Source organism: Nomascus leucogenys, chromosome 22a (assembly GCF_006542625.1).
Source record: "Nomascus leucogenys isolate Asia chromosome 22a, Asia_NLE_v1, whole genome shotgun sequence".
Classification (NCBI taxonomy): Eukaryota; Metazoa; Chordata; class Mammalia; order Primates; family Hylobatidae; genus Nomascus; species Nomascus leucogenys.
The window spans coordinates 73,690,793-73,762,881 of record NC_044402.1 but is presented as its reverse complement, the minus strand read 5'-3'; the positions used below and the strand labels follow the sequence as shown (position 1 = coordinate 73,762,881).

The window sequence follows — 72,089 nt, the reverse complement described above, 5'->3', positions numbered from 1 at the left end:
AAGTGGCATGTAATGGGAATCTGACACAGGAATTTTCTTTGAAATAAGATATATAATGTGATCTTAAGACCACAACATATCTCATCTTAATGACATTGAGAAACCCCATGAGCTTCATCAGGAGATGCAGAAGAAGTGAACAAATGTTCACTGGTATTGCTGGATTAATTGCTAATTAATCCAGCAAGCTGGTATTGCTGGATTAATCTCAGAGGTGGTTGTTTCTGGCCTTGCAACAGCAACCTATGCCCTTTCCTGCTAGCCTGGCCCAGTAGTGTGAGGAGTTAAGGACAGAGCCCCTCTTTAGATGTGCTCTTCTGCCATCTTCAATTCCAGTCTTAAGCCATAAGACTTCCTGGCCCATTCAGCATTCTGGAAAGAACCAGAAATTGTGTTGACTTCTATCTTCCCTCCAGGAAGAAAGGAAGAACTATTTTTACTTTTATTATCATATTTCAATGGCCTAAGCTAAATGCAGTACTATCCTCTCTTTCTTCCTTCAAGTTCATTATTTTGCCATGAAATGATATATATACTTTGGGGTTTAAGTTTGAAAAAAGTCAGTAAAAGCATACAATATATCTATCCTTGGGTCAAAGACAAGAAACTTCAGCACAAACAGCCATGGCAACTACATCAAAAGAAATCCACTGGATTATACTTCAAATAAGTCCACATTTTTCGTTACATCTGTGGTGCATTGCAGGACTGAAATCTGTAGCTTTTCAACATAATATGTGTCTAGATCAAACAGTATTAAATAATCATTAAAATCTGCTTTGTCCTTCTTGAAGAGCTGCTCATAGCTTCACATTGTGCTGTGTATTAATGAAACATTGGATATTATATAAAATGTGAATTACAACTGTCTTGTGTGGTAGACAGTTTACTAAAGTATTATCCAGAACACATGCTATCTGATTTACTAACTTATTATCCATTAAAAAATCCCTGGGTAACTAAATGTGTAACTAAAAGAATTGTTACTCTGTATAATCAGATGAATAGATACAAACAGGGAAGATTGCTGTCATTATGTTGTATATTGTGCTAAACAGATGCACATGATTTTTTTCAAATAGTGCACATATCAAACTGCTTCCTTCCGTCTGGGCTTTGCTTTTATCAATAAGATTTTCATATTCCAAATCAATCGTTGTTCTGAGAAGGCTATTCCTCTCCCCACTTCTCCTTCTCCCACTCTCTTGCCCTCCCACTGCCCCAAATCTTTCATTCAAGGGGCTTGGCCCAGAAGAGAAATTACTAGAAACACCAGGCCTATTCTGTGTGGCTGAGCACTAGGTCTGCCCTTACTCTAAGGAATATATTGTGCCCCAGGGCCCATCGGAAACTCAAGTCAAATCACAGTGAGTGGAAACTGAGTCCTTGGAAGGTTGCCAGCTGCCACAGATAAACTGCTCCCACAGCAGTGGGCCACACTGCATCAGTATCACTTGGGTTTTGGATTCTTCGGTAGATAACAGGGTGGAACTGCACTAAGCCACCCATTCCTCATTCATTGTCCCATTGGCGCACACACCTTTTATGGAATTGGCAGGATTTCTAAAAGCAGGCAGCAGCCATGGGCAGAGATGATAATCAACCTTTCCTTCCATCCATCCCCTCATCCCATCCCACCCCGCCAGTCAGCCATGGCAGAAAGCTTGTTAGGTACCTATGGTGTCAGGCAGCATGCCAGGATAGGGAGGGGAAGGGCTTCCAAATAGTCTAGAGTCCAGTAGCAGAGACTTGCCAGCAAGGCACCAATTATAACAGAGGATAATAAACGGTTCCAGGCTCGTGTGTCAGATGCTTTTGGAGCACAAAGGAGGGCATCTGACCCAACTACTTCACCAATATAATCAAGGGCCAGGAGCTGTGGCTCATGCTGGTAATCCCAGCACTTTGGGAGGCCAAGAAAGGAGGATCACTTGAGCCCAGGAGTTCAAGCCCTGGGCAACATAGCAAGACTCTCTCTCTATGTTTTAAAAATAAAAACAAAAATAAAATAAAAAAATAAAAAAACTAATAGCTGGAATCAAGGAAGGAGGTAACCACTGAACTGAAAAAGGAAGCAGGGGGTGTCAGATAAATTTCAGAGTTTTGGTTTGGCAAAATAGATTAAAAAGTGGTGGCATTTATGAAGATAAACATTTAGGGAGGATGTGGTATCTGCCATATCCTCCGTCCTTCCTGAGAAATTTGCTTCTACGAAACTCTTTTTTCTAAACAGCTTTATTGAGATATAATTCACTTACCATATACTGCATTTATGTTGGTGTACAAGTCAATGGCTTTTAGAATAGAGTTTTAGCATAGAGTTGTGCAACCTTCATCACAATCAATTTTAAAACATTTCATCACCCCAAAAGGAAATTCCATACCCCTTAGCTGTCATGCTCCAATCCCCTACCCCCACCCACAGCCCTAAGCAATCACTAATCTACTTTATATATAGATGTGCCTTTATATATAGTTCCGGGCAGTTCATATCAATGGAATCACACAATATGTGGTCTTTTACGACTGGCTTATCTCACTTAGCATAGGACAGTTGGGTGATTAAAACATTCTTGAAAAAGGCAGCCAAGTGTCCTACCCTTGGCCACAGTGACAGATTGGATCAGTGGGCCCTTGAGGGTAGCCAGCCCACAGGCTTGTCAAGAACCGATGAGGTGGTACGGCATGAAAATATGTGCCAGAAAATCATATTCTCTCCAATTTGAACCACAAAAATACTGAGAGAATGAGGCAGCATTCGGTAGGATCTAAAACTGGCATGGACATTCCACGAGCTAGAGTTGGCTTCTGAGGCGTCAAGGTATGCAGGAGTTATGCAGAAGTGGAAACTATGAGCAAGATGAGAACGATGAAACAAGTTGGCAGAGTTGTCAGGTAAAGAGACAATGCACATCCCAGGCATGGACCAGCCACTCAGAAGTAAGTGTCAAGTGGGATAGCTGAGTTAGGTTAGCGACACATGCAAAAGGCACCCTGATTCCTGCTCTTAACATCCAAGAGTTGCTCTGGGCTCTCACTTTTCCTGACCCATTACAGTTTCTCTTCCCCTGGGGCCTGGTTTTGGTTTTTGCTTTTTCAGCTTTAACTAGGTTCTGCCACCTATGTATCCTTACAATAAAACCAACATTATTTGAAGTGATTTAAATGAGCTTAACATGAAAAGCAGCTAAGTGGGACAAGGGAATAATGAATTCAGTACAAGATGTGCTAAGTATGAGGTATGGGACTCCAGGCTGAGTAGGTGTTGGGATATATATGCACCTATAGCAGAGGAGTTGGTGCTGCAAATGGCGTTTGCAAGGCTTTGATGTAGACAGAACTTGTAGATACAGTAACATGAAGGGGAAAGAGAGAAAGATGCTTACAAAAGATGCTTCCTTTGTAAGAGGGGCAGCCAGAGTGGTGGGTGAAGAACCAGGAGGTAGTGGTTGGGGACCAAAGCCACAACCCTAGTCTCATTATGCACCAGCCTAGATGCCAGGAACTCTTGCAATGGAACTGCTTGGTCTTCATTATTTCCCCTACCTGCTGAGGAGAGCAGACTAATTTCCTCATTCTCAGCTTTGATTTCCATTTAACTCAATGAACATTCACCTAGGACTGACTTATGCAAAACACTATGCTATGAGGAATACCAAGGGGTGGGGTGGGGTGGTGATTACATCCCTAGACTCAAGGAAAAGGAGAGAAAGACCTACTGTTTCTTGTAAGCTTAACTTGCATCAATCTGGCACCATGTGAGACACATGGTTATCTTGCTTAAACCTCTCAACAACCAAGGCAGAAACTGAATAATCATGGGCTTGAAACAGACAAAACTTGGCTTCAGTCTGAGCATCAGTTAGTGATGGTGAAACCTTGCTCTAAGCTCCATTGCAGAGGGCTGTTTGAGTATTAAATGAAATAATATGAGTACAGTTCCTCATACATAGTAAGTGCTGGATACACTGGAGCTGTGATTTATTATAATTATTATTGGTAGTAGTATCCACCTGCTTATGAGGAACAGACCTGGCTTTAGTTTCAAGTGTTCAGACTGACTACTTTTCCACTACATCATATTACAGTCTATGAGAATAAAGGATGTCTACTCCAATAACCACAATTCAAGGCAAAACAGGGCAGGGACAAGTCAGAAGAACTGGTGGGTTCCAGCCCTGCCACCTCTTCTGCACTCACTGTGCAAGTCATCTGATCCCTGCCTCTCCACCACTCCCCTGACTTCACATGGTTGTTTTATGGCTCGACTGACACTGTGCATGAAAGCATTTTGTAGGCTGTGAAAATGTGTGCAAAGGTTATAATTTGTTGGGGAAAACCAGCCAAGTTAGGCTTTATGAAACACTTTTGGGTATTCCAGATGAATTTTTCACGTAAGTATGCTCTCGGGAGGTGGCCCACTGTAAACACTTACCAGCCCCAAGTTACTTAGGCAAGACACTTGTGGCAGGGAATACCTAGATCAGACTCCAGGACAGGTGGAGGCAGAGCCTCAGATGGGAGAGGATGCCAGTAGAAGAGGCGTAGGAAGGACAGAGACAAAGTCCACACCCACATCGGTCATTTCCCTGCAGGCCTCTCTGAAAAAGCCCAGACACCACAGCCCCACAAATCCTCCCCTGGGCCACCTAGGGTGTTAGTGTCATCTGTGGCTACATCCACTGACTGAAGCCCTTGTAATTAGCCACAAACTAGTAAAACAGAAAGCCAGGAAAAAAGACCGCATCAGTGGAAGCTGCCTTTGGAGATGAATTCAGACCACCCAGAAAGGCACTCAATTCTGTTGAGTTTACCAAATTTTAATGCACAACATTATCAATAACAAATAGTGAGAGGTAAACACCAAATCTGACCCTCTAATTCTGAAACGAACAGAAACCAACTGGAACAAAGAGAGTAGACATTAGGGGTAGTTGCCAGGGCACCTACAGCACGGCATACACTATTGGCTGAAAAACACATTGTATTACCTCGAGGTGCAGAGACATGTAGTCTGAAGGATTCTCCAGAGTCTGTTGCTTGTTGATCTGATTTGGTGAATTGTGTTTATAGAAGCACCAAGAGCAAGTAAAAGATTGTTAGGACGCAGCCCTCGCTCTCTTGAAGCTTACATCTTAGACATTCATTTGAAACCACAGCAACCAAGAAGTATATAATGACTGCTCAATTGTGTAACCCCAACTATAACAATTTAGAATTTGGCAGATATTAGTGAAAGCTGGAAATATCAGGGAAGCCTCCACAGAGGAGCCAGAACTTAGCTGCAGCTTGGAAAAGAGGACTTCCCACTTGATGGGAATAAATACCTGGCACATAGTAGGTGCTCAATCAATGTTTGTTGGATAAACATTGCTGAGAAAGTGCATGCAGCTGGGCATGAGCAAGGTGGATGGATGGCCGGTCATGCCATACTGCAAAGCCACACTGCCTTATCTTCCTTCTGATGCATCTGATCAGCATCCCCAAGGAAAGGCAGTTAAGGTGATTCTGTTTCCTTTTGCCATTTCTATTCCCAAGTGAAGGAGAGGTAGAGATCTGGGGGGAAAGAAGAAACGCCCTTTTAGCACAGAGGACCTGATCACCCTCGCCACTGTCCTGTATAGCAATTTAGAAATAAATCTTCAGGTGTACACTTTACAACTTGGACCATTCCATTAATGTCAGTCCCAACTATAATACCACCGTCATGCACTCTGGCTCCTGCTACTCCTCAGAAAAGACTGTAAATCCTTGCAATCTGTAGAATCCCCATTAAAGCTCTGAATAAATGTCCTCAACAATTAAAATTCATTCATTACATGAATTTTTTTAAACTCGCAGTCTTGCATATAAAAAGCAAAGAGAATGCTGCATGCAGCTAGTCCATAGATTAAGCAAAGCAGACAGATAAAGATTTACAAGTAGCCACAGGACTGGTGTGAATTGTGATTTCTAAGCCAAATAGAAAGAGAGGGGAATAGTGCCTCCTCTGGTCATAAGATATTGTTCATTTTGTCTATTTGTAGACAAAAGTCTACAACCTACTTTCAACATAAATGTGTGATCCATTTCTGTCTCCAGGAGCACAAATTTTAGGTATATTCGGACATCCGTCCTTCCCCTTTCAGCCAGGAGCCATGCAGATGTGTAGGAATGGAGGAGTCATCATTTTACAGAAGAGGAAACTGAGGTTCAGAGAGGCTATGTGATGTCAAAAATCATAGCTGCAGGCCTGGCGCAGTGGCTCATGCCTGTAATCCAAGCACTTTGGGAGGTTGAGGGGAGCGGATGACCTGAAGTCAGGAGTTCGAGACCAGCCTGGCCAACATGGTGAAACCCCATCTCTACTAAAAATACAAAAATTAGCCAGATGTGGTGGTGGGTTCTTGTAATGCCAGCTACTCAGGAGGCTGAGGCAGGAGAATCGCTTGAACCTGGGAAGCGGAAGTTGCAGTAAGCCGAGATTGCACTACTGCACTCTAGCCTGGGCAACAAGAGCGAAATTCCATCTTAAAAAAAAAAATCTTAGCAGAAGTTGGGATCAGAACCGATCTACAGGAATGCAGAAGTTTCTTCAGTCCTAGAACTTTGCTCTTTTATGTATACTCAGTATTTCTCAAGGTATGTTCCACGAGACACAAGTGCCTAGAACACAGGTGCTTTGTGGAAAGGAAAAGACAAAATGTCATGGTCGTCATGGTCAGATAAGTTTTGGAAGTGCTGGATCAGACAAATTTAAGTGGGCTTTTTCATTTGTTTGTTTGGACTGTAGAACTTCTAGGACTTGTAACAAGTTTCTTTCCACAAAAGTTAGGGGAGTGGGGAATACACAGATAGTGCCTACAGCCTTTCTCAGACTCTGACATCAGAACACTTTTTACCCCACGAAATAAATACCTGGGAGCCCCTTAGGGTCCAGCAACCTTTCACACAACGTAGCTTAGAAAATGCCGTGCCGAGCCCCACTCTTTCTCAGCTATTTCATGGGCTGGAATGGCATTTGTCCACATTTTGTGGGGCTTCCTTATCTCTCTGCAGATGCTTCTGAGCCAAGTCCAGAAGACATGGGAAGTGGGGTCCCTTGGCACTGATGTAGCTACAGCATAAAGATATTGTGTTTCTCCTTCCTAGGAACCCAAAGTGAGAGCAGCGGGGACACAGCAGTGCCCAGAGCTGACTTGATGGCATCAGGAAATCTAGTTCATCCCAACCACAGGCAGTTTTTAAAATCGGGGTTGTGGCTCCCCCTGCTAAAGGGACCCTCACAGGATGTCATATCAGAGCTCAGCCCCCTAGTGAGAAACAGTTATGCCAAAGAGGAGGAAACGGGGGCTTTAATTTCCATCCCTGACTTTTTCTCGGCTGCCTTTGTAAGACTTTGGTCACCTGCTCCTAAAATGCCTCTTCAGCTGTGTTTCTACAGAGGTGTTAACTGCTTTCTTCACCGAGGACTGTGCGAAGGGAGACCTCTGTTTCTGGTTCAGCGACATTACCCATGGACCTCGTTACCAACCTTGGCGACCAGAGAACGCTGAGCTCCAAAGGTCTAGACCCGGTGAAACAGCGTTTGGTGGCCACTGACCGGTTTCCAGAGTCAGAGCTCCCCCTGCTGGAATCCAAAGCACGTCGTAACCCTGTCTGGACGTATTTTATTCCACAAGACCGTGCAGCCCTGATTGAGTGAACTTTCCACCAGCCACTTTATCCTCATACAGAGGCATTTTCCGAGGAGGACTTGAGCCGACATCAGTGTTTGGCCATTCGCGGTTCTCGCTTCCCCTTGGTTATTTCCCCTTCGCTGAAATATATTCTAGTTTTCCCAGCCCAGATCTAATTGGAGTCCTCCGGGCTGGGAATTTAGGTTTGGGAGATTTCCCAAATTAAACCATGAAGTTTATCACTAATATAATTACATTTCTCAAATACCAGACCTTTTGCATTGCTCATCTAGATGGGGGAAAGGAAGAAAGGAAAGAGGGAGGAAGGGAGGAAGAGAAGGACGGAGGGAGAGAGGGAGGGAAGGAAGGAAGGAAGGAGGGAGGGAGGGAAGGAGGAACAGTGAGTCCTGCTTTTCTATCATGGGATAATAACGTGTCTAAAAAAAACGTTTCCCTTAATTGGGATCCAGGGGACGGAGAGTAGAAAAATACCTCCAGAAAGTCCCCCTTCGGAGTGGGGTCTAGAGCACAGATGTTAGGAACCTGGTTTCACTCTGCTCCAACAGCTCAGCCTTTCCTTGCCATAAGGACCCTGCGCTGTCTGCCGAGGAAAACAACAAACAGTAAACCTTTGCTCATTTCTAGCTTCATCTTCAGAGACCAGATTCTCCAGGATTCCTGTGGCTGAGTAATTTCATGTCCCTTGATTTGGGGAATTCCTCCTAGGTAAAGCTTTAATAGACACCATTCTATTTGAAATCGCAAGTACTGTGCATCTTTTCGTTTGCTAAAGGAGAAGAAGGGAAAGAAGGAAGGAGTAGAACCCAGTCAGTCTGAAATGTGTATCTGTCCTGTGGGATAGCGGCAAGGTTTTCTGCTGGTTTTCTAGATCAGACGAGGACTCCTTATGAGCCACTGGCACAGAATTTCGAGGCTCTTTATGACTGAGAATTAGGGAGCACGTTGGCTGTGTTTTCCTCCTCTAAAGGTGGAATGTGTGACCATTTGGGGGCATCTCGAAAAGAAAAAATGGAAAGATACCAAATGCAAAAGCCTAAATAAAGGCATACCTCCTTCAACTCAGTAAATAATTATTCAGATTTACAAACATGAATAAATAAGGGAGCAAATCTTCATTTTACAGAAGTATGCAAGCACCATGAGATTCCTTTACATTCCAAGTTCCCCTGATGCATAAAACATATGACTAGATTTACAAAAACTTGATTTACACAATTTTTTAGGAAAACAACTTTGCAGAAAGATTAGGTATGATTAGATACTAGAAGAGCTCTTCTCTCAAGGGAAAACAAATGAGCTTAGCTAACGGGAGATAGTGGAGTTAATAACCAAAAAACTCTTCATGCCATTTGAAAGAGTTGATTTCAATATTGTGAGGTTCTTAAAGATTTCTTAGGCAACTCCAAATGACTGCTTACAGGCATGGGAACGGAACTCCTGGAAGGGACTGCGGCAGGAAATGGGTGGTGTTCAACCCTTTCTGAACTCAAGGGTTCCAGAAGAGAGCCCGTGAGGCCAAATGTGTCAGCTGGGAAATGATAGGGTCTGCCCCCTGTAGGGCAAAGGGAACCTGTACATTGTCCTTGAAGGACTGACATATTCCTCTCTCCTTCTAAACACCAGTCCTTCCACTTCTATGAGGATAAATACTGGAGAGAGGAGGGGCGGGGGAAGGAGAAAGGGAAGAGAGGGAAACCTGTGTGGCATTGAGGGCGTTTGGCTGAGGCTAAAAGAAGAAACCTAATTCTAAATGAATACGTTTGTTCCGGAGAGGTCTAAGAAGACTCTCAGAGCCTGCAGCCTGGAGCTGGATTTTCCTCCGAAGCCCTGCCATGCAAAGGGCAAACAAATGACCACGTAGATGATGCAGATGAGGGTTTCTCATGTATTTCTCCCTGAATGGCCGAAGACGCTTCACTTTAAAATTCAAACTCAGAATAATTAGCCATTCTAACCTTTAAAAAAAAAAGAGTTCACATACATCCTCTTTTCTAATAAATACTGCCCTGCACCATTTTGAAATGTCTAGGAATTTCCGTCATATTGTGGTCTAATCTCTGATTTGCTTTTAGCCTTCTGATCTGCAGGAGAATCGGAGCTATGCAAATCCACATCCAGGTTCCTTTCTCACCCTTTTATTCTCCCACGGCAGCATTTGGAGATAGCTGGAGAAGGAGGTGTTCTCTTTCTCTCCCCTCTCTCATAGACGCAAAGCCACAACAACGTTGAAAACCTATGCAGACGTCCACTTCTGTTAGCTTCCATTTCTGTGCATGCTACAGTATTTGTTTATGATTTTGCACCCGTTCTGGTGATGCAGCACATTTACAGCTCATGAATATTTGATACCGAATTAAACAATTTGTCATTCTATTACATAAAGAGCACAATTTAGTTCAGAGCAAACCGTTTGAAAGAGAACTCATTATTATGATACCACGATTTTATTTTATTTTATTGTAGTGTTTTGATTGTTAAATAGACAATACATGTCTTTCTCTCTCTTTTAATTTTTTTTTGTCTAAAAGATGAAACCCTGCCTTTTACTTTGCAAACTACATTACTTATTTCATTTAAATAAGGGAAAGTATTTTTCTAAAATATTAAATTGTTTAACATGCGCCCCTTTAGAAAAAAAAGGACCATGTTTGTATTTAATAACAATTCAGCTAAAAGACAGTTCAGAGACTCATCAGCAGCCCAGTTCTCTTGTTTGTCAATGAAGGATCTGTGATCGTGTTCTGTGCAAGTTGTCTTAATAATATGGATTCATCTAAATGAATCTAAGCAGGCACGGACACGTTAGAAATGTTGGGTCTTTACCAACATAATCATCGGTTTGTGCATCTCATCAGGGCATCTACTGGGAGCAATGATGAAAATAACTAGGGTTTTGTTAGGAGAGCTAGACAGGCTACTGGTTCTTCTGCTCCCCACTCTGTTTTGTGGTGTTCTCTATCCCAGATTTCCAGAGCTGACCTCGGGGCAGGGATGAAATACTGCCTCAGGAGGGCCTGGCCGTGCGTGCCCTGTACCCTAAGGTACAGACTGAATTCCTGCCAAGGACAAGGGGCAGCTTGTTCTCTACCCTGGGCAACTTGTTCTATATCACTGGCAAGGAGACATCACCACATGGCCAGCAGTCAGTAAATACACGGAGGTGCTCAGAGAGTTCGTAAGTGTGCAGAGATAGAAAATTGTTCACAAGTGACAAAGCACATACGTTATTCTGTATGGTCATCAACTTCACTCAACATCTCTATTTTCTTGTTTGATTTTTCTTTTCCCTTTAATTTGACCAAAGCGAAGCAGGAAATGGCTTTAGAGCTTTAAAATAAAAATAAAATTAGCCAAGAAAACAAGTCAAAATACATAAGCCACTCCTGGAAATTGTAAAGATTTTTTCCTTCATTTTTGATAATTTATGAGACTTAGCCATATAAGAAATTTTGTTTAAGGTAAAGAACCAGTTCTCAATGTATCATTATAAGGTGTAACTATCCCCAAATATTTTTATTTCTTCATTTTCTTCCCTACAAGAATGTTTGTTGTTACTTTCCAAAAGCCAAATTGCTTTATAAAGGTCCATTGTAATGTTCCTCACACCTAATATTTGCTGATTCACATTCTTTTTTTCTTATTTTATTTTATTTATTATTACTATTATTATTATTATTATTATTATTATTATTGAGACAGAACCTTGCTCGTCGCCCAGGCTGGAGTGCAGGGGCACGATCTCAGCTCACTGGAACCTCTGCCCCCCAGGTTCAGGCGATTCTCCTGCCTCAGCCTCCCGAGTAGCTGAGATTACAATGCATGCCACCATGACCAGCTAATTTTTGAATTTTTAGCACAGACGGGTTTTCACCATGTTGGCCAGGCTGGTCTCGAATTCCTGACCTCAGGTGATCCGCCTGCCTTGGCCTCCCAAAATGCTGGGATTACAGGCATTAGGCACCGTGCCCAGCTGATTCACATTCTTATATTGAGTGTGGATTTTTTATATATATAATCCAAATCCTTCCTTTGGTGTATAATTTAGACGAAACCATATTAAGATTTAACCAGGGAAAATAGACCCCTGCGTTCTACTTTACCATATAAAACACTAAAAACATTTAGAATTCCTCTGCTGTCTCTTACTGCATGATATTCTTTAAAAACTGACAAAAACATATGTTCTGTATCTGATATTACTCCTAGAACGGCAAATGGTTTGCTGTAATTTTTGTTAACATTTAAAAATATGGAAGAAAGGCAATACTAGTCAAATTATGCTTTCTCTTCAATAATCCGTTTAAGTCAAAAGGTACTATACATGTGTTTGTGATTATTTTCTCCATAATTAAGTTTATATCATAATATCCTTGTGCATCTGAATTGATCAAATACAATGGTCACAATTTGTGTTTTAATATTAGTTGCCCATTATTGACCAGAAGGCAACTAGCTCTAAGATATATTTTATTTTTAAACATTAAAAGCAACAAAAGCTAGAGTCACGGAGTTGGTTAAAATGAAGTGCTGTGTCTGCACGCTTGGACCGTATTTTTTGTTTGTTCGGTTGGTGGGTCAGTTTTGATAACTTGAGGACCTGGTGTCCTTAAATGTAAAGTAAAGGAGTTGGAATACATAATCTCCATGTTTCTTTCCATTCTGTTTCCATTAAGGATGGGTTTATAAAACAAAGCTTGGCTTTTTAGGGGAAAATGATTTAAGATAAGGCCTCTACGTGGTGTCATCAGCCACCTGGTGTCACTGTCAGATCACCTGGTGGATGCTGCTAACCTTGGAAAATTTGGGAAGGACTCTGTTCTCTGGGTTTTGTTTGTTTTGATGCTATTGTTTCGGGTTTTTGCTCAAGTAATATGATTTCTCTCCTTGGCCTTCTTATTGTTGTTCTCACTCTCCCCACCCCCACCCTCGCCCCCCTCCACACACACACACACATTCTCCCTCTCCTTTCCTTCCAGTGTCCCTGATTCCTCTATCTAGCTTGATTGCCTGCCACCCATTTTCTCTCCACTCCTTGCAAAAGTTTTCTTCTTTGACTGACTGCTCACTTTGCCATTCCCCTCAACTACTTGTTTCTAAATCACTTTAGATCTCACTTTCTGTTTACGAAGCCTGAAAATAATAAATAATAAATACAGGCCACTTTAGATCTAGGCTTTCTTAAGCATTTTTTGGTTTGCCTCAATACTCCTAGGGGTTAGAGGGCCCCATAACCTGTAATGGAATCCGGACACTCTCTAGGGTAAAAAAAGAGTTGGATTTTATCCAAAACTCATGGTTGTCTATAGGCATGAATTGAAAGAAGATCAATCGAGAGGAAGCAGCATGACTTAGGTTCTCTAGGGAATCCATGGATCCAAGAAACCTTCAGAAGATAAATATTGGCCCCAGTGAGAAGGAGCCAGTTTCTCTCCTGGAGGTCACGTAAATGTGGAGGGACACACCCCTATATCTGGCCTCCTCCATAGGCCAGGTGAGGGCTTCCCAATGTCTCGGAAAGCACCAAGTTGGTGACTGGCATAACCTGATCATGTCATTCCCAGTGATCAACAAAGACACACTAGTGGAATTTGTCTTCCTGTTTCTTGTAGCCCTCCCATCATCAACTGGGAGTGAGTGAAAGAGTCACCTCAGCCTCCCATCCAGTCGTCCTTAAGGGAACAGCTTTAAATGTAATGCAAACAGACCAGGCGCGGTGGCTCAGGCCTGTAATCCCAGCACTTTGGGAGGCTGAGGCGAGCAGATCTCCTGAGGTCAGGAGTTCAAGACCAACCTGGCTAACATGGCAAAACCCCATCTCTACTAAAAATACAAAATCAGCCAGACATGGTGGTGTATGCCTGTAATCCCAGCTACTCGGGAGGCTGAGGCAGGAGAATCGCTTGAACCCAAGAGGCGGAGGTTGCTGTGAGCTGAGATCACTCCATTGCACTCCAGCCTGGGCAACAAGAGCAAAAGTCCATCAGAAAGAAATAGGAAGGAAGGAAGGAAGGAAGGAAGGAAGGAAGGAAGGAAGGAAAAGAAAGAAAGAGAGAGAGAGAGAGGGAGGGAGGGAGGGAGGAAGGAAGGAAGAGAGAAAGAAAGAGAAAGAGGGAGGGAGGAAGGAAGGAAGAGAGAGAGAGAAAGAAAGAAAAGAAAGAAAGAAAGAAAGAAAGAGAGAGAGAGAGAAAGAAAGAAAGAAATGCAAACCACACAGGGATTAAAGGATAACCACCCCAAGATTCAAACTGCTTTAAGTCTCAGGAGAAAGTATGACATGGAAAAAATATAGAAAAATAGGTCATGAAAAGAATGTAATAGTAGAGGCCAGTATCCACTGAGCAGGAAGAAACACTGAGAAATTAGAAAGGCTTCCCAGTGTTAGTACTGGTTTTTTATATTGACCATGTTTTCTACCGACACCAACATGTGGACAGAACGTGATACCCGCCACCTAGTCAATGCTGTTATGGCTGACAGCACACAAAGCTCAGAAGAGTCTTTCTTTTCCATCCCTGCCAGTGCCTGGCTTTTCAGTACAACTCAGGCCAAAGGAGACGTCCCTGCCTTCTAGATAGGGTCTGGTTTGCCATGAGCCAGAGACCTCCCGGTAGCACTGGGGGGCTGGGAATGCTGTGAAAATGCAGGGTCAGGCAGGAAAAAAGTAGGTGCTCCCTGTTAAAGCAAACTAAATGTGGCCTGAGAAGGACTCCGTACTTCTATATTTGAGCCCTTATGGATGAACTGCAACCTAACTTAATAGGTAGATGAGATTGAAAACCTAATTTAGGAGTCTGCGCCAGTAACAATCGCTAAGTCTTAACCAATCCCAGCAGACATACTTCAACCAGTCACACACCGCTGAGTGTTCAAACTGTGTTCAAATAAGGCAAACCCCAACCTGTAACCAGTCCAGCTGTCTCTTTAGCTCACCTCCGATTTCTGTATGTCACTTCCCGTTTTTTGTCTATAAATTTGTTCTCACCACGAGGCATCCCTGGAGTCTCTCTGAATCTCCTGTGATTCTGGGGGCTGCCTGATTCACAAATCGTTCGTTGCTCAATTAAACTCCTTTAAGCGTAATTCGGCTGAAGTTTTTCTTTTAACATCCTTGAAGGTGCCAGTGGACTTTAGCAATCCGTCAAAGTACTTTTCATCTCCAAGTCCAACCGGTTCACAGCACATCGACTTCCACATATATTAGCTTGGGAAGCAAGCCTGCCAAGATGACCTGAAAACACTTGAAATTGGTGCCATCCCTGCAATTAATGAGGGGTGACAGTGGCTGCAATTGTGGGTAAAGCCTCTCTGGGGGACAATTTCCTCTTTGGATACACTCAAGTTCACCCTGTTTGTTTCTGAATCATAATAAACGCCCTCTGTGAATTTCATATACAAACCCCTGTTCTTGGGGCTATGCCAGACCCAGAGCCCACTCTGGATTTCAGGGAGGAGAAAGATGTACCTAAGGTTTGCTCCACATCACGGCGTGTCTTCTTTCACGTGCTCTCGGTGGTCATATTAAAGCAACCAGAGGAAAGGGTAGGACATGGAGTATTTAAGATTTCCCTTGAAGCTGTTGGCAACACTGGTTGGAGAACTTCTGCTGTCCTCCAACCAGTGCTTATGCTGCAGGCAATTTTGCTGTTCAGAAGAGCTCACCTTTTTAAAATAAACAAGCCTCATCAATTGTGGGAGCCGAGATTTTCTTTGCACTTCACGATTTAGCTACCTTATGTGTTTTTATGGCAACCTCCCTCCCACCCCCACCCCACCATTTATCACATCATCTTATCACAGTCTCTTTGGGAGACGCAAATAGCACACTAATGTTTCCTTTTGTTAGGGTGAGTTGTCAATCTCCTCAGAAAGGGAACAACTACAGACAGCTCTTTCTTTTGATAATCTTCCTGACACTTGCCAGAGACTGGCTTATCCATCACACAGAACCTGGCTCTGTGGAGAGGCACATGCCGACAGTCAATCAGTATGGATGTCACTTTGTGTCCATCAAGAAAATATGTAATGTGAACTATCGTGTATTTTGTTCCAGTAAATAGCCTTCCTTTCTTCCTAAATCTTCTCTGTTTTTTTGTGGGCTGACAGTACAAACACAACACACACAGCTCTGCTCTTTGACTAAGCAAGTCTGAAAGCTGTCCTCTCTGCGCTGTTTTCAATTTACTGACATACTCTTATTTTTGCCGACAAAGGAAGGGGAGAAAGAACGTAGAGCCTCAGATGCCCTAAGTTTGGATCAAGAGCACCTTGTTAGAATTAGGAATGCTGGATTTGGTGTGAACTTGGTGCTGAGTTACATCATCAGCCATAAGCTGCCAGCCATGGAAATCTTCCCATAGACAACAGTCCTCACTTCCCAGATGCAGAGCAAGCCAGAGAACCTGTAGCAGAAAACCAGGAATATAGAGCCAGAAACATACAATGAAGTCATTTCTCCAAACAAGTTTGGGTAAATCAGCCAAGTCCGGGCCCCCAAATTGTTCTTGGAACCTGTTCCTTTCCATTTGAAAGAAGGAGGAGATCCTGTAGGGAAAGAGGTTGGAAGAGGCTGGGGTGGAAAAAGGAAAGAGGTTTTATATGGACGTTTGTGTTCTGTTAGGCAGGCCATGCACTGGCTGTGGATCGCTGCCTTCCTTCTTTTCTGGGAATAGAAATGGGTAAAAGCCATCATCAACCAACAATTGTGATTGTCTCCAAGATCTCTCTAAGCAAGATCTCTGGCTAGAATTATAACTGGATCTTAGACAAAATTAGATTCAAAGTCTAGGTTTTTAATAGAAAAATCTGTAGAAAGCACAGATATCCACTGATAGAAAATGGTTAATAAATTATAGAGAGCCAAACGTTGGAATCCTTGGCTGCTACTCAAGAATGAGGTGGATCTTTGTGTTCTGCCACAGAGAAGTGTCTAACAGGGAGTGAAAACGGCCTTTTGCGTTACACTATGGACAATGCATCCCACCTTTTATTTCAAAAGCACGATACAAATGCCAATTATTAATCACTATCCCTGAGGTAATGAGACTGTGAGAGAGAAAATTTTATTTCCACTTTTTAGATTTGAATTTTTAAAAACAAGTGTTTATTTGCTTGGCTTTTTCTTTTAAGCCAATAGGAAAGATATACTTAGGTTCACTCACACATAATCTCCTGGCCAGGAAGGGTTTTAGGAGAGAAACTTTATGTACTTTCATTGCTTTAGAGAAGAGGGTGTATTTTCTTTTTCTGGGCATGTGTTAGGATGAAAAAAAAAAAAGAACAAAATCCACGTTTAAAAAGCTCCCAAGCTGACTTCACTCTCCATGGCTGAGAAAATTAAGATTTTGGTGCGCTCTGCCAATGCAAGTGAATTGAATAGAATTTGTTTAAATGGAAGAGAAACTGGTGCTTCTAGGCCTCCCACAAAGATCTAGGGATTCCATGACAAAGAAATAATAATCCCTGTGGCTTCTAGATTAAAAAGAATTCTGTAGAGTAGATGTAAACAAACATCCTAATAAAAACCCGTTTTACTTTAAACACATATCTCTGAGAATTATTTTTACTTGTCTTTTTGACTGAAAATAAAAGATGTCTTTAAAAAATAAATTTAATAACTGACCAGGAAAATAAACCCCTGATTTGAAAATTCAGCAAACGTGCCAACCCACAGCACTGGAGTTTTGTGACAGAGAATCTAACTCCTGATAGAAAGCGTGGAGTATCACACAAAAACCCTAGGGGCTGGGGCTGGGAAACAAGGGCAGTGATATTCATGGATTAGAGTGGAAGGAAATTCGTGTGTGCATTCATGGGTGTGCTTTCCACTCAAGTGGAAGGGGTGACATTACAACAACTTCACTCAGAGGACTGGAGCCAGAGACATTTTTTCCCCCTATAAATTGAAAGAATTGAATGGTTTGTGGAAGAAATTCTCCAACAACTAGAAATGAAATCTGGTGAGAATTTCTTTAATGACTTTTAAAACTATATGACATGCTGTGTGGATGCAAACATACTTTACATCTCCTGCTCCAAGGCTGGGCTGGATTGGGACCACTAGAATAACAATAACAACATAGAATGTATGTACACAGGCATGCATGCGTGCACACGTGTGCACAGGCACACACACATTCACACACTGTCCTTTAGCACGAGCCACAAGATTAATATATGCTAGGAAAGAAATGGAACAAAAAGAGATGGACAATATAAAATATAGAAGCATTAATACTCATAGTTAATAACAGTAAAATAGGATTACAAAGCCTTTGGAATAAATCCATTCATAGATGTCACCCTAACGGCAATTTAAAAATATAATCACAAAGGAACAATGCTAAAATGTTCATTAGCAGGAAAGTAGTTTACAAATTATGCTATACCGAACAATAGGATGCAGTCATTAAAAGTGATGGTTTCGTTTTATGTTTATTGACAGAAAGATAATATATAAAGTGATAATTATATAATTTACATATTTATACATCACATAAATGTGACATTTTATTATATTATGTAGTAATACTGTACAACATTTTATTTCATAAACATTATATAATAAAAATTTATTTAAAGTGAAAGGATCAGATTGTAATACCGTATGAGTAGTTTGATCCGTTTTTGTTGAAATGTGTGATATACATAAAATAAAGTATAAAAGTTAAATATAGAGAGAACAGTGTATGCAAATATTATATATAGCTATATATATATAAGTGAGGCATGAAAACAGGGTCTGGAGGCAGGGAACATAAGGCTGATTCACCCTTCAGCTATGACAGCAAATATCCTCTCCATAATAAACAACTTTGTAACTTTACTTCATCCTCCTCATTTACATAGGGTGTACCCCAAGTAGCCAATGGAATCCTCTAGAGGGTATTTAAACTCCCCAAAATTCTGTAACGGGGCCCTTGAGCCCCTAGGCTTGAGTCCGCTCCACACACTGTGGAGTGTATTTTCATTTTCAGTAAACCTCTTCATTCCTTCCTTGCTTTGTGTGATTTGTTCAACTCTTTGTTCAAGACGCCAAGAACCCGGACACCCTCGACCGGTGACGAAAGGATAAGCCTGAAATCAGAACGTGATTCCCTCTAGGGGAGAGACTTCTTTTGTTGTTCTTGTTGTTTCTGCTTTTTTGTTTGTTTGCTTGTTTGTTTGTTTGAAACAGGGTCTCGCTATGTTGCCCAGGCTGGAGTGCAGTGGCACAATTTCAGCTCACTGCAGCCTCGACCTCCCAGGCTCCAGCCATCCCTGCACCTCAGCCTCCTGAGTAGCTGGGATGACAGGCAAGCATCACCACATCTGGCTAATTTTTGTATTTTTGGTAGAAACATTTCACTATGTTTCCCAGCCTGGTCTTGAACTTCTAAGCTCAAGTGATCCTCTCGCCTCAGCCTCCCAAAGTGCTAGGATTATGGGCATAAGCCACCATGGCAGGCCATGGTGGAGAGACTTCTGAGTGGATATTTCTAAGAACGGACACAACAGAGTTTGCTAGAGTACACGAAATGTTTTGATCTAGGTGGTGGTGACATGGGTATACATAATTTTTAGGATTTTTAAAATGTTGAGATGTTCACTTATGATTTATGCATCTTTCTTTATGTACATTTACCTCAATTTTTTTTTAAAAAAGAGCACAGGACCAAGATGTTAAGAATGCTATCTTTGAAAAACATGATTGGTTTTTCTTTTTCTTACTCTTTCTTTTATATTCTGAAAAAAAGAATAAAGCAATTGTTCAGAAAAAAAATAAAGCCATGAAGACCAGGATCATGGTGACTTTTCAGAATCAACATAGAATTTCCCTCTGCCAGACTCTTTTCTTGGTTTATGGTAGATATATAATATCCATAACATGTTTTCCATACATTCTAAAGATTTTCCCCAATGCCAACAAAATCAACAGTTTTCACTCTGTGGTTAAAAGGCATAAGGAACATGGAGACCTCATCCTCCTGCCTCATTAGGAAAATATCCAACCAAAAGAGGTCAGAAACCAGAGCAGTGCCCAGCCCGGGAGGGAAGTGAATGCGAGACGGGATGAAGGAAGCCCCGGCTCCGATTCCTGCAGCTCTGGCCTAGAAGTTGAAGGGCTCCGTTGAGGTGTGTTGCTGTGTACGTGCCAGGTTATGTTTATTTCATGTTCTGAATGATTCCTTTTTAACCTACCAAGTATTTATAGCCCATAGAAACTCAGAGATGAAAGTTTTTCCAATGTGCAAAAGCCACAAATGACAAAATCTTGTTAGAGTGGCCAAAGCCAGGAGGGCTCTCAAGCCCGTGTGTGTGTCCATCCGTCTGAAGCCCTGTTCATTACGACTGAGCTTTTCTGGGCTGGTCCTCAGAGGAGAATGGGTGACCCTAGGAAACCATTGCCACCACTGTGTTGTGAGCTGAAGGAGAGCCATTGAACACAAACAAAAAGAATGCTTCAAGGACGCATTGCAACACAATCAGAACCATGCCACTGGCTCTGATGGCTAGAGGTGACAGCAGGAGTGACACAATTAGGGACAGGAGTGGTTCAATTTAGGGGGAAAAAACCCACAGAAGTATGCGGTCCGTGGGACAAAAAGGCTGAGTTCTAAAGTCCCCCCAGTAAGCAGCTTCCACAAAGAGCTGACCATGTGCATGGAGCAGGCTCTGCAGATGGCTCTTTCAGCCACACTCAGACCTGGCACTGTAAAAGGAGCTCGGGGGCAGCAGGCTTGAAGGCCAGGGAGAGTGGAGCTGCGTGAGAATGTACATGTGCCCTCTCGTACCAGAGACAGTCCGGACCAGACAAAGCCCCACCTGGCAGGACTGGTGAGTCTCCACCCTGTGTCTGCTCTCTTCCTGCTTCTTCCCTCTTCTCCCCTCCCCAGCACTCCCTGGCTTATGCATTTTGAAGTGATAAGCCAGTTTAGAATTCCCACATCTCATTTGTTCAGCCATTTTGGTTACAAAGCTCAGTCAACCCACTGGTGAATGCTTTGCCTCCAGATGAAAATTCGCAGAAAATAAGAGCTTGTGATCTTCTGGAAGTATAGGTGGGAAAAAGCTGTGTCATACCTAGCAGGAATACCAGTGATGTACACTCCACTCCCAATGACAATGACTCATATCCAGAATAACTAGGGGAAGAGATAGATGAAGACAAGTGGAATCAAATATGTGTTTTCACTAAATCGTTTTCGTGGAATACCACGCCCAGGATAATCCTTTATCAATATGTTCACAACCCACCCATGAAAAATGAATCTCAACCAGCCTTTGCTATGCTGCTGAGGTGGGAGAGATGAGGAAACTCCCAAACTGCATCTTACCATACTGCTCTTGAGTGTGGAGAAATAGAGGTCACGGGTCACGCAGAGCTGACTCCACAGACTCTAAACACCGAAGTATTTGACTTCTGCGAGGGCTCTGAGTACAAATGGTTTTTTTGTTTTTTTTTTTTTTGAGACAGAGTCTCTCTCTGTCGCCCGGGCTGGAGTGCAGTGGCGCGATCTCGGCTCACTGCAAGCTCCGCCTCCCGGGTTCACGCCATTCTCCTGCCTCAGCCTCTCCGAGTAGCTGGGACTACAAGCGCCCGCCACCACGCCCGGCTAATTTTTTGTATTTTTAGTAGAGACGGGGTTTCACCGTGGTCTCGATCTCCTGACCTCGTGATCCGTCCGCCTCGGCCTCCCAAAGTGCTGGGATTACAGGCGTGAGCCACCGCGCCCGGCCGAGTACAAATGTTTGATCTGCAGTTCTTGCAGAAGACTCTCCTCCTTCAAATATGAGTGCAATTTGCAATAACATTAGTGAGAAGAATGTACTTGCATCTTTTGGAAAAGACAAACCCTGTAAATCCTATCCATTTTAGGAAGTAGACTTTCTGTAATAGTAGGCACGAGAACAGTCTGCCTTGAAAAAAATACAGACTTCAAATTTACCACCTTGTAGGCACTCAAAAAAGAATTCGTATTGAATTCCGGGCTTCTGAGTATGGCTGTACAGTTTGTGAACGGAACAAACCCCGGAGGCACTTCTCTGTCACGTGCAATCTAATCTGCAGTATGAAGACACATTGCTTGATGCTGACAAAGTAAATGAATGTTTACAGTGGGATATTGTTATCCTGAAAGGATATACTCGCTCTCCTGTTTTCTTCTGCATCCTAACGCAGGTAACATGGCAGTGCCATGCCTTGACATACCTGTGCCTTCGCCTGCTCTATCCCCGCAAAGCCCACCTACCATAGAATGAGCACTTGGGTGTCTTCAAACTGCCACGTGCGATAAGCTCCCCAGCCTGCCTCCCTGTTACCATGATGACTATTTTCATGTATGGGATTTCTACTGTGGGCCAGGGCCTGTGCTGAGGGCTTGACCGATGACATTATTTAGTCCCTGACAACTCAGAGAGGTAAACTGGCCCAAACTCAAACTCAGGTCTGCCTGACCCCAGCGGCCACATTCCCCACATAGTGACTGTGGTGCTCCTGCTTCCTTCCAGACCCTCTGACCTTCCTTCAGTTCACAGGGGCTCTAAGCCTCTGCTTCCATTGCTTCAAATGCTCTTTTCCATCCTAACTCCCTCTCACTCTTTGAGATCTCACTTCAGTATCACTCTCTCAAAATAAGTTAGCCTCCCCTTTTCTGCTTTCCTTCAGAGCACTTATGCCATAGGGACTCACGGTATTGTTTTGTACATGTCCTTGTTCAGTGTCTGCAATGCTGCCTTTCCAGCCTTACAAAGGCAAGGCTGGGCCTGCTACGTGGACATAGGGCCTGGCACAGTGCCTGGCATGTAGTAGGGCTTATTGACATCTAATAAATGCATGAATGAATGAATTAATAACTGGTCAATGAGGGCGTAAGCAAGGCAGACACTGCAGCTTCCACTGCATCCTCATCAAACTGCTTCTAGTTTAGCTGCATGTGATTCTAATTGTGAAGAAAACTCGCAATTGACATTTACGCCTTCCTTTAAAAACAATTTTCCGTGCACCTATTAGGGTGCAAACACTTCAGTCAGCCTCCCTGAGGAGCCCCCAGCCTCCCTTCTGCTCTGCTGTTCCCAACACAGCACTCAGCTGGCCACCTCCTAACCTCTCTGTCCAAAGAGGGCTTTCTGACCTCCCCTGGGTGATGAAATTCTGGCCTGACACCCCACAGTGTAAAGTCATCCCTCCCAGATTCTCCTGGGTAAAATGCAAGGCTGCTCACCGTTTTTAATGTTAATGTGACTCCATCCCACCACTAAGTACAATATTATTCATTAGTTTCGTGTACAATGATCATATTATAGTGATATAATACACTGTGACAATCTTGATACTTTAGTCTGACAAGCCAACAAACCTGACAATCTCATTTTAAGGCATCTGCAATTTAAAGAAAAAAATGTACACTCTAATGTCATTGTGCCCTCCCCATGAGAGGAGGGGTTGGACCCACTTGGAGTACGACATTCTGAGATGCTGTCAGAATTCTTAAAGTTAAACAAAAATCCTCTTGGTGTTACAAGTGTGAAGACAATAGCAGCCACTACCTGAATAGATAGCTGTCACTCCAGACGACAGCCTGCCCGCTATTCAGAGACACTTTTCAGGGGAGGGCTATGCTGAGGCTTCGGAGGGTGTTTCGGCTGGTTCCCAGATTCCAGCTGCCTGTGGGATGGGAGGCTGTAACCTGGCTTGGCTAGTCCCTCATCAGCAGGCCATGGCTCTATGTCTAGGGAACAAAGGCTACCAGGGATGAATTGACATAGCCCTGCCATGTGGTAAGGCTGCTATTTACCGTCCATATTAATCCAGAAAACTGCACAACGATGCTGTATCCAACCATACTTCCCTAAGATTTAATGTTTCCATTTAACTCTGCTAACTCTAAAAACTGTGCCTGCCCTCAGATCAGATTTTCTGGCTTTTTTATATATATCTCCTCAATCAAAATTAATTACTTGCGTCCAAAAAAAAAAAAAAAAAAAAACTTAGCTCCCTGCTATAAATAAAAGAGCAAAATTCTAGCCAGTTCTGATCCTTCAGAGCAGGAAGAAACCCCCAGGAGCTTGTAAAAACCATTAACTGTGCTTGCATTAGAGCAGGCGCCATGCTCTGCGGCTGGTTTTGAAAGAGCTGAGCAGAACCTGAACCTCGGCGGTCAGAGTCAAGGCCTCAGACTTGAAGGGCAGCGTGTGCCTGGAGTCATTTCCCAGCCTTAATAAGAAGCCCTGTCCTTCCCAGGCATCAGATGAGTGCTCCTCTGTGACCCCGGCACGCCAGCAACACCAAGTCACTGAGACGATGCTCACCTTTGGGGAAAAGAATGCTCTAATCTTGATCCTGCTCCGACGGCTCCAGGAATCCCCCTGGTTGTGTGTCCTCAGTCTTTTTTCTTGTTTGCTTTTGTGGTCTAGGTACACTGATCCTTCCCTGCCTGGGTGAGAGAGCAGCGCGGGCCGCAGGGCTCCCTCCCTCGCCTCCTCATCTGCGTAGCAGGCTTTTTCAACCCCCAGTCCTTCTTCACAGGTAGGAAGCACATCACAACTCATTAGTAATTTACTGCTACAGTAATTTTTATAATTACTGCCAGGAGGCCTCATTAAATTTGATCTAATGAATAAATATTGTATTTTTCAACGTGATTATCAGAACAGCTTAAGCTGAGTGCCATAAACAATTATTTTCCTCACTACTCAGGATGTCGGTGACTATTGATTTTTATTTCATAAAGAATTTACTGTAGTAATACCAATATAAATGACTTCAGGAATAGGCAACATCCCCCGTGGCAATTCGCAAGCAGCATCTAGCCCCAGAAACAGCCCATGGGGAGGGTTGGGAGTGGAAAGGAAAGAAAGATCTGAGCAGAATCAGGGTCTGCTGTGTGCGTGCGGACGAGGATGAAGCTGGTTAACGACGGGCTGGTGCTGCCCCGGCTTCCCATTCTGAGCCTGTGATTTCTGACTGCTGGGTGGCGAGTTCCCAGGCTGAACAATAAAGCTGACAGTTGATTTTTGCATTTTATAAAATCGAGTCCATAAGCTCAGTTGGAAATTTCTAAAGCTAAAACACGAAAATCAGGCTATCACAGAGGAGACTCATATCAGCCCCTACTTATGCATCTGTTTCTCCACTTCCACTAGGTATCTTGTGCTTTCGTGCTTTTCCTTTTTTTGGTTTTGTTTCTTATTTCATGTAATACAATTTCTCATTTTAATTGGTGGGATGGATATTTCCCTGCCTCTTCTGTTTTTATTTTTTATTTTTTTATTTTTTTATTTTTTTGTTTTTTGAGATGGAGTCTCGCTCTGTCACCCAGGCTGGAGTGCAGTGGCACAATCTCGGCTCACTGCAACCTCCACCTCCCAGGTTCAAGTGATTCTCCTGCCTCAGCCTCCCAAATCGTGGGATTACAGGCATGCGCCACCACATCTGGCTATTTTTGTATTTTTAGTAGAGACGGGGTTTCACCATGTTGGTCAAGCTGGTCTCAAACTCCTGACCTCAGGTGATCCACCCTCCTCGGCTTCCCAAAGTGCTGGGATTACAGGCGTGAGCCACCATGCCCGGCCTGTTTTTCATTCTTTGTAATGCCCCATCCTCTTGGTACTGTGAAGAGGCATGTGAAACGTGTCAGGATGCTCCTGATTTTGGTTTCTCTCCCTCTAGCCACAGCAGCAGTGTGCTTGCTACCACAGGGCACCGTCATTCCCTGGCTCACTGCTCTTGTCACCTCTTTCACCCCTAGAGCTGTGGGCCTCAACCCTGGCTGCATGTTAGAATCATGAAGGAACTTTTAAAACCTGCTGATACCCAGACCCTGCCTCAGAGATTCTGATTTAATTAATCTGGGGCAGGGCTAGGTTATAACTGTTCTTTTTGGAGCTCACCCGATGATTCTAACGTGGAGCCAAGGTCTAAAACCCCTGCTCTAGAAGGTAATGGATGAAGCCAGAGGCTAGCTAGATGGGATAGGAGGAGCCAGACCTCCAAAATGCCCTGGGCATAGCTGCTATGGACTCAGTCGTGTCCTCCCAAAACGCATACATTGATTTCTAATCCCTTGTACATCAGAATGTATTTGGAGACAGGGCCTTTAGAGAGGCAATTAAGGTAAAATGAGACCATACGGGTGGGATCTAATCCAATAAGACGGATGTCCTTATACAAAAGGAGATTAGGACACAGGTACTGAGAGACGACATGAAGGACACAAGACACCATTGACAAGCCAAGAAGGAAGGCCTCAGAAGAAACCCGCCCTACCAACATCTTGATCTCAAACTTGTACCCCTCAGACTGGGAGAAAATAAATTCCAGTTGTTTCTGCCACCTAATCTGTGGCACTTTGTTATAGCAGCCCTGGCAAACTAACACTGTGGTCTTCACAGACGGGATGGGAGAAGCCGGTGGCTACAGCCGAGATGCTGGAGGTGGAGCTTCATATCCTGGATCTGTGTGCACCTGTTATACTGGTTACCTATTGCTGTTTATCAAATTACCTCAAAACTTAGTGGCATAAAGCAACCCTTTTTCATTCCCGTGGATTCTATGGGTCAGGAATTTGGACAGGACGTAACAGGGACAATCTGTCTCCGTTCTACATCCAAGGCCTCAGCTGGAAGACTGGAAGGATGAAGGTGCCTCAACAGCTGAGTCTAAAATCTTCTGAAGGCATATTTTCTCACATGTCTGATGATTGATGCCAGGGGCCGGCTTGGGGCCCTAGTTGGGGCTATTAGCCAGAATACCCGCATGTGGCCTTTGCTCAGAGCCTGGGCTTCCTCACAACATGGTGGTCGGGTTCTTCACAGAAAGACATGTTCGGGCTTTTTAAATCCAGCCTTGCAAGTCACGCAGTGACATTGCCACCATATTCTAGTCTTCAAGGAAGTCACAAAGGCTTGCCCAGGTTGAGTGAGAGGAAATGGATGCCATAGCAAGGGGAATGACGGCGTTCAGAAAAGCAAGTCCACAGCAGGGGGGAAAGCAGGTGGGACCAGTGATACTGTTGTGGCCATTTTTGGGAAAATGCAATCTGCCATACTCGGACATTTTTCTTTTTTTTTTTTTTTTTTGAGATGGAGTATCTCTCTGTCGCCCAGGCTGCAGTGCAGTGGTGCAATCTTGGCTCACTGCAGCCTCCGCTTCCTGGGTTCAAGTGATTCTCCTGCCTCAGCCGCCAGAGTAGCTGGGATTACAGGCGCATGCCACTACACCCAGCTAATTTTTTATATTTTTAGTAGAGATGGGGTTTCACCATGTTGGCTAGGCCAGTCTCGAACTCCAGACCTCAGGTGATCTGCCCACCTTGGCCTCCCAAAGTGCTGGGATTACAGGCCTGAGACATCGCACCTGGCCCTACGTGGACATTTTTCTTAACCTCTTTGAACTTGCGTATTCTCATCCTTAAAATGGAAAAATGTAAACTCGGTTGTTGAAAGGATTAAAATGGCAAATCTAGAGCACAGTGCCTGGCACCTAGTAAGTGCTCAGAAAATTCTAGTTACTCTTCATATCTGGCATAAGCATGCTTATTCTGGCCAGGCCTTGAGGGATGATCACAAGCCTCAGAGTACCCTAAAGCTATTCCCACCTGCCTAGAATCGTAGCATCCACTTCCATCCCCTTCCTCTCTCATACTCACCCTCCTCTCCAGACAGACCCAGTACAGTGCCCCCTTGCTTAAAACTTACCTCCACCACCTCCCCAGGGCTCCCTTTGCCTCAGTGCCTTCCCACTAGTCACCCAAGAATAAGAACCTGGTACTCGGTACTCCCCAGTCACCATTAACTAATTCAGTCGTGTGATGCTTCAGCATTCTCAGGAGTATCTTCTTGTATGAAAAAGAAGAAAAGAAGATAATGTTCAGGGCAAAAAACTAATTTGAAAAAAGCAAGTTGCAAAACAGTATCTCCAATATGCCCCCTTCCCTTTTTTTTTTTTTTTTTTTTTTTTTTAGACAAGGTCTTGCTCTGTCATCCAGGTTGGAGTGCAATGGCAAACAGGTCACTGCAACCTTGAACTCCTGAGCTCAGGCAATCCTCCCACCTCAGCCTCCCAAGTAGCTAGGACTACAGGTGTGTGCCACCACACCTGGCTAGTATCTTTTATTTTAGTAGAGGCAGGCAGGGTCTTGCTATGCTGCTCAGGTTGGTCTCAAACTCCTAGCCTCAAGTGATCATCTCACCTTAGCCCTCGTTAGCCTCCCAAAGTGCTGGGATTACAGGCATGAGCCACCACGCCTGGCCCATTTTTGTTAAGCAAAAAAATGTATATATACCCAGACACAGAAAACAGAATATGTTTAAATGTTAAAAATGTTTATTATCTCAGGTGGTAAGATTAGAGTTACATTTTCTTTTTTATGCTTTCAAGCATTTCCCACATTTTCTACAATAAACACAGATTAACTTTGTAATCAGAAAAAAAAAAACAAAGTAGTTATTTTGAGACCCTGTCTCAAAAAAAATAAAAATAAAAAAGAATGGAGAGATCCTGCCCAGGCATGGTAGGTCACATCTGTAATCCCAGCACTTTGCAAGGCCAAGGCAGGTAGATCACCTGAGGTTAGGAGTTGGAGACCAGCCTGACCAACATGGCGAAACCCCATCTCTCCTAAAAATACAAAAATTAGCTGGGGTGGTGGCATGCACCTGTAATCCCAGCCACTCGGGAGGCTGAGGCACAAGAATTGCTTAAACCCAGGAGGCAGAGGTTGCAGTGACCCGAGATAACATCACTGCACTCCAGCCTGGGTGATGGAGTGAGACGGTCTCAAAAAATAAAAAGAAAAATAGACAGATCCCCAAAAGACTTTGAGAAAAATACAGGTCACTTGTAAAAAAAAAAAAAAAAAAAAAAAGATTATCACCAGCAAAGACCTCTGAAGGGTGAGGGAACAAAACTACAAAAATCTGAAGAGAAATTTGACTTCGTATTCTCTTTCCAATCAAACTAATAACTAAGCTTGAGCACAATAATTTTCAATATGTGCAATGACTTACCTCTTAGCCTGGCTGATTTAATTGCCTGAGGATGTACCCCAGTACAAATAGAATGGAAACTAAGGGAGGGAAAAATGTGGGTTGCAAGAAATGATGGAACTTGCTCTTCTTAGGAAGACAGCTGTGTAGCAAAATAGGGGAGTAATTTAGTGGCTTCAAGAGAAGAATGAAGAGGGTTCCAAGCAATAAGTAGAATAAAAAAGAAGAAAGATTAAATATGTGATAAAGTATGTATTTCATTTTCCTTTCAAGAATAAAGGCAATCTAAAAACCTGGAGAAATTTTGACATGTCTATAAGAAAGTTAAGAAAATAAAATATGGGATAATTTTAAATAATCACTGGAGTATAAGAACAGACAATCCAATTGATGGTGGCACTAAGAATATTCTCCTTTGAGAGGCTGGCCACAGGTTGTCATCAAGAACTGAAGGGAAGGCAATGTGATCATAACGTATCACACCAGGCACGGTGCCTCAGGCCCGTAATCCCAGCACCTTGGGAGGCCAAGGCAGGAGGATAACTTGAGGTCAGACATTTGAGACAAGCCTGGCCAACATGGCAAAACCTCGTTTCTAACAAAAAATACAAAAATTAGTCAGGTGTCATGGCATGCACCTGTAGTCCCAGCTACTTGGGAGGCAGAGGTGAGAGAATCACCTGAACCCGGGAGGCAGAGGTTGCAGTGAGCCAAGATCACACCACTGCGCTCCAGCCTGGGCTACAGAGTGAGACCCTGTCTAAAAAGAAAAAAAAACCCAAATATATCACTCACAACTGTAGTAAAGGATGCTATATCATCTTATTAATGTACATTGTTTATTTGTTCTCAACCTTTTGAACGATCCTATAGACAAGGTTCAGAAGACATTTTTAGATCAAAAGGTAAGTATTATCAGCCTTGATTATGCAAAAATAAAAGGAGAGTTGCCAGAGTTAGTAGCAGAAGTGAGGAAGAGAGGTCAGGAAGTCAATGAGTAAATCAAAGTTTACACATCAAGAAATATCAGGAAATAATTATTAGTTGAGATATGCAGGTTATTCCTCAAAAGTTATAAAAACTGAAGTTAAAAGTGGTTGCTCCCTGGAAAATAGGGCTGGGGTTCTGGAGAGGTGGAGAAAGGAGCTGTTGCTTTTTATTGTAAATCCTTCAGAGCTATTTGTTTTAGCCAAATGTTATGATTTGAATGTTTGTTCCCTCCAAAACTCATGTTGAAACTTAATCCCCAATGTGGCAGTGTTGAGAGTTGGGATCTTTAAGAAGTGATGAGGTTATAAGGGTTCTGCCCTCGAGAATGAATTAATCTATTCATTGATTAATGTGTAAGTGAAGTAAAGGGTTAATGGTTTATCGTGGGAGTGGGTCAGTGGCTTTACAAGGGGAGGAAGAGAGACCTGAGCTAGCAAGCTCAGCCTCCTCTCCACATGACACTCTGTGCCACCTTGGGACTCTGTGCAGAGTGCCCCCCAGCAAGAAGATCGTCATCAGATATGGGCCCTTGACCTTGGACTTCTCAGCCTCCATAACTATAGGAAATAAATTCCTTTTCTTTATAAATTACGCAGTTTCAGGTATTGTAAGCAACAGACAACGGACTAAGATACCAAGTCCATGTTATTACTTTAATTTTAAAAAAGAAAAATAATCCATGAAAGACATGCCACAAGTAGCTGTCCAAATAAATATAAAAAAATTACTATTACTTCTAATAATGCATTTAAATTGATGTTTCCTAAAAGTAAGTCATTATCACATAATTTAGATGGGAAACAAAGGGTAGAGGGATAAAAGTTATATGTAGCATATAATCTTTTTTTTTCTTTGAGACAGAGTCTTGTTCTGTTGCCTAGGCTGGAGTGCAATGGCGCGATCTCAACTCACTGCAGCCTCCGCCTCCCGGGTTCAAGCAATTCTCGTGCCTCAGCTTCCAAGCAGCTGGGATTACAGGCATGCCCCACCAAGCCTGGCTAATTTTTGTATATTTAGTAGAGACAGGGTTTCGCCGTGTTGGCCAGGCTGGTCTTGAACTCCCGACTTCAAGTGATCTGCCTGCCTCAGCCTCCCAAAGTGCTGGGATTAGAAGTGTGGGCCACTGTGCCTGGCCATATAATCTTAATAATGTTAATAATACTCAGGTTCAGTACCCACAAATAACCCAATTCTTAACTGCGGTTACTTGTAAGTGGAAGGATTGTGGGTGATTTTAATTATGACATTCCAATTTTCTATAATAAGTAATTAAAAGATAATTTTTGTTTTTGAGACAGAGTCTCACTCTGTCACCCAGGCTGGAGTGTAGTGGTGCCATCAACTCACTGTAACCTCAAATTCCTTGGCTCAAGGGATCCTGCCTCAGTCTCTCGAGTAGCTGGAATTGTAAGGCATGCACCACCACACCTGGCTAATTTTTAAATTTTTTGTAGAGATGGGGTCTTGCTATGTAGCCCAGGCTGCTCCTGAACTCCTGGTCTCAAGCAATCCTCTTGCCTCAGCCTCCCAAAGTGCAAAATATACTTTTATAACCATCAAAAGATATTGAGCAAAATAATATTAATAATAATTTAAAATATAATAAACATAGGCTTATTTCCCATATCCCTCTTTATGTCTGCCCTGACATTTTAACATCTTCAAATGAAGTGCTATCTATGGTTAATTTAAAAGTGGGAACTGGCCGGGCGCAGTGGCTCACACCTGTATCCTGTAATCCCAGCACTTTGGGAGGCTGAGGCAGGCGGATCACGAGGTCAGGAGACCGAGACTATCCTGGCTAACACGGTGAAACCCCATCTCTACTAAAAATACAAGAAATTAACCGGGCGTGGTGGCAGGCACCTGTAGTCTCAGCTACCCAGGAGTCTGAGGCAGGAGAATGGCGTGAATCCTGGAGGCGGAGCTTGCAGTGAGCCGAGATCGTGCCATTGCACTCCAGCCTGGGCGACAGAGAGAGACTCCATCTCAAAAAAAAAAAAAAGTGGGAACTTCTTGTTAATAAGGTAGTGTTGAATCCTCATATCAAGATGGGGTGGGACTAAGTAGGGTTGTAATATCCTTCAGCATTTAGAAAGACTGAGTGAGGGTCAGAGTGACTGATAAACTCAGAGAATTAGCAAAAGTCCTCAAGAATGCACTGATGGGAAAGCAGTTCCCTTAAAAATAACAGTAACATCGATATACAAAAATGGGTTGTGTTTCTATTTACAAGCAATGAATGATCTGAGAATGAAATTAAGATAACAATTTGGCTGGACACAGTGGCTCACGCCTGTAATCCCAGCACTTTGGGAGGCCAAGGCAGGTGGATGGCCTGAGGTCAGGAGTTCGAGACCAGCCTGGCCAACATGGTGAAAGCCCCTCTCTACCAAAAATACAAAAAAAAATTAGTTGGGCATGGTGGTACGTGCCTGTAGTCCCAGCTACACGGGAGGCTGAAGCAGGAGAATTGCTTGAACCCAGGAGGTGGAGGTTGCTGTGAGCCGAGATCATGCTCCTGCACTCCAGCCTGGGCCACAGAGTGAGACTCCTTTCTGAGGAAAAAAAAAAAAAAATTCCGGGCTGGGTGTGTAGTGGTTCGTGCCTTTAATCCCAGCACTTTGGGAGGCCAAAATAGGTGGATTGCTGGAGACCAAGGGTTCGACAGCAGTCTGGGCAACATAGCGAGACTCTGCCTCTACACAACATTTATTTCTAAATAAAATTTAAAAAGAAAACAATTTCAGCTACAATAGTATCAAAAAGAATAAAATACTTAGGCATAAATTTAACCAGAGATATGGACAAAGGAAACTAAAGCATTGTTGAAAGAAATTAAAGAAGTCCTAAATAAATGGAAAGACATCTAATGTTCGCAGATTGGAAAATTTAATATTGTTAAAATGGCAATATTCCCCCAAGTTGAACTATAGGTTCAGTGTAATCCCAATCAAAATTCCAACTTCCATTTTTGCAGAAATGAACAAGTGATACTTTAATTCACATCAAGTTGCAAAGGACCCCAAATAGCCAAAACAATATTGAAAAAGAACAAAGTTAGAGGGATCACATTTCCCAATTTCACAACTTACCTATAAAACTACAGTTTTGTGGCCAGGTGCGGTGGCTCACGCCTGTAATCCCAGCACTTTGGGAGGCCGAGGCAGGCAGATTACGAGGTCAAGAGATCAAGACCAACATGGTGAAACCCCGTCTCTACTAAAAACACAAAAATTAGCTGGGCATGGCGGCACACACCTATAGTCCCAGCTACTTGGGAGGCTGAGGCAGGAGAATCACTTGAACCCGGGAGGCAGGGGTTGCAGTAAGCCGAGATCGCGCCACTGCACTCCAGCCTGGCGACAGAGCAAGACTCCGTCTCAAACAAACAAAAAAACTAGTCTTGTTATCAACACAGTATGGGATTGGCATAAGAACATAAAGATCAACGGAATAGAACTGGGAGTCCAGTGATACACTCATATATTGGTGGTCAACTGATTTTCAACAAGGGTGCCAAGAGCATTCAATGGGGGAAAGAATAGTCTTTTCAACAAATGGTGCTGGGATATTCAATATTCATATGCAAAAGAATGAAGGTAGATTCCCTAGCTCACACTGCATACAAAAGTTAACTCGAAATGGATTGTAGACCTAAATGTAAGTTAAAACTATAAAACTCTTCGAAGAAAAGATGGGGTAAATCTTCATGACATTGGATTTGGCAGTGGATTCTTAGACATAATACCAAAAGAACAAGCAGCAAAAAAAAAAAAAAAAAGATAAATTGGACTTCATTAAAATTTTTGTGCATCAGAGAACACAATCAAGCCGGTGAAAAGACAGTCTGGCAGTTCCTCAAACAATTAAAAACAGTTACCATATTACCCAGCAATTCTACTCCTGGATATATACTTAAGTGAAATGAAAATATATGTGCACACAGAAACTTAGACATGTTTATATCATCATTATTCATAATCCCCAAAAAGTAGAAGCAACCCAAATGCTCATCAGTGGGCAAATGACAACGTGATATTCCCACACAATGGAATATTATTTGGCCATAAAAAGAAATGAAGTACTCATACACACTATAACATGGATAACATTGAAAACACTATGCGCCACATGAAAGAGGTCAGCCACAAAAGTCCACATACTTTATGATTCTATTCATATGAAAGTCCAAAATAGGGGAAGCTATACAGACAGAAAGTATTAACAGGTCGGTGGTTGCTTAGACCTAGGGGAAGCAGGGATGAGAGTAGGGATAATAGCCAAAGGATACAGGGTTTCTTCCGGAGGTGCTGAAAATGTTCTAAAGTTGACAGTAGTGATGGTTGTACATATCTGTGGATATGCTAAAAACCATTGATTGTATTCTTTAACGGAGCATTTCAAATGTTTGTATGGTATGTGAATTATATCTCTATAAAGCTGTTAAAAATAAAAGTGGAAAACCCACAGAAATGGGAGAAAATAATTGCAAATCACATATCTAATAAAGATCTAATATCCAGAATATATAAAGAACTCTTAAAACTCAAAACAAAAAGAAAAGAAACCAATTTAAAATGCGCAAACGGTCTGAACACAGTAGCTCACACCTGTAATCCCAGTGCTTTGGGAGGCCAAGTGGGAGGATCGCTTGAGCCCAAGAGTTTGAGGCTGCAGTCAGCTATGCTCATGCCACTGTACTCCAGCCTGGGTGACAGAGCAAGACCCTGTCTCTTAAATAAATAAATAAATAAAATGGGCAAAGGGCTGAAGTAGACATTTTTCCAAAGATAATCTAATGGCCAGAAAGTACAAAAAAGTATGCTCTACATCATCTGTCATTAATAAGGAATGGAATCCAAAATCACAATGAGATATCATTTCATGCCTACTAGGATGTCTGTCTATAAAACAAACACACAAACCAGAAAATAACAAGTGTTGGCAAGGACGTGGAGAAACTGGAGCCCTCACACATTACTAGTGGAAATGTGAAATGGTGCAGCCACTATGAAAAAGTTTGGTAGCTCCTCAGAAAGTTAAACATACAATTACCATATGATTCAGTGATTCCACTCCTAGGTATATACCAAAGAGTACTGAAATTAGGTGTTCAAACTAAAATGTGTAAGTGAAATGTTCATAGCAGCACTATTCACACTAGCCAAAAGGTGAAAACAACCAAAATGTCCACCAACTGATATATGGATAAATTGTGGTATATCCATACAATGGAATATTTGGGCATGAAGAAGAATAAAATGATGATACATACAACATGGATGAATCTTATTTATTAATTTTAACAGAGTCTTGCTCTTGTCACCCAGGCTGGAGTGCAATGGTGCAGTCTAGGCTCACTACAACCTCTGCATCCCGAGTTCCAGCGATTCTCGTGCCTCAGCCTCCCAGGTAGCTGGGATTACAGGTACCCGCCACCACGCCTGGTTTTTGTATTTTTAGTAGAGATGGGGTTTCACCATGTTGACCAGGCTGGTCTTAAACTCCTGACTCAAGTGATCCACCTGCCTGGGCCTCCCAAAGTGCTGGGATTACAGGCATGAGCCACTGCACCCGGCCTAACATGAATGAATTAGTATGTGAAAGAACCCTGCTTGGTGTGGTAGCTCATGCTTGTAACTCCCAGCTCCTTGGGAGGCTGAGGTGACATAATTGCTTGAGTCCAGGAGTTCCAGGATGCAGTGAGCTATGATCACACATTGCTGCACTCCACCCTGAGTAACACAGAAATACCCTGTGTCTGTTTAGAAAAACAAAAAAGCCAGATACAAAAAGCAACACACTGTATGTTTCCAAATGTCCAGAATATAAGCAAATCCATAGAGACAGAAAGCAATAGGTTCTCATGGGTTGGAGAGAGGAAAAAAAGGAGTGACTTTTTAATAGGGACGAGATTTCTTTTGGGAGTGATGAAAATGTTTTAGCGTTACATAGTGATGATGGTTGCACAACATTGTGAATGTACTGGAAGCCACCTAGTTGTATACTTTGAAATGGTTAAAGTGGTAAATTTTATGTTATGTGAATTTTACTACAATTTTTTTAAAAGTTGGCAGAAAAAAAGCAACAAAAAGCTGAACAATAGGCAGAGACCTAGCAAGCTTGATATTGAATTGTTTCCCAACCCAGTTCTCTGGTCAAGCAAAGTGGCAATAGAACTTTTCCCTTACCAGGGGTAGCTCTCTAGCTGAGTCCCAAATCCTGCCTTGCTGAAATCAATTAATAGAGTTCTTGGTGTCTGCCCTAATCATCATGCACAGAAAAAATTTAGTTGATATCCTTTTCTCCCTCCCCAACACTGAAAAACAAGATAAATAGAATCTATCTCCATAATTTTACTTACTCATTTTGTTCAGTAGCATCTGTTTATCATGATTTACAAGAATTTGGCTGGCAATGAGAGTTGCAGAAAGCATTTGCATAAAGGAATTTTATTTACATATTTTTCCTCCTTAAGCATTAGGGTACTCAAAATGGTCACATCTTGAAAATTCAGGCAAGTGCCAGTGGTGATTACTACTTTAAAAAAAAAACAAACAAAAAAAAAACAGGCCATGCATGGTGGCTCATGGCTGTAATCCCAGCACTTTGGGAAGCTGAGGGCAGGTGGATTACCTGAGGTCAGGAGTTCAAGACCAGCCTGGCCAACACAGGGAGAAACCCTGTGTCTACTAAACATACAAAAATTAGCCAGGTGTGGTGGCGGGCGCCTGTAATACCAGCTACTTGGGAGGCTGAGGCAGGAGAATCACTTGAAACCAGGAGGCGGAGGTTGCAGTGAGCCGAGCTTGTGCCACTGTACTCCAGACTGGGACAAAGCGAGACTCCATCTCAAAAAAAACACAGTGGATGGTCATTAAGCAGTGAAAAACATTTATAGCTATTCAATTTAGAAGACAAACTTAAGGATTAGTCTATTAAAGTATGGAAAACCAAATAAAAATAAAATAAAACTGAAATACTGGTTCCTGTTGATATGGCTTGCCTACTAAGTGTGTGAGGAGAGGAAATTTTACCTTTTTTTTTTTTTTTTTTTTTTTTGAGACTGAGTCTGGCTGTTGCCCAGGCAGGAGAGCAGTGGCACAACCTCTGCTCGTGGCAACTTCCGCCTCCCAGATTCAAACGATTCTCCTGCTTCTCCTGCCTCAGCCTCCCGAGTAGCTGGGATTACAGGCACACACCACCACATCTGTCTAATTTTTGCATTTTTAGTAGAGACTGGGTTGGGTTTCACCATTTTGGCCATGCTGGCCTCAAACTCCTGACCTCAAGTGATTCGCCCACCTTGGCCTCCCAAAGTGCTGAGATTACAGGTGTGAGCCACTGCACCTGGCCGAAATTTGACTTTCCTAGCATAAGCCCACGGAACAGTCTGTCTTTGGGCATTTGAGTAGAACAGAAAACAATTATCTACAATATTTTTTTTTTCCTCTGAAACTCTAAAGCTTAACTCCATGTTCATACGTTTGAGTACTGATTGTAACTTCAGAATTCTTTTTTTTTTTTTTATTTTGAGTCAGAGTCTCGCTCTCTTGCTGAAGCTGGAGTGCAGTGGCATGATCTTGGCTCACTGCAGCCTCCACCTCCCAGGTTCAAGCAATCCTTGTGCCTCAGCCTCCCAAGTAGCTGAGATTACAGGTGTGCCACCAGGCCTGGCTAATTTTTGTATTTTTAATAGAGATGGGGTTTCACCATGTTGGCCAGGCTGGTCTCAAACTCATGACCTCAGGTGATCCACCCCCTTCGGCCTCTCAAAGTGCTGGGATTACAGGCGTGAGCCACTGCTCCTGGCTAGAATTCTTTGTATAATAAAATTATGTTTATCTCCCATATATATAGTTAAGTGAAAAATGCAGGGTAAAAAGAGTATGTAGTAAGTAGTATGCTATCATTTATCTGAAAGGCAATAGGAGGGTAAAAATTATATATATATAATGTTTACATTTTAAAAATCAGGGCCTAATTTTTTATTTTTTGTAGAGACAGGGACTCACTATGTTGCCCAGGATGGTTTTGAACTCCTGGGCTCAAGCAATCCTCCCGCCTCAGTCTCCCAAACTGCTGGGATTATAGGTATGAGCCAACTGCGCCCAGCCTAATTATACTGAAGCCATATTATATGTACTATAGTTCTGTATTACTATACAATTATTATATAATTATAATTTTATATTACATATTAATTTTATATTATATATTTTAATATATAACTTTATATTATTTGATATATAATTTTATATTCTATATTATATGTATACTATATACATATATAATTCTGAAGCCATATATGTATACATAGCCACATTACTGTTAATTTTACATATAAATACCAATATGTATAAGCCTATGTATGCATGTGTATATACATATATATACACAAATATACTAAAAATTAATAGATATAAAAGAAATGTTTTAAAAACAAAGCACTTGGGAGAAATGGCTGACTCCAGGCTTAGGGTAGAGAATGTGTAAGAGTGAGCCTGTAACATTGAATCTCACCAGAAAACAAAAGAAGCTAGCAAAGACCACACCGGAGCCAAATTTCAATGCTAACAGTTGCACATGTAGTTTAAGCGCTACCATATAAAACAAAACACAAACAGATTGGAAAAAAACAAAATGTTCATGGCTTTCAGCTTTGAGTGCTATCTCTTTTGTTCCTTGCTCCTTCCCTCAAATGCTTACATCACCTGGATGTTATAATGGATAAAGGACTTTCTCTGGAATGTACCAGTTCCTCTGCAATCGGGAGTCCATCCCTTACAGTCCCAGTCAGATTCCTGGCTCTTTACTGCCACCCCAAGCTCTAGTCCCTCTTCCGTTGTCTCACAGCAACGGCTCCTAGGAAGTTTTCTTTCCCTCTGCTTTTCCTTCTCCTTCCCCAACCTTGTAGTTATCTAAGGAGTCCTCTCCACCCGCAGGATTCTCATGCCCTTCAGTTACAACCTCGGAGGTTTCTAACATCCATGCAGGATCATCCAAGGCTCTGGTTTCCTACTGTCCCACTGCCTCATTCCTTCTGAACCTGCTCTCCACCCATCTTCACCTCCAGTACAACCCCCTGATCCACACAAGCGCTCAGACCCCTTCCAGCCCTGCCAGCCTCCCTGTTCAGCAGGGTTTCTGCAGTAAGCCACATCAGCCAGGCTGGACCCAGCACCCAAGATGCCCTTGTTCTCCCTGCCAGAACCTTATCAAAAACCCGCTCTTCTTCTTTGACTCCTAAGGCAAAGTCAGCTTAAAGAGGAAAAAAAAGAATAAAGTCCTCTCTCTGGTGTTTGGCCTAGCTTTGCCTCTTTGGAGCTGTGTGATACTAGGCATTTTTCTCAACTTATCTGGATTTCCTTCCCCATTCTTTCAGACACCTAATGGATGTGAGGTTAACATTAACATAAAACCCCTATTCCCCTCGGGACTGGGTACCTAATACTGTCCCCGTACTCCCATCTTCTCCTAAAGCACTGAGACCTCTAGTTCCATTCTCCCAGTGACCCCATTTCATTCCTGGGGCAATGAGAAGTCCCCTCTCACTTTCTTGTAAAAGCAAAATGAAACAAAAACAAAACCTTCCAGCAAAACCCTCTAACTGCAGCCTTTGCCCTTCATTGTGAAAGCCTTTTCAGTTCGTATTTCATTTTTTAACTCCTAAGTAAGAATCAAAACATAGATACCATCTCTACCTCAGAAAACTCTACCTCAGGTTGAAGAAACAAATATGAAAGCAGTTCCTGGGGCACAGCCACCCTAACACCACTTTTCACAGCTAGCTGTGAAAACCGGAGTTGTCTCCACTCAGGATGGCCTGTGGAGCTCTGCAGTGGGCCCCGTGGGCTCCCACAGTCGAGGCTGAGGCTGGGCAACTGACCTAAGGCTCCTTATTATAAAATGGGATCATCACAAAACCCAGGAGTTCACCCATGTTTTAAAATGTCTGGTGATGGGAAAATGCCCATTAGTTTTTTTCCCTTCATTCCTGCTGAGAACATTATTTTTGGGTTTTCATCTTAGTTCCCCCATTAGATTGTAAATCAAAGCTTTAAGGATAAACCATCCAAATCAACTGTTATAGTTAATTTTTAACGAAAACCACATTAGTTCTACTTCCTATTAAAACATGGTAACACCTAAACTTTTCCAAATAAGCGTTAATTTATATGAACTCTAAACATTTAAGCTTCCCAATTACATATCCAATAAGGTTGGATTATAATTTGGGTTAAGACCCAAAAAGTTTACAAAAACAAAGTTACAGGCTTCTTTTGGATCTACATAGAATACCAGTTGTACAACTTCATTTAGCTTGTTCTTCTCCCCAGATGAGTATGGGGTAAACATGGCTTCTCAAATAACTCTAGAGCAGACACAGTAAACTTTTTCTGTAAAGTGCTAGGTTGTAAATATCTTAGGTTTTGTGAACCATATTGTCTCTGCTTATTTAACAACCCTTTCCAAATGGAAAAAAAAAATACTTAGTTCATATGCCACATGAATAAAGCCTGCAGCAGCATGTAGCCCACAGGCTATAGTTTGCCAACCCCTGATCTAAAGAATTGGACAGCCGGTGTGGTGGTGGCTCTTGCCTGTAATTTTATGACTTTGGGAGGCCGAGGCAGGAGGATCCCTTGAGCCCAAGAGTTTGAAACCAGCCTGAGCAACATAGCAAGACCTGTCTCTACAAAAAATAAAAAATAAAAAAAGAATTGGGCTATGAGAGCTTTTAGACCATGCCTTTTTGGTTTTAATTCTCTCAGTCCTGGAACAAGCCTCAAGGCACAGCATGCATTTAATGTATGTTTGAATGGTTGATAAAAGTAAGCCAGGTATTGTAAAGCACATCATAAAGGAAAAGAAAACACTACAAAACCTCATGGGCACGTATTGTTTTCTATCAGGCACTGACTGTGGTTGTCTCAGCCCGTTTTCTGATCACAGGTATTAGTCCTGTCACCTAGTGAGGTCCTTTCAAATGAGCTGACCTTAGAACTTCAGAAACTTCAGTCAAAAGGGAGACTTTTTTAGAAAAGGTGGAAATGGCCTTTTATTTAAATATGAGGAAAAAATTAGAATTAAGTACAGTAAGATTATTTTTAAAAAAGTAGACAAGTTAGAACAAACATTTTATTATTAAAATAAACTTTTGTATAAAAGCATTACAGATCAAAAGCTGTATTTACACTTATCGATTCAAGGTCCAATTATGCATCAAACATTGAATGGCACAGCAATGGTTTACACATGCAAGTAAATTGGACATACAAACACTTAGATTCCACCTCTACCAAATAACTTGATTAATGCAAAGAGGAGGGGGAATACTGACACAGTAAACCTGCCCAGAAACTAGACTGGCAGAGATGTCAGGTTAATAAACTGCTAAAAGTTACATCTCCAAAAAGGCACTTATCATTGTTATAAAAGTGCTTAAAATCTAAACTTGAACCTTGTGTCTGGTTTATAAATTTACATGAAACTGCAAAGAACCACAGACTAGTTTTTAATATCAAGTTTCCATACAAAATTGTCCAAGAATTTATTTGCAATACCTTACATGTGAACTGAAATAAACTTTGCGAACTACAATTATACTAAAGTTTTATACTGAAAATTCCAATCAGCCTACTCATAATTTCCAGATAGCTCTTCCATCATTATTTTAAGTATTACATTGCCCACCAACCTTTGAATCATGATTGTGTAAGCTGGACGCACCACTTACCCTTCGGGCAGAAGAAATTAGGAGAAATTAAGTCTCAACTGTGACAACAACTTGTAACATAAGCGTAATACATGGGATTGAGAGGCATCGATCTGCAATAATTACCTAATTTTTCCACATGGTTTTAAGACTTTTGTGCCTTGATTCTACTAAAAATTTCAACTAGTATGAATGCTAAATCATACTCGTTTTTGTGTAAACAAGTCAGAAGGCTCTTCTCTGAAATTCAATAGATATAGTTAGTTAACACTATTATTGTTTCCAAGTGCTTAGGTTTTATGAGGGCTATTTCAACACCAAGTAAATAAAATATGCTTTCATAAAACTGTAATTTAAAAGAAATTCAGAAACTAAGCGGTTGCAGAACATTGGAAATAGAGGGGGATGCTATGAGATGGGGGTTGGGAGCAGAGAATAAACTGCAGGAGGGCAAAGTGTAACTTGCAATATACCTTCCGTGATGCTCCAGAAACACATGTCTGCTAAGATTAATTTGATTGGAGTTTCTTATGAAACAGGCTGATCATCAAGATTTTTAACTCAGGTTTCAGCGAAAAAACTGGAAACTTTTACAAGAAAGATTTGAGAAGTAGAAGGCAGGCAGCAAATTTTCCAGATATTATGCTTGCATTTCAAATTCCTGTTTCAGGCTGTGAAAGACAAAAGGAAACGTGTCAGAACATAGTTTTCAACCAAAGAATTCTCTTTTGAAAGCCTAATTCATTTTTAAAAACATTTTTATTGAGTTATAACATCACTATGGTCAGGTGCACACATCTTCGAGTATATAACCTGACTCTTTCATACACACCCATCCACCCGGGTTACCACCACCTAAGTAAAGACAGAAAATGTTCCCATCCCTTCCTGTGTTCCAGTCAGTCTCCACCCCGCCAGAGATAACCACTCTTCTGACATCTATCATCTTTTCATTAAGACATAAATGAATATAAAATTCAGATGTGGAAGAGAAAAGAAAACACCCACTACCTTTTCAAGTAGGCATGCACATTCCCAAAGCCATGATATTTGGCTAAATACACAAGGACCCCAGTCGCACACCGTCCATCTCGCTGCCGGCAGAAACTGCAGTTGCAGATTCCTCGACAAGGCGGGCAACGCCAGTTCTGAAGGAGGATTATCAAACGGCACAATTAAGTTAAACCTTACCTCCCCCCCAACTTATCTACATTACATTTAACCCCTTCTTTATGGTTAAAAATTTATATGATTAATATGCATTAGTCATGCCTAATGCTTCCTTCCAGGAGTGGAAGTTACAAGCAGCTACCAGGGATAAATGGAGCAGCAACTTCCCAGGGACAGTTCAGATCCGAGTATCATAGAAGCGGCTCAGGCCTATGCAGCACCATCACTCTGAATTCATTTGTGTTCTGAATTAAGAGCACCCTGGGCCGGGCATGATGGCTCACACCTGTAATCCCAGCACTTTAGGAGGCCAGAGGCAGGTGGATCACAAGGTCAAGAGATCAAGACCATCCCAGCCAACGTGGTGAAACCCTGTCTCTACTAAAAATATAAAAATTAGCTGGGTATGGTGGCGCGTGCCTGTAGTCCCAGCTACCTGGGAGGCTGAGGCAGGAGAATCGCTTGAACCCGGGAGGAGGAGGTTGCAGTGAGCTGAGATCCCGCCACTGCACTCCAGCCTGGTGACAGAATGATACTCCATCTTAAAAAAACAGAAGAGCACCGCATAACAGAAAGGGCTCCACCCCTTCACCAGTGCCTTTTTCTGGCCTCATCATAGTTTGTGGCTGGCCTTCAAGCCCACAGGACCAACCCCTGGCAGGCACCTACCGGATCCAGCAGAGCATCCCTGACCTCTTCACCATAACGGTTTCGAAGGCAGGGGCCACAGAACTGGCCTCGAACGCCCCAGCAGTCTGGGTTTCTGCAGTTTGTTTTGGTATCAATAGTCTTCTGACGGCATTGATGACAAGTAGAGCCCTACAAATAAGCCATTAAGAAAAAAAACAAAAAAAACACTGTTTTTCAACAGAGAAAATAGCATATTTACAGAATGTCCCTCTTCGTAGTATAGCCTTACATTTTGTCTATGAATCTCTGCATACACATGTACATGCCAGGGTATGAAAAATAACTCAACCAGGTGCAGTGGCTCACACCTGTAATCCCAGCATTCTGGGAGACTGAGAAGAGTGGATCGTTTGAGCCAAGGAGTTCGAGACCAGCCTGGGTAATACGGCAAAACCCCATCTCCACTAAAAATATATAAATTAGCCTGGTGTGGTAAAACCACTTTCCTTTAAGAAAAGGTCTTATTAAAAAATAACCTACCCAAATCCACTTGTATCTTTGGTGTACCACCACACCCCAGCACCTGGCTATGTATACACACATAATAGATATGCAATAAATATATGTTGAATGAATTGATTTCTAAATTAGGAGAAAAGATTTACCATGACTACAGACTTACTAAGCAGATAATTCCACTGTGAAAAAGGGCTAAATCCCAGGGATACTGTAAAACTTTTCCTTCCTTGTGTGGAAAAAACATATAGGCACACATTTCACATGCTAGGCCCTTTAGAACCTGGGCAACACACTTAGGGACAGAAGCTCTCTTCCCCTCACAGATGTTTATATTCTCAGGTTAATTTAGAGGCTCTCACCAGTGAACTGTTATATATCTTCTCTCGAGAATTGCTGCAGATGTTCTCCAACTCTTCCTCTGAAATTTCTTCCACTGGGCGAATTATATGCGGAAGGGTCATGGATGATCTGGAGCGACGACTTCTGGGCAGGTCATCTTCCTGCATTACAAGGAATACAAAACACAGAGCTTCAAAACTGAAAAACTGATTGAAAGAGATTCAAAACTGAAAAACAGAGATTCAAAACTGGCTCTCCCCAGCTTTGAATCTCAGATACTTGACTTGTAATTTCTTCACACAAACTTCAACCTGGAAATCTCTCCTAGAGCTTACGGTAGGGGAGCAGGCCATATGCTTACTGTAGCCATAACTGGACATTTTGGAAACGATGCCTACAATTAAGAAGAGATGAAGAAAACCCAATTCTCGCCTGCTAATAAAATTACCAAGTAAGCTTATGTGACGTTTACAATTCTGAATGGTTAGAGGAAAACATTTACTATGGATCGCCTGGTGTTAAGGACCTGTGCTGTGTATGATGCCAGGCCTACCGAAGATGAGAATCAGAAGAGCAAGTACCAATGCGGAGAACTCACATTCATGTAGCCGTTCATGGTCTTCCTCTTTCTCACCAACATGTACTTATCCTCTTCCTCCTCCTCCTCCATGGGTAGAGCGTCAAGGGACCCGAGGATCCGGGACCTTGACCTGGTAAGAGGACGAGCTCTCCGTTCAGGGTTTCTCCTGGAAGCAACACCCGGGAATGTACGCCTTCGCGGTCTCCTGGATTGCTAAACAAAGCACGCATAAGGGAATCCATTTATTCCATAATAAAGAGAAGTAGTACTTTGGGGAATTCATAGCTTTTCCTTAAGGATGTTTTAAGAGAGCTCTATTTTTTCTTTTTCTTTGCCCTTTGCATAATGCATGGCAAAATCAGCCTAAAACCTATATGGCCATCTTAATTTTGCTTTTGTAAAACCAAGCCCAGTTTCTTTCAACTTGAGAGATGAGCTATTTATTCTTTTAATTAATGAAGAGGTAAGAAATGATCTTCTGCTCTAAAAAAAAATTTTTCTCTGATGTCTCTTGACCCTGTAGAAACACATTCAGTTTCTACACTGCAAAATAGAGGGATATCTGTATGGTTTCCCTCTTTCCATCTTTCCTTTCCTCAGGGAAAAGCAGGAAAAAGAAATCTTTTCTATTACAGCAGACACACCAAATCTCCCTGAGTTGTACCAGCTTAATTCCTCAGAATGCAATTGTATATGATACCAAGCTATGACTTGATAAGAAATTGTGATTTTCTTCTTTTATTTTCATTCTCCAATTTTAAGGTGCCTCGTTAGCGCAGTAGGTAGCGCGTCAGTCTCATTCTCCAATTTTAAAAACATCTATTGCACATCTACCATGTAGGAGGAATGTGCTCACACTGGAGAACAGAAAAAAGTTTTCAATCTTCATTACCTGCCCATGAGGGGCTTAGTCTAGCTGGGAAGGAAAGAAATAACCAATCAAAAGGAGTTTAGTGCCACAGGAGCACAGCAAGGAGAGACCAAACTGCCCAGGATTCAAGGAGGATCATCCAGAGATCTGTCAGGGGGTTTCCTCTAGGTCCCCTTCGTTTGTCTAGAAGGCCACACAAATAAAGAAATTAGATTTTTAAATACAACACAGATCTACCTTAGGTGTGCCCAAAACACTACGTCTATAAACAAGGACTAGTACTTACTGAGTTGGAGCCTGGGAGGGGATGTCTTCCACGGAATGAGCCAGGGAAGCTTTCTAATTCAGACATGAGTTTTGCAAGCTAAAAAGGGAGGAAATTAAACTGATATCATTGGCTTAGAATAACTGCCGAAAATGAGCAACTAACTTCTGGAAAATACTCAAGTACATCTCCTCATGGTTTTATATTTGATAGTAAGCTGACACATTCAAAGTTTCTGATTTCCCCTATACACTTAACCAGGCCTTTAACAGATTAAAAAAAAGTAGTTCAGGGAAAGAAACACATTTTGAGGCACACATTGAAGACTTCACAGGTAAACAAAAATAACTTTTTATTCATGTAATAGAAAAAAATAACTTTTTTGCGTGATGGAACAGATTTAAGTAATGAGTCACTTAGGAAAAATTAATTCTAACACAAAGTCAGATACCTACCATTGCTTTGTTTTGCTTTATATTTAAAGCCCTTTTCTCCAAAAAATTCAGGCCACTTTCATCTTCTGAATCGGAGTTGGAATCAGTCACAGAATTCTCTGAGGGCTGGGGGCACTCTGCTTTTTTGTTGGTTGCTCCCCTAGTACTTCGCGCTGGAAACTTCATCGCCACCCTGAGAGGTCCAGAGTGCCTGCACTGGCTGCGGGTCCTACAGCCTTCCCGAACTGACTGCAGCCTCTAATCACAACAATTGAGTCATTAGGACTTGATCAGCAGACAAGCTGCATCAGTATGACTACAAAGTCCCTTTTCAATGAGACACTTGTATGAAATGAATTTTAACTGAACATTGACACCTCTGGGTAACAAAATCAGGAACCACAAAGAGTACAACAATCAACAGAGTGCAGTTTAATTCCATGTAGCCTATCTGGACCACATTGTTATAAGCTATTTTCATAGTCCCTAGGCCTGTGGTTCTGAGCCATTTTTAAATGTTAAAATTCCTACCACCTGCTTTTCCTTTCTTTAGAAACACATCTTTACGTATTTTAAAAGAATTCTGACAAGAACAAATGTGTTCTCCTGGCTGGGTGCAGTGGTTCATGTCTGTAATCCCAGCACTTTGGGAGGCTGAGGCAGGTGAATCACTTGAGCCTAGGAGTTTGAGACCAGCCTGGGCAACATGGTGAAACCCCGTGTCTGCAAAAAAAAAAAAAATACAAAAATTAGCTGGGCATGGTGGCGCACACCTGTGGTCCCAGCTACTTGGAAGGTTGAGGTGGGAGGATGGCTTGAGCTCAGGTGGCAGAGGCTCAGTGAGCCATGTTCGTGCCACTGTATGCCAGGCCTGGGTTACAGAGCCAGACCCTGTCTTGAAAAAAAAAAAGGGGAAAAAAAATGTATTCCCCTATAAATATGGCTTCAATGTTTATGGCAATATTAAATTATATTAACACATCTCAATTCTCTACTTTAAAAAATAAACAATAAAATATACATAAGATTGATCATTTTAACCATTTCTAAGTATACAGGTCAATGGCATTAAATACATGCACATTGTTGTGCAGCCATCACCCCCATCCATCTCCAGAATGTTTTCATCTTCTCCAACTAAAACTCCATCCATACCCATTAAACAGTAATTCCTCATTCCCTCTTTCCCTCCGCCCCTGGCAACCATCATCCTATTTTCTGTCTATAAATTTGACTTCTCTAGGTACTTCTCTAATCTACTTTTAGAAGCTCAAAATAAAAATATTTCCAGATTCCAAAAGTAGTATAGGTTTTCATCATTAAAAATTTATCCAAATTAGCCAAAGGGTAATGTAAATCAAAATCACAATGAGAGGCTAGGTGCGGTAGCTCATGCCTGTAATCCCAGCACTTTCAAAGGCGGGGGCAGGCGGATCACCTGACGTCAGGAGTTTGACACCAGTCTGGCCAACATGGTGAAACCCCATCTCTACTAAAAATACAAAAATTAGCCAGGCACGGTGGCACACGCTTGTAATCCCAGCTACTTGGGAGGCTGAGGCAAGAGAATCACTTGAACCCAGGAGGCGGAGGTTGCAGTGAGCTCAGATCACGCCACTGCACTCCAGCCTGGGCTACAGAGCAAGACTCCGTCTCCAACAACAACAACAAAAAAATCAAAAAACATAATGAGACACCACTTCATAGTAGATAGAGCTAAAAAGCAAAGGAAGGCTGGGTATGGTGGCTCACATCTGTAATCCCAGCTCTTTGGGAGGCTGAGATGGGCAGATCACCTGAGGTCAGGAGTTCAAGACCAGCCTGGTCAAGATGGCAAAACCCCGTCTCTACTAAAAATATAAAAAATTAGCCAGTTGTGGTGGCATGCGCCTTTAGTCCCAGCTACTCGGAGGCTGAGACACAAGAATCGCTTGAACCCAGGAGGCGGAGGTTGTGGTGAGCCAAAATTATGCCACTGTACTCCAGCCTGGGTGACAGAGTGAGACTCTGTCTCAAAAAAAAAAAAAGAAAGAGGAAAATTAAAAAAAGTATTAGCAAAAATGTGGAGAAACTGTAACCCTCACACACTGCTGTAGGAATGTAAACTGGTGTAGCCACTTCGTCTATTTCTCAAAAGGTTAAACAGTTACTACATGACCCACAATTCTACTTCTATGTATATACCTAAGAGTATACGTCTACACAAAAACTTGTACATGAATGTTCACAGTAGCATTATTCATAATAGCCAAAAAAAGTGCAAACAACCCACTTACCCATCAACTGATGAATGGGTAAATCAAATGTGGTTGATTCACACAACAGAATATTCTGCAATAAAATGAAGAACTAACACATGCCACAACATAAATAAACCTTGAGATCATTATCCTAAGTGAAAGAAGCCAGTCACAAAAGACCACATATCATGATTCAATTTTTATGAAAAGGCTAATCTATGACAACAGAAAGCAGACTGATGGTTGCCAGGAGCTGGGGGTGTTGGGAAAGAATAGGGAGTGACTGTTAATGGGTACAGAGTCATTTTTGGGGGTCATAAAGGTATTCCAAAATTGACTATGGTAATGGTTGCAGGTAAAAAAAGAGAGAGAAGAAAAAAAATCACCCATAAAGTCCCAGAATTTCACCCATAAAGACTCAGTTTTAACATTACAATATTTATCAAGTCCAGCAAGGTGGCTCATGGCTGTAATTCCAGCACTTTTGGAGGCTGAGACAGGAGGATTGCTTGGGCCTAAGAGTTCGAGACCAGCCTGAGAAACGAAGTGAGCCCACATCTCCATAAAAAATTTTTAAAAGTTCCCAGGCATGGTGGCACACGCCTGTAGTCTCAGCTACTGGGTAGGCTGAGGAGGGAGAATCGCTTAAGCCCACGAGGTGGAGGCTGCAGTGAGCCATGATCACACCAGTGCATTCCAGCCTGGTTGACAGTGCAAGACCCTGTCTCAAAAAAGTCTTACATGCCCACAAACAGCTTTTTGTACTTTTAGTGTCCATGGATTGAGAGAGTACAAAACAACAAAAACCTTTCATGAGTTCCTAACAATTATAATGAATTGGCATTTTATTAATCATGACAGTATCTTCAAAGAACTGAAACACTGCCCAGAAATTATTCAGGCTATTGACAATGTTTGTGTCACATCCAGATCTGCAGCCTGGTCCCCCTGCAACAAACTCCAGTAAGCACTGATTTGGACCAAAACACTCCTTGGCCAGGCACTGCCACTTGTATCAATATTACTCAAACCGTGATCCTCAGGCAGTGGATCTGTGTCGGACCAGTGAGTTGAAGAGCATGCACTTGATTATCAGTGAATGCACCGCTTCCTTTGTTGAGAAAGTCTTTGGAACAGGAGAATGTGTGCAGAATTAAACAGTATGCTCAGAAAGAGTGGGACCGAGGCACAGCACAACAGTGGCAGCAGCAGTTAAAGGAAGGTAGCGTGCATAGAAAAAGCCAACCAAGGAGCAAAAGTAGCAGCAGGAAGGGCCCTCAATGGAGCTCCTGCATATAAGTTATCACAGGTTTTCAAGATGCAGCCACAGATATACGATGAGACCAACATTTATCAAAGGTCTGCTCTATGACAGGCACTAGGCTGGGCACTTGAACTTAAATGCAAATGTAGATAATATTTAGGACTAGTGTGCTTCCTGATTAGGCTGGATTTTTGTGGTAATGAAAATCTGGAGATTGGCCAATTTTATCTTACCAGTTTCCAAATTTTCAGAGCCTACAAAATGTTCATGATTTATAAGTCCGACTACATTAATAAACACTGCTTTAAGACACAAAGAAAATACTCAAAATTTTTAAAAGGTCAACAAAGTCTGCTTGCATGACTAAAATCAAAATCATAAGAAAAAATTTTTTTAAAAATATGTCATGCCTCTAAATGTATCTTACTTCTTTGAAACTGGTGAAATTCTCAAACTCACCATTCCATCTTGTATCTCACTCTCTGAGAAACCGCAAAATGATTCATCGTCAGAGTCGGCATGAAAAATACTGGCCAGTTCGTTAGTGACATCTGGCCTTGGTTTCTGTAAAAATCCACAATGGTCTAATACATCTTGCACCTCACTTTCTGAAAAGCCGCAGAAAGATTCATTATCAGAGTCCTCATAAAAAACATTTGCCAGTTCTTCACTGATATCTGACCTGAATTTAGGTTTCTGTAAAATAAATAAATGTGGTTGTGCATTTTTTTTCTTTTTCAAGAACCAATTTTCCATAAACCGTGCAGAGAGCAAATCACATTTACAAGTGCACTACAAGAGAACAGCTTTTGTTACAAAGAAAAATGGTTCAGAGGTTTACAAATGATTTCTGAGTTGTTATGGCAAATCATCATGCATGTTAGGTTAGGCGACATTTCAAAAGGATAGAATAAGTAGCTAATCTACCTCCAACAATTACTACCTAGAACCACAGCAAAAAGTGAAATGAAATTATAGTGCATACTGTATTTTCATAACGGCTGTATAGAAATGTAGGCAAAAAGCAAGCAGTTTTAATCACGCATAAAGCATCTGGGGCATTTTGAGCACTGCAGACTCAATTCTGTTTATTCTCAGGCAGCACTTACCGTGTTTGCAAAATTATCAGAAGCAAAGCTGTCACAACTGTCATCAGAGGATGACGAGGTTTCCATGGAAATCAACTTCACATATCTGAATTTCTTTAAGTTCTTCTTTACTCTGAGATCTTTCTGCTGCAAATGGAAACAGCAATCCTATTAAGCGTGATGCTTACTTTATTTAACTAAAGACATCATTTTTTTTTAGTTTAGTAGGTTCAAACAGCACAAAGTAGATATGTCCATTTATCATACCCTACATAGAAAAGGAAGTTTGTTAACTGCTACAAAAATTTTTTTCTTTTTTTGTAAGAAGCAGGATCTCGCTGTCTTCCAGGCTAAAGTGCAGTGGTGAGATCATAGCTTACTGCAACCTGGAACTCCTGAGCTCAAGCAAGCCTCCTGCCTCAGCCTCCTGAGTAGACAGGACTACAGGCATGTGCCACCATGCCCAGCTAACTTATTTTATTTTTTTTTTTAGAGATGGGGTCTTGCTATGTTGCCCAGGTTGGTCTCAAACTCCTGGGCTCAAGCGATCCTCCCACTGGAGCCTCCCAAAGGGCTTGGATTACAGGCATTAGCTACTGTACCTGGACCGAAAAATCTTTAAAACCAGGTCAAATTTTTTTTTTTTTTTTTGAGACGAAGTCTCGCTGTGTCGCCCCAGGCTGGAGTGCAGTGGTGCGATCTCGGCTCACTGCAATCTCCGCCTCATGGATTCACGCCATTCTCCTGCCTCAGCCTCCAGAGTAGCTGGGACTACAGGCGCCCGCCACCATGCCCGGCTAATTTTTTGTATTTTTAGTAGAGACGGGGTTTCACCGTGTTAACCAGAATGATCTCAATCTCCTGACCTCGTGATCCGCCGCCTCAGCCTCCTAAAGTGCTAGGATTACAGGCGTGAGCCACCGCGCCCGGCCAAAACCAGGTCAAATTCTAAGAAGGGATCCCTTTGCAGGAAAATTGTAAAGATATTTATCAATTTATGCAAACATCTGTAGAGCTACCTCTCAACCCACCTTTATGAGCCCCTAATCTTTAGCTCTTAGCATTATACTGAGCTCCACAGGAGATTTTAATGCTAAACTCCTAAAATCCAACCTGTTGTTTTAAAAAAATTAAACTGTACTTCTAAAAGTAAATTTCAAAAGTACAAAATGGCAGAAAGATTTTTCCACCTCAGCCAAAATCAAGCTAATGAGGTATTTTTATGTAAGCTTTGGGCTATGTACTGTGATGCTAATTTCACAAACTACAAAAACTGGGCAGGACCTCTACTTCAAGATGGCAGGCTTCCAAGCAGGCCCGGTTCCAATCAAGAGGGCTATCGTGATTTCCACAGAAGTCCTTACAAAGCAAATACATCAAACCCTTCAACAAATGGTACAAGGAGCCAAGTTAAAGGTCAAATAGCACTCCAAATGCAGGTAGGATACCTGATTCCATTTTAGCACTCTATTACTTGAGGCTGTCATTCAGTTCTTGCTGCTGTCCCTTTGCTATACAAGACTTAAGTTTTTAAAAGTCCTTTTATAAAGTGCGAATTACTTATATAGAAATGCTTCATTCATTCGTAAATACTGAACAGCCTGGCACTGCTCTCAGAAAATGCACTTGGCATCTAATATCTTGTGTAAAAAAAGGATAGTGGTTTGTCATTTCTTAATATTTAACGAGATTTCTTAAGTGTTGTATTAGGTCCTGTGTTTTTATTCTCTTAAATGGGGCCATGGAATAGCAGAAGTGATTCCTTATACTGAAAACTTTGAAAGGGCATGCACTGCTATAGGTTCTACAAAATATGCTAAGATGTAAGATGTCAGGTGACCAGAACATTCTTGCCCTCCTTCTTTGCCTAACATTACACATTTCAGTCTCTTGCAAATAAAGTTATTTTCATGATGATGGCACCCCCAACATCCCTATACCCCTAAGTAAACTCCGTTCAATCATCTTAGGAAGTTTTTGTCTTTTGCCCTCTTAACAAGGCAGGACAATGTGTAAAAGGTAGAGCTACTAAATATAAAGGTTAGGTGTATGTGTAGGGGGGTGGCTCACACCTGTAATCCCAGCGCTTTGGGACGCCAAGGCGGGAGGATCACTTGAGCCCACGAGTCCGAGACCAGCGTGGGGGAACATGGTGAAACCCCATCTCTACTAAAAACACAAAAATCAGCCGGGTGTGGCGGTGCGCACATGTAATCCCAGTTACTTGGGAGGCTGAGGTAGGAAGACTGCTTGAGCCCAGTAGGCTGCAGTGAGCCGTGATTGTGCCACTGCACTCCAGCCTGTGACACAATGAATGTTGGGAGCTGAAAAGGATCTCAGATCCCATTTTCCAGATGAGGATATTCAAGGCCCCAGGAAGGTGTAATAGACTGCAAGATCACAGGGGCAGGAAGGAGAACTCAAGTCTGCCATCTTCCTACACAGCAGTGTTCCTCGCATTACTGCAGGAATTACCACCCTTTACTCATCAATCTACCTGCAAGCAGTCAGAGGCCCCAGACAGCCTCAAAGGCGGCATTCTATTGGAAGCTGTCCGAGAAATACGTGCTGAGCTTTAACAAGTCAGCACAAGCCAAGAGTTATTTACCAGGCAAATGTATCTTTGGAGGAAAAGCCACAAAAAAGCAGCAAGGCAAATAGTCAAGACGGAGATGAACTTCTTTGGCAGGTAAGTAATAACTAATACCATTTATAGTAGGCGTTTTTCGTGCCAGGCACTATGTTAAGTACACTTTCACGTCAGGTTTAATTCTTTGCAACAAAGGTGCTATCGTTATTCTTACTTAGCCAATGAGGAAACTGAGGCTTAGGAAGGCGAAATGGATTACTCAAGTCCCACGGCGGCTCAAATTTGAACCCAGGCATGTCAGGTTCCAAGACCAGCTACACATGGTTTTCTTCATCCGGAGAGCCAATGCCCAGCTCCACCAGGGCGGCGACTCAGCCCTGAAACCACGCCCCATCGCACCCACCCCCGCGAACCTGTCCTCCCCCGCGTGGGTCCCTAACCCCTGATATTTATTTTAAACATGTCATTGTCTTCCGTTTCACCCAACCCCCACTCTTCTACCCTCTCCAGGAGCCCGACCCCACGTTCTGGCTTCCGTTAGAGCAAAAAGTAACGTTCCACTCAGAGCAACGTCCTGCAGCTAAGAGTAAGGCTCGAGGGTTGGGGTTTGGGGTGGAGGAAGTGGGAAACGAGCAAATGGTCGGCGAACGGTTTGGCCCACCAAGCCCTTTAAATGCACTTAACCACCGCCCGGGACTACGGTCGCTTCACACTGCGTGCGCAACCCAAGTTCTAGGAGACCGGTTCGCAAGACCTTAAACCTCAAAAGCGCTGGCTCTCAGCGGTTAGAAGCGGACGCGTCTCTTGCCGGGCGGGGTGCGCGCCCAAGGGCCACCCATTGAGCGCGGGTATAGACGCGGCGACCCACACACTGGCTCCGAGTTGTGTGCGGGAAAGGGCTGGGCCGCTGCGGGACAAACTCCCAGGGGGCAGGCATGCCGGCTCTGCCCGGCAGGCACAACCGGGACCGGCCAGCCCTCCGGGTCGCTGTCCGGCCTTTGGCGGACGCACGTGCCTAGGGCTTTCCAGCGCTGCTAGCCATCCTGCAAACGACTCAAGTCTCCACGCCGCCCGCACTTCGGGTGAGCACGCCATGCAGGAACGTCCCCATGGCCCTCAGTTATTCCAGGTGCACAAAATCAGGGGCTTGCCCAAGAGGGCAACGCCTAGGCAGGCCACCAGTTGATAAGGCAGCGCTAGGCTGCGGAGTTGGAGAGGGTCGGCCCGCGCCCGCCTGCGTCCAGCACCCACCGCGCCCGCCCCTCGGGTTCGCCCGCCCAGCCCTCACCGGCACGCGGCGAGCGTCCATGCTGGTGGAGGGTGCCCAGGTCGGCGCTTGGAGCGGGGAGAGCGGAGCAGCAGCGCGGTCAGCGGTCCCACAGCAGGAGGAGCAGCAGCAGCGCGGCCGGCAGGCGGGGCGCGCCGACCCAGGCCCGGAGGGGCGGGACTCGGGCTGTCTTTCCCGCGTTGGGACACAGGTCCTGCAAGCTGTGGTAACGGCCAGACACGGCGCAAGACTAGATGGCCCCCTGGAAAAAACACGGCCCCCCTATATATTCTGACCTCAAAGGATAGCCTTGGCCACCCCTAAAATCCGCTTTGAGAAGGGGCGCTTTAGGGGCTACGGGGACCACTCTCCTTGTGCAGCTGCGCAGTCCTGAGCGAGTGGCGCGAAAATGGTTCGTATTGCCCCGGGGTTAGCTGGCTGATTTGCATGAATTTTCGTGGTGGCGGAGGAAAAGTGGAGTCTGGGGGATAAAGGAGAGCAGCGTGAGTGTGGCGCGGGTCACGCACCATGGCATTTAGCACTTTCATTGTTGCGTGCGGTTTACAAGATTTAAAAAATCATAGAATTCAGCACGAACTCCACCCTTCATAATCCAATTCACCGCCCCTGGATGTAGCACCTCTTATCTGGGAACCACACCATTGTCTGAAGCAATAAAATGAGTTAAATCCTGATCTTTCTTTCCAAAAAGCACAGGAAGCCGACTTGTTTTACATTAGACTTGTGGTTTTCAAAGTAGAAGAAAAGCCGCAGCAGCTTGATGAAGACGTCTATAGTATAGTTAACCTTTAACGATTATCTGTTGAGGATAGAAACTAAAGATTGAACAATTGTGGCTTGATGATCTTTTCTGTCTTCGGAATTGAGAACTACCCTGAGTCAGTGCGAACGAGAAATACTTTTCATTGTCCTTTTAACCAAACTTGGTATTACAACGAAAAAATGAAATAAAGTGACGCTTTTTGTGTGTGTGAAGAGCAAAAAACTTGCTTCTAGAAGAGAAAGTAAATTTAGTTTCTTTATAAGACACTAATTATACTCAACATTTAAAACAAGCGCTTGAAATGAAAACATTCGCATTTCCCCCTCATTTCAAAACTTTTCTCTGGGGAATAATTAATTCCTTTGCAGTAAGAGAGTGCATGGACATACTGTGTTCCTCTCTGGGTGTAGTGAATACAAAAACTGTGAGCAAGTAAATAATGCCGGAGGACAATGGATTGGAAGGAGTCTTCCAGCCTTTCTTAAATATACCTACCCAGTGATCACTCTGCCACTGTGCAAGGGACAAAGACCTCAAGGTCTAGAAGGTGAGTGCCAGGAGGAGAGGCTATCGGTGGGTGGTGAAATTACAGAATTATAGGGCCCTCAGTAAGTATTTGTTGAATGAATAAACATTTGGGAATATAATTTTGTGCCACTAAAGCTAAATATGTGAAAATTTGGAATTACTAGATCCATGAAGCAGGGGAAGATTAAGTCACTTTGCCTGTGAAAGGTTCTGATAGGGAAATTTTTAGTTTTCCTGGAGGCACAAGAAAATAATTTGGTGTGTGTGTTTTTTAAAGATAGGATCTCTGGTCTATTCGTCTTTTTAGTAATCAGGAAAATGCAAATTAAAACAAGTGTCACTGGAAAGGGGTCCCGATCTAGACCCCAAGAGGGTTCTTGGATCTTGCGCAAGAAAGAATTCAGGGCAAGTCCGTAAAGTGGAAAAGCAAGTTTATTAAGAAAGTAAAGGAATAAAAGAATGGCTACACCTTAGAGCAGCCCGAGGGCTGCCGGTTGCCCATTTTTATGGTTATTTCTTGATTGTATGCTAAACAAGGGGTGGATTATTCATGCCTCCCCTTTTTAGGCCCTGTAGGGTAGCTTCCTGATGTTGCCATGGCATTTGTAAACTGTCACGGCGCTGGTGGGAGTGTAGCTGTGAAGACAACCAGAGGTCACTCTCCTCGCCATCTTGGTTTTGGCTGGCTTCTTTACTGCAGCCTGTTTTATCAGCAAGGTCTTTACGACCTGTGTAGTGTGCTGACCTCCTACCTCTTCCTGTAACATAGAATGCCTTAACCTCCTGGGAATGCAGCCCAGCAGGTCTCAAGGCTTATTTTGCCCAGCTCCTATTCAAGATGGAGTTGCTCTAGTTCAAATGCCTCTGACACAGGAGATACAATTTCACTCAGATTGGCAAAATGTAAAGCGCCTGATAAGGCCGGGAGCGGTGGCTCACGCTTGTAATCCCAGCACTTTGGGAGGCCGAGGCGGGCGGATCACGAGGTCAGGAGATCGAGACCACGGTGAAACCCCGTCTCTACTAAAAATACAAAAAAATTAGCCGGGCGTGGTGGCGGGCGCCTGTAGTCCCAGCTACTCGGAAAGGCTGAGGCAGGAGAATGGCGTGAACCCGGGAGGCGGAGCTTGCAGTGAGCCGAGATCGTGCCACTGCACTCCAGCCTGGGCGACAGAGCGAGACTCCATCTCAAAAAAATAAATAAATAAAAATGAAGCGCCTGATAAGACCAGATATTGTTAAGAATATGAGAAACTCCCACAATGATGTTAGTAGTGTAAATTTTTAACTTTGCAGAGCAATTTGAGAATAGCGGCGTACCTCATTTTATTGCACTATGCTTGAAATTAAAGGTTTGTGGCAACCCTAAGTATAGCAAGCCTATCAGTGCCATTTTTCCAAAAGCGCATGCTCATTTAGTGTCTCTGTGTAACATTTTGGTAATTCTTGCAATATTTCACCTTTTTCATTATTTTTATATCCATAATGGTGATCTGCAATCAGTGATCTTTGCTATTACTGTTGTAATAATTTTGGGGAGTCACAAATTGTACCCATATAAGATGGCAGACTTCATCAATGAATGTTGTATGTGTTCTGATTGCTCCACTGACCAACCGTCCTGTCTCTCTATCTCTCCTCATGCCCCCCTATTCACTGAGATAGAACAATATTGAAATTAGGCCAGTTAATAACTCTACAATGGTCTCTAAGTATTGAAATGAAAAGAAGGGTCACGTATCTCTCACTTTAAATCAAAAGCTAGAAATGATTACACTTAGTGAGGAAGGCATGTTGAAAGCCGAGATAAGAAGAAAGCTAGACCTCTTGTGCCAAACAGGCAAGTTGTGAATGCAAAGGAAAAGTTCCTGAAGGAAATTAAAAGTGCTCCTCCAGTGAACACACGAACGATAAGAAAGCAAAACAGCTTTATTGCTGATATGGAGAAAGCTTAAGTGGTCTGGAGAGAAGATCAAACCAGCCACAACATTCCCTTAAGCTAAAACCTAATCTACAGTAAAGCCCTAACTCTATTCAAACTCTGTGAAGGCTGAGAGAGGTGAGGAAACTGCAGAAGAAAAGTTGAAAGCTAGCAGAGGTCGATTCACAAGGTTTAAGAGAAAAAGCCATCTCTATTACATAAAAGTACAAGGTGAAGTAGCAAATAATTCAGAAGACCTAGCTAAGATAATTGATGAAGGTGGCTACACTAAACAAAAGATATTCAAAGTAAACAAAACAGCTTTCTGTTGGAAAAAGATGCCATACAGGACTTTTATAGCTAGAGAGAAGTCAATGTCTGGCTTTAAAGCTTCAAAGGGCAAGCTGACTCTCTTATTAGGGATGAATGCAGCTGGTAACCTTAAATTGAAGCCATTGATCATTTACCATTCCAAATTCTTAATTCCTTAAGAATTATGCGACATGTATTCTGCCTGTGTTCTATAAACAGAACAACAAAGCCTGAATGAGACCACATCTGTTTACAGCGAAGTTTGCTGAATATTTTAAGCCCACTCTTGAGACCTGCTCGGAAGAAAAGATTCTTTTCAAAATATTACTGCTCATTGACAGTGCCCCTATTCACCCAAGAGCTCTAATGGAGATTGATGAATGTTTTCATGCCTGGTAACACAGCATCCATTCTGCAGTCCGTGGACCAGGGAGTAATTTTGACTTTAAAGTATTATTATTTAAGAAATACATTTCATGGCTGGGCATGGTGGCTCACGCCTGTAATCCCAACACTTTGGGAGGCTGAGATGGGCAGATCACGAGGTCAGGAGATGGAGCAAGTAAATAATGCCTGAGGACATGGGCATCCTGGCTAATATGGTGAAACCTTGTCTGCACTAAAAATACAAAAAATTAGCAGGGTGTGGTGGTGGGCACCTGTAGTCCCAGCTACTCGGGAGGCTGAGGCAGGAGAATGGCGTGAACCCAGAAGGCAGAGCTCACAGCGAGCCGAGATTGCACCACTGCACTCCAGCCTGGGAGACAGAGCGAGACTCCGTCTCAAAAAAAAGAAATACATTTCATAAGTCTATAGCTGCCATAGATAGTGATTCCTCTGATGGATCTGAACAGAGTCCATTGAAAACCTTCTGAAAGTGATTCATCATTCTACATACTATTAAGAAATTTGTGATTCAAGGAGTTTACATTCTAGTAGGAAAGCAGAAGTAAACAACAACAAAAAAATAGTTTCAGGTGTGCTAACTTCTGCGAAGAAAAATAAAAGCAAGGTGAAAGCTAGAGACAGGACAAGGGGATAGAAAATGAAAGAGGTACAAATTTAAGTAAGAGAAACAGAAAAGGCTTATCTGAGAAGGTGACACCTGAGGAGGAACATGAACAAAGTCAGGAAGGAAGCTACAGGAAGACAAGGAAAGTGCTGGTTTCAGGCACAGTACACAGCTGGCCCAAAGGCTGTGAGCCTGTGCGCAGCAAGGCACACTACAGAAAGCCAGGCAAAGAGGGAGAGAGCCCAGATCACGTGGGACCTTCTTGGCCATGGGAAGATTATTCCAGATATGATGGGAAGTCATTGAAGGATTCTGAGAAAAAGAAAGACCCAATCCGACCCCATGAACTGTGTGGGTCGTAAACTGAAGGAGAGCCAAGAGTGAAAGCTGGGAGACCTATGGGCTCCTGGAGAAGAAAATGATGGCTTGCACTGGGATAGTTGTGGGGTCAGATGAAGTCAGATTTAAGATATATTATTATTCTAAAAGTTAGAGCTAATTGGACTTTAGGGATGGATGGTTCATTCATATTAGCAATATGTATCATAGTAAAATAGTGCAGTCAACATGCCCCTCAGAAGGGAAATGGATACATGAACAGTGGTGTATTTGTACAATGGAATCTGAACAGTAGTTCAAATGAATGGCATAGCTTACTGGCATCATTGTAGAGAAATCTTAACAGTGTTCAATGAAAAAGCAAATACTAAAAATGTCTGTAAAGTGTACCCTTTATGCAAATTTTAGAAACACAAAACATACCTAAGTTGTGAGAGTATAAAAACGTAGACAAGCAGAATAAGACAGAAGTTAACTTAAGGTGGAAAAGACGGAGGAAAGAGGCAAGCGTGGGGCCTTTGATGCTATTATTAATGCTTTCTTCTTTTCTTTTTCTTTTTTTTTTTTTTAAAGGCTGGGTCTTGCTATGTTGCCCAGGCTGGAGTGCAGTGGTGTGATCATAGCACATTACAGCCTCCAACTCCTGACCTCAAGTGATCCTCCCACTTCAACCTACCACGTAGCTGGGACTATGGGTGTACACCACTGCACCCAGCTATCATTAATGCTGTTAAATTAAGTTGAGCCTAAAGCCGCCTCCTTACATATTTTAAGTTCAGCCTAAAGGCTTCTCCATACATAATGAACTGTGACCCAACTGGGTGTATAAACAGACTGACTTACTCTTGTACCAGCCACCACGTTTTGGCCAGTCAAGGGTGACCAACTGTTCAAGCTGTGTTCAAATAAGGCAAACCCTGAGCTATAACCAATCCAGCTGTTTGTGTAATTCACTTCTGTTTTCTGTACCTCACTTTTCTTTTTCTGTCCATAAATCTTTTTCCACCATGCAGCTGCTCTGGAGGCTGTCTGAACCTACTCTGGTTCAGGGGATCCCCGATTTGCAAATCATTCTTTGCTCCATTAAACTGCTAAATTTAATTTGTCTAAGGTCAGTGCTTTAACAGTGCTTTCTTGAAAAATAAAAACCACGAGAAGCAAATATGGCAAATTGTTAAATGTGGCAAATGCCAGTGATTAGTACATGAGTGTCTTTTAAATGTTTACTTTCTGAGCTTTTTTTTTTTTTGCTTTTTTTTTTTATCTGAAACATTTAATAATTTTAAAATGTTTAAGTTTTGGAGAGTTTGTTCTGCCAATCAATATCAATATATTTATTGTGTTAAATATACAGTTCCTTTACAGGGTCCTATAAATAGGAATGCAAGCTTGTCTTGTAATTTTAGGTGCCTCATAAAGGTTTTAAGTCACTGTATTAATCACACACTGGTAAATATTTTTATTTTAAATGAAAGACACAAAATGAATAAGCATGGAAAATCAGTGTCCAGGGAAAGATGATGGCACAGGCCACAGCAAAAGGTAAAAGGAAATGACATTTTGTAAGTACATACTTATACAGACAGTACTTGATATGAGGGCTGTTAATATAACAGGTACTCAGTAAATACTTATTATATTTATAAGTATTGTTTGTATAATTTAATTTAATTATTTTTTAAGTTCCAGGGTAAATGTGCAGGATGTGATGTGCAGGTCTGTTACATAGGAAAATCTGTGCCATGGGTGGTTTGCTGCACCTAGCAACCCATCACCTAAGTATTAAGCCCAGCACGCATTAGCTATTTTTTCCAACTAAAGTGGTTGTGGTGGAATTTTATTTTATTTTTACATTTTTTCTTTTTTGAGACGGGGTCTCACTCTCACTCAGGCTGGAGTGCAGTGCTCATGCCATGGCTCACTGCAGCCTCAACTTCCTGGGCTCCAGCAATCCACCTACATCAGCCTCCCAAGTAGCTGGGACCACAGATGTAGGCCACCACATCTGGCTAATTTTTCTATTTTTTGTAGAGATGGGGGTTTCGTCATGTTGCTCAGACTGGTCTGCAACTCCTGGGCTCAAGCAATCCGCCTGCCCTGGCCCCTCGATGTGCTGGGATTACAAGCATGAGCCACCGTCCCCAGCCCTGGAATTTTAAATCTTCAAAATATTCTAAAATATCAATCTCTTGTTAAAGAGCTTTGAATTCCCTGGGCTACTACAAACCTTAAGAATTCTATGTTTCTCTGTACCTTTTATTCACCTTGCACAAAGAATTCCGTTTCCTATTATTAAGTTTGAAACTTGACTGTGAGGTTCAGAGCACTTATATAATGAGGTAAGTTAAAGTCAAACTTCAACTCAGAATGATTGGTTTTCGGACAAAGAATGCAACCACTAATAGCATGTATCATTTTTAGATGAGATTTCGAAACAATGCTAATGTTTCATGTGCTGCTCTCAGTCCCACGCACCAATCTCTCAGGCGGTATAACATGAACCCAAGGGCCCCTGTAAACCAGAGACCTTCAATAGACCAGATACCCCTGGAGACAAAGGGCTGGAGCAATTTCACTGTGTTTGTGGATATAGACAGTTTGCAGTCTGTCAGGTCACAAATCCCTGTTTTAAATAACCCCTAATTACAGATTTACCTCTCCAGTGCCTGCTCTCAGGATGCATAAAGGCAATATAGCTAAAAGGCCTAAAGTTAGGCTTCAATTGTCAAAAGCTGCTCTGTTGGAGGGCCCAGCCCATTATCACCCTGGCTGTTTGGTTCACAAATGCTGGCTTTCCAAGCCACATTGGTATGTTTGTTTTTCATTGTATGTCAACACTGTTTTAAGTAGATCAGTTTGCTGACATCTGACACCTGATTAGAAAAAGGAATACGGAAAAATGAATGCAAATCTGACCATTTTTTGGCAAGAAGAAGTACTTGTTTTTCCGTGGATGAACATTGTCTATTGTGAAATATATTAACTGCTAGTGTTAAAACATCATTAAACACTTTGCACAAGGGAAAGTCAAGCTTTGATTACTGAATCAGTCAGTTCCAACACTACGGAAGCTGAATTACAGCCAAAACCTAACTCGGCTTACTTCTTACCATCCACAATTTCCCTGTCACTTGTTCACCTTTCCATAATTTCTTTTTTCCATTTGGCAAAGTTTTTGTCTGTTTTTATGTAAGAATTTTTCATTGTTTTTAATTTGATCATTTTTTTATCTGGAAACACCCATAAAAGGTGTTAAATGTCTCTGTTCATCACATAGGCAACTTATTCTAAATTGTCCTAGCTGTGATATAGTGAATAAATCATCTATGTCTTCTTCAGATCTGTTCCTTTTAAGCAACTCTTTGGAAAGAGAATTGCTGCAGAGAGAAGAACTTTATTAATTAAAAGGAGACTTAGGGCTCATTTGTAGGTGGTTCAATTTCTGAAGTAAACCAATGCAAGATATTGGTAGGGGGTCCCAGGGAAGAGGCTAATCTGCACATTGTCCTATCAACCTAGAATTCAAAACTAGTCCCCCAGCAGGCCTCAAAAGTTAAACATAGGGCCAGTCCAGGTGGCTCACGCCTATAATCCCAACACTTCGGGAGGCTGAGGTGGGTGGATCACCTGAGGTCAAGAGTTCGAGACCAGCCTGGCCAACATGGTGAAACCCCATCTCTACTAAAAATACAAAAAATTAGCTGGGCGTGGTGGCAGGTGCCTGTAATCCCAGCTACTCAGGAGGCTGAGGCAAGAGAACCACTTGAACCCAGGAGGCAGAGGTTGCAATGAGCTGAGATAGCACCACTACTCTCCAACTCCAACCTTGGAGACAGAGTGAGACCCTGTCTAAAAAAAAAATAAAATAAAATTTTGATCCTTTGAACAAGGATAAAAAAATATGCTGAGTGAAATAAGCCAAGGACAGAAGGATAAATATTGCCTTATTTCACTCATACGAGGTACTTGGAATAGGCAAATTCATAGAAACAGGCCGGGCACAGTGGCTCATGCCTGTAATCCTGGCACTTTGGGAGGCTGAGGTGGGTGGATTACTTGAGGTCGGGCACCACAAAGAAGAACCAGCACTGAGACAAAGGATTTCTCAGCAAGGCAAATTTACTTTGGCAGAAGGGTGCTGCCTGCATCAGTCACGATCACAAGAGCACACAGAACAAAGGAGAGTAGGGATTTTTATTCCTAATGAAGATTCTACCTCTGTGTCTTTCCCCCATTGGCTGGGGTTGGACCGCACAGTCTAAACTAGTCCTGATTGGTGAAATATTCAAACTTTCTTGGATAAGGTAGGCATGTGATAGAGGAGAGAGGGAGAGGAGGAAGTGGTCACTTCTGGGGGACTAAAAAGCTAACCTATTCCCACATAAAGAAAGGAATGTGGACTGGGGCTTATCATATCTAGGCATATTTAGACAGGTTAATGCCCAGCAAAAGCCAGGGGTTGGGGGGTACTTGGAATTTAGAGAATAAAGAATGGGGGAACTTGGCAAACTGTTTGAAGAGGAACTTAGCTGTATCTAACATCAGGAGTTTGAGATCAGCCTGGCCAACATGGTGAAACTCTGTCTCTACTAAAAATATGAGAAAATTAGTCGGGCATGGTGGTGCATGCCTATAGTTCCAGCTACTCCAGAGACTGAGGCATGAGAACTGCTTGAATCCAGGAAGTGGAGATTTTAGTGAGCTGAGATCACACCACTGCACTCCAGCCCAGGTGACAGAGCAAGACTGTCTCAAAAAACAAAAAAAAAAAAAATCATAGAAACAGAAAGTAGAATACCTGTTACCTGGGACTGGGTGGAAAGTGAATGGGAAATTATTGCTTAATGGATACAAAGTTTCTGTTTGAGATGATGAAAAAGTTCTGGAAATAGATGGTGGTATGGTCGCACAACACTGTGAATGTACTTAATGTCACTGAATTGTACACTTTAATTTAATTTTTTTTTTCTCAAGACAGAGTCTTGCTGTCTCGCCAAAGCTGGAGTGCAGTGGCGCAATCTCAGCTCACTGCAACCTCCACCTCCCAGGTTCAAGCAATTCTCCTGCTTCAGCCTCCCAAGTAGCTGAGATTACGGGTGTGTGCCACCGCACCTGATGAATTTTTGTATTTTTAATAGAGACAGGGTTTCACCATATTGGTCTTAGTCTCAAACTCCTGACCTGATCCACCCACCTCCGCCTCCCAAAGTGCTGGGATTACAGGCATGAGCCACCATGCCTGGTCTGAATTGTATACTTTAGAATGGTTAACATCTACTATGTACCCATAAAAATTAAAAAATTAAAAAGTAAAAAGAAGTGTTTAATAAGAATGGTTAAAATGGTAAGTTATATGTTCTGTGAGGGTTTTTTTGTTTTTTGTTTTTTGGGGTTTTTTTTTGAGATGGAGTCTCACTGTGTTGCCCAGGCTGGAATGCAGTGGTGGGATCTCTGCTCACTGCAACCTCTGCCTCCTAGGTTCAAGCAATTCTCCTGCCTCAACCTCTGGAGTAGCTGGGATTACAGGCTTGCACAACCACACCCTGCTAATTTTTGCTTTTTCAGTAGAGACCGGTTTCACTGTGTTGGCCAGGCTTATCTCAAACTCCTAACCTCAAGTGATCCACCCACCTCAGCCTCCCAAAGTGCTGGGATTACAGGCGTGAGCCACCATGCCCAGTCTGTTCTGTTTTGTATGTTTTATCATATTTTTTTTTTAAATAAAAGCCTACCAGAAATCTTTTTCCTGAGGTTTCTTTTTTTTTCTTTTTCTTTCTTTTTTTTTTTTTGAGATGGTGTTTCGCTCTTGTTGCCCAGGCTGGAGTGCAGTGGTGCAATCTTGGCTCACTGCAACCTCTGCCTCCCAGGTTCAAGCGATTCTCCTGCCTCAGCCTTCCAAGTAGCTGGGATTACAGGCACCTGCCACCACGCCCAGCTAATTTTTTGTATTTTTAGTAGAGACAGGGTTTCATCATGTTGGCCAGGCTTGTCTTGAACTCCTGACCTCAGGCGATCCGCCCACCTCAGCGTCCCAAAGTGCTGGGATTACAGGTGTGAGCCACCATGCCCGGCCTTTTTTTTTTTTTTTCCTTGAGGCAGGTTCTAGCTCTGTCACCCAGGCTAGAGTGCACTGGTGCAATCTTGGCTCACTGCAACCTCCACCTCCTGGTTCAAGTGATTCTCCTGCCTCAGCCTTCCAAGTAGCTGGATTACAGGCACCTGCCACCGCCAGCTATTTTTTGTATTTCTAGTAGAGACGGGTTTCATCATGTTGGCCAGACTTGTCTTGAACTCCTGACCTCAGGCGATCCATCCACCTCAGCGTCCCAAAGTGCTGGGATTACAGGTGTGAACCACCATGCCCAGCCTTTTTTTTTTTTTTTTTTTTCCCTCGAGGCAGGTTCTAGCTCTGTCACCCAGGCTAGAGTGCACTGGTGCAATCTTGGCTCACTGCAACCTCCACCTCCTGGGTTCAAGTGATTCTCCTGCCTCAGCCTCCCGAGTAGCAAGGACTACAAGCATGTGCCACCACACCCGGCTTATTTTCATCTTTTTTGTAGAGATGGGGTTTCACCATGTTGCCCAGGCTGGTCTCCAACTCCTAGGCTCAAGCACTCCACCTACCTTGGCCTCCCAAGTGGTGGCTCATGCCTGTCATCCCGGGCATGAGCCGCCACACCTTGCAGATTCCATGAGGTTTCATGGGGTCAGGTTAAAGGTGTTGAGAACCAAGAGGAGAACCACATTCTCATGCCAGCCACTCCCAGCTTTCCAGAGAGGAGAAGAGATTACCGTTGGAAATATGAGAGAATTATTAATAACCTATAAAGAAATCATAGTTCACAGCTCCTTTTTGTTTTAATAGTGTGTAAAGTTTGCAATTTTTTTTTTTTGAGACAAAGTCTTGCTCTGTCACCCAGACTCTAGTGCAGTGGCACGATCTTGACTCACTGCAACCTCTGCCTCCTGGGTTCAAGTTATTTTCCTGCCTCAGCCTCCTGAGTAGCTGAGACAACAGGCATGTGCCACCACACCCAGCTAATTTTTTGTATTTTTAGTAGAGACGGGGTTTCACAGTGTTAGCCAGGATGGTCTCGATCTCTTGACCTCGTGATCTGCCCACCTCGGCCTCCTAAAGTTCTGGGATTACAGGCGTGAGCCACTGCACCTGGCCAAGATTGCAATTTTTTAAAATAATGATGAAAATGTTTCACTATTGGCCGGGCGCGGTGGCTCACGCCTGTAATCCCAGCACTTTGGGAAGCCGAGGCGGGTGGATCACGAGGTTAGGAGATCGAGGCCATCCTGGCTAACGTGGTGAAACCCCGTCTCTACTAAAATTACAAAAAATTAGCCGCGCGTGGTGGCGGGCGCCTGTAGTCCCAGCTACTCGGGCGGCTGAGGCAGGAGAATGGCATGAACCCGGGAGGCGGAGCTTGCAGTGAGCCGAGATCGCGCCACTGCACTCCAGCCTGGGTGACAGAGCGAGACTCCGTCTCAAAAAAAAAAAAAAATGTTTCACTATTATGACACATAATCTCTATACCCACAAAGATGTATTCACTTCTTGGGCCATCAGGAAGAAATATGATGAAAACATTCAGAATTGTCAACTGGCCCACATGCACAGAGATACGGCCCTGGGAGAACTAGCATCCCTGTCCCTTGGTGGGTGTCACCTAGCATGAGGGAAACAAGCTATAGGATACTCAGGCTGAATTAGGTTCCTCCTGAAACACCTAGGAATATCTGCCCCAAAGAAAGAGGGTTTGTTTGTTTGTTTCATATGGAGTCCCACTCTGTTGCCCTGGCTGGAGTGCAGTGGCGAGATCTCGGCTCACTGCAACCTCCGCCTCCCAGGTTCAAGCAATTCTCCTGCCTCAGCCTCCTAAGTAGCTGGGATCACAGTGGCATGATCTCGGCTCACTGCAACCTCTGCCTCCTGGGTTCAAGCGATTCTCCTGCCTCAGCCTCCCGAGTAGCTGTGATTACAGGTGCCTGCCACCACACCTGGCTAATTTTTTTGTATTTTTAGTAGAAACAGGGCTTCGCCATGTTGGCCAGATTGGTCTCGAACTCCTGACCTCAGGTGATCCACCGGCCTCGGCCTCCCAAAGTGCTGGGATTACAGGCATGAGCCACCATGCCTGGCTGGAAAGGTTTTGAAGCGGCACACAATGATCTACTCAAATGGTCTCCCAATGGGCTGGGTGGAACTTGTCCCTCCTGGGGTTGTAACGAAGAATGGGCTGCTCCCTTGGGGATTAAATGAAAGAATTGTAAAAATGGGGGGAAGGCTTTTTCTGTCTCAGCAAGACTAGAAACTGCAATTACAAGTGTCATCAAACAGACCCTCACTGATGACTGTGGGTGTGATGAGGTGACATGAGTAATAACAGCAAGGCACTTTGCCCATGAGGACCACCAGGCAGTGGAGCAGAAAAGAGGCACTAACAGGTGTCACAGGGACAATCTAATGGCAAGCAAGGAGATCACAGGTGCCTCTTCTAGCTCACAGGAGCTAGAATTTGAAAGGCTTAAGGAGTTTGGGTTTCATCCTGAAGGCAATAGGGTTATGAGCAAAGGAACAATATGATACAATTTGCATTTTAGAAAAATAACTTTGGCAGCCAGAAAAGACTGTCCTGTAAGAGGGCAAGGCTGGATGCTGGGAAAACAGTTAGAAAGCAATTCCAGCAATCTAGACAAGAAATGATGAGGGCCTAAATTAACATTCTTTGGATGGTATTAAAGGGAGGGGAGAGCATGGAACCGGTCATAAGAGATATTAAGAAAGTCAGAGGGAACGAGAATATAACCAGTGGGAGGAAAGTACAAAATGGCACAATTAACAGAGATTTAGAGTGGTGTCATAAAAGAAAGAGAATCTCACTCATGTCCTCGAGAAACAAGCCAATGAACTACATTCCTAATGCCACATGAGTTTGGAGATATAGTTTTTAAAATGTGTGAAAAATTGAAAACCATGTATATGATTCCAATAATCAAATCAAAGTTAGAAGTAAAAGTACAACATTGGTCTTCAATTGGAGTGATATAATTACTAGGGTGATAAAGTATAAGAAAGACCCCATGTTAGTGGATTTACTCTGTCTGCACTATTCACTCTGTGCCCAGTGTGTTGCTAACATAAATTCACTTAAGGCAGGAGAAAACAGGATCTAGTTTTCTAGGGGCAAGACTCATAGTGAGCTGAGCTCATCCCTACAATACTTTAACTCTTAGAAATTTATTTATTTTTATTTTATTATTATTATTTTTTGAGATGGAGTTTCATTCTCATTGCTCAGGCTGGAGGACAATGGCACAATCTCAGCTCACCACAACCTTGGCCTCCCAGGTTCAAGTGATTCTCCTGCCTCAGCCTCCGGAGTAGCTGGGACTACAGGTGCCTGCCACCACGCCCGGCTAATGTTTTGTATTTTTAGTAGAGACGCAGTTTCACTGTGTTAGCCAGGATGGTCTCGATTTCCTGACCTCGTGATCCACCTGCCTTGGCCTCCCAAAGTGCTCGGATTACAGGTGTGAGCCACCACGCCTGACTACTTTACTCTTTAATTAATATACTTCAATACGTATTTAAATAATAAATACTTAAATAATATATCAGCAATGTTGATGTAAGTACCATTGAGTCCATAGGTTATATGGCAAGAAGGAATTGGAGCAGAACTTGAGATGTAATGGATGTTGTCAAGAGGTTATGTACTCTGAGACTGAAAAGCATACTTTAATATTGCCCCATGATATCATCTCTAGATACAGTAGCTGGCTACGATTTTAGGAGACTTTTTTCTTTCTTTCTTTTCTTTTTTTTTTTTTTTTTTTTGACACATAGTTTCACTCTGTCGCCCAGGCTGGAGCACAGTGGCATAATCTCGGCTCACTGCAACCTCTGCCTCCCAGGTTCAAGCAATTCTCCTGCCTCAGCTTCTCAAGTAGCTGGGACTGCAGGCATGTGCCACCATGCCGGGTTAATTTTTGTAGTTTTACTAGAGACTAAGTTTTGTCATGTTGCCCAGGCTGGTCTCGAACTCCTAACCTCAAGTGATCTGCCCACCTCAGCCTCCCAAAGTGCTGGTATTACAAGCATTAGTGACCACACCCAGCCTAGGAGCCTTTTTTCTTTTGGAACAGGCATGTGAGCTTATAATTAGAAAAGTATATTTGAATTATATTGGCCTAGGGCTACTTTGGAACTGTAGAATGAGAAAACACATGTGTTTATCAGACTTGATAATAATAGCTAAAATATATTGAGCACTGCATTCATGCCAGAGATGTACTCATTTTATCCTAATGCCAATTTGTGAGGTAGCCTTGGATTATTACTTAGGAATAAGTACACTGAGACACAGAGAGATTAACTTGCCCAAGTTCATAAAACATGTGGTAAGTGGCAGAGATACTTTTCTAGCTCAAGTGGAGTCTACATTCTTTACCATTGTACTGAGCGGGACAGTATCTGAATACCCATCCCCGGCAGTTTAAGCACTGCATTTGACAGCATGTGATACTGCTCCCCTACTTCCAGTCACCAAAGATTGGACACCTGATGACATAGGGACTGCTGATTCAGAAACACACATGCATGACGTGAACTAAGCCAGTTTTTTCCTTCTCTTGGCTTCATTAATCTTTTCTAATACCAAGAGATAATGCTGGTAAATGGTAAGATTAAGGGTAAAACTATGCCCTGGTTTTATGGCAGACCAGAGCCTGCTGTGAGCCAACTTATGAGGAAGCAGAAAAGACACAATGGCCAGCGAGGAGGCTGGGCTGCTTAGGACAGCATTAAGAAATACTCAAGGCCAGGCGCGGTGGCTCACGCCTGTAATCCCAGCACTTTGGGAGGTCGAGGCGGGCGGATCATGAGGTCAGGAGATGGAGACCATCCTGGCTAACACAGTGAAAACCCGTCTCAACTAAAAAAAATACAAAAAAATTAGCCGGGCACCTGTAGTCCCAGCTACTTGGGAGGCTGAGGCAGGAGAATGGCGTGAACCCGGGAGGCGGAGCGCACAGTGAGCTGAGATCGCGCCACTGCACTCCAGCCTGGGCTACAGAGCGAGACTCTGTCTCAGAAAAAAACAAACAGACAAACAAACAAAAAACTACTCAAAACTTGGAAAAATTAGGAACTGTAAAACTGGTTCCATCAGTCATGAATCCTAGTTGGAAACTGGTAAGGCCTAGCTGTTCTAGTTATTGTCTTTCAGAGTGAGGGTTTGAAAGCTGTCGTCTAGTTTGTCACCAGTGTTATGAGGGCATCTCTAGCATTCCCTGCCATGCTGTTCCTGTTTGGACATCTCTTTCTCAGGTGAGAGACTGGAAGCCTGGCAGTGGTGTGAGTTTTCTAGGGCTGCCATAGCAAATTCCTGTCAACTTAGTGGCTTAAACAACAGCAACTTATTCTCTTAGAGTTCTGGGAAACAGAAATCTGAAGTCGAGGTGTTGGCAAGGCTGTGCTCCCTCCACAGGCTCTAGGAGAGATTCCACTCCTTTCCTTTTCCAGCTTCTGTGGCTGACCACATGCCTTGACTGGTGGCTGCTTACTCCAGTTTCTGCCTCTGTATTCACAGGGCCTTCTCCTCTGTGTGTCTTCTCCTCCTGTGTCTCTTATAAGGACATCTGTCATTGGATTTGGGGCCCACCTTGGTAATACAGGATGATCTCATCTCAGGGTTCTTAATTTAATTAATCTGCAAAAACCCCTTCTCCAAATAAGGCCACATTCACAACGGCTCGGCATTAAGACATGGACATATATTTTGAGGGGCTGCCATTCCACCTATTCCAGGTCCTGGATGTGGTGTGGTGCCACTGTTTTTCTAAAAGCCTAAGGAAAGACAAAGGAGAGTAATACACTTTCAGGTTTTGGTCAGTGTTTCTTTTGTTTAATGAACTCTATGGGTTGGGCCCATGCAATTCCAGAAGGATTGCTAGAGAAAGTATCAGCCCACAATATTCTGCATGTTTTATGTCTGAAGCATGGGGATAACCTTTACAAACAATTCGATTAACTCTTCCCACAGTTAACTTTGGGTACTCCCAGAAGATAAAATAATAAGAAAAAAAGCTGAAATCCTGACATTTGACCAGTGAAAGTTACTGATCTAGTGGACTTAGAAACCTTCCCGAGGGATCTGATGCAAATTTTCACCAAAGCAGCAGCTGCATTTCCACAGTTCTAGCTTCACCTTCACAGTGTTTCCCTTGCTGAAAAAGGCACTAAGTCATCTCCAAGTTTGAAGCACCCAGCAAACAACAGCAAGGCAGAGCCACCAGAAGCATACACCTGAGTTTCATGACAAACACGGTAATGCTGTATGAGCTAGTGAAACCACTTTCTGTATTGCTGCACGGATATGTATAGCAACACAAACTGGAATAGAATGGAACATGTCCCCTGTTGGCAGAGTCACCCCAAAGGAATGGAGAGATAAGCAGACATCCCAGATGGTGTAATACTGAATTGTTTAGAAAACAACTCATAATTGATGCCAAGTGAAAGCACTGTGTACCCATTAAAACATTACATTATTGAAGAAATAATGTTT

General features: G+C 42.8%; 1 protein-coding gene across 3 annotated transcripts; it reads right to left on the bottom strand.

Moving 5' to 3' along the window:
- Window positions 1–40,678: 40,678 nt before the first annotated feature.
- Window positions 40,679–54,792, bottom strand: CDCA7 (cell division cycle associated 7). 3 transcript variants are annotated; one of them, XM_003253724.3, is made up of 10 exons: window positions 54,634–54,751; window positions 50,777–50,902; window positions 50,127–50,363; window positions 46,185–46,421; window positions 45,751–45,828; window positions 44,612–44,806; window positions 44,034–44,174; window positions 43,195–43,344; window positions 42,367–42,503; window positions 40,679–42,026 (listed from the first exon to the last, which is right to left on the bottom strand). In XM_003253724.3, the coding sequence occupies exons 1-10, from the start codon at window positions 54,652–54,654 to the stop codon at window positions 41,996–41,998; spliced, it is 1,353 nt and encodes a 450-aa protein (XP_003253772.1). In that variant the 5' UTR covers window positions 54,655–54,751; the 3' UTR covers window positions 40,679–41,995. The 3 variants fall into 3 exon arrangements, with proteins under 3 accessions (XP_003253772.1, XP_003253773.1, XP_003253771.1); XM_003253725.3 differs by having other exon boundaries at window positions 50,127–50,231; window positions 54,634–54,740; XM_003253723.3 differs by lacking the exon at window positions 50,127–50,363 and having other exon boundaries at window positions 54,634–54,792.
- Window positions 54,793–72,089: the final 17,297 nt, after the last annotated feature.

What these genes read in the sequence shown, in the direction of transcription:
- CDCA7 (XM_003253724.3), bottom strand. Translation starts at nt 54,654, where the DNA reads ATGGACGCTCGCCGCGTGCCG. An exon ending in CCATGAACGGCTACATGAAT is followed by an intron (nt 44,175 to 44,611) that starts GTGAGTTCTCCG and finishes CTTGTAATGCAG; the next exon opens with GAAGATGACCTGCCCAGAAG. An exon ending in GGGATGCTCTGCTGGATCCG is followed by an intron (nt 42,504 to 43,194) that starts GTAGGTGCCTGC and finishes ATCCTCCTTCAG; the next exon opens with AACTGGCGTTGCCCGCCTTG.